Source organism: Urocampus carinirostris, chromosome 9 (genome assembly GCF_059441175.1).
Source record: "Urocampus carinirostris isolate Australia breed hairy pipefish chromosome 9, RoL_Ucar_1.0, whole genome shotgun sequence".
In the NCBI taxonomy this organism is placed as follows: Eukaryota; Metazoa; Chordata; class Actinopteri; order Syngnathiformes; family Syngnathidae; genus Urocampus; species Urocampus carinirostris.
This window is the reverse complement of record NC_142357.1, coordinates 24,026,161-24,085,109: the sequence shown is the minus strand read 5'-3', so window position 1 is coordinate 24,085,109 and position 58,949 is coordinate 24,026,161. Positions and strand designations below refer to the sequence as shown.

The following is a 58,949-nucleotide window of genomic DNA, read 5'->3' as shown; positions in this document are numbered from 1 at the left end:
GAAACAAAAAAGAAAGAATGGAAAACGAAAGAAAGAAATGATAGAAAAAGAAAGAAAAAAAGAAACAAAGAAAGGATAGAAAAAGAAAGAAAGAAAGAAATGGTGGAAAAAGAAAGAAAGAACGAAATGATAGAAAAAGAAAGAAAGAAATGTTAGAAAAAGAAACAAATGAAGAAAGAGAGGATATGAAAAGAAAGGACAGAAAAAGAAAAGAAAGAAAGAAAGGATGGAAAAGGAATAAAGAAAGGATAGAAAAAGAAAGAAGAAATGATAGAAAAAGAAAGAAAGGATAGAAAAAAAACAAAGAAAGAGGATAGAAAAAAACAAAGAAAGGAAGAAAGAGGGGATAGAAAAAGAAACAAAGAGAGAAACAAAGAAAGAATAGAAAAAGAAAGAAAGGATAGAAAAAGAAACAAACAAAGTAAGAAAGTGAGAAACAAAGAAAGAAACAAAGAGAGAAGCAAACAAAAAAGAAAGAAACGAAATAGAGAGAAACAAAGAAAAAGACAGCAGTAGAGAGACGATCTTTGATGTGCATTTCATTTTCACTTCCTCCTCGTTGCAGCCGCTTTGCGACCTTGCACCGATTTCAGTAGCAAATGTTGCAGGAAGCGAAGCTGGCAAGCTCTTTTTTTCTGTTTCACATTGAATTGGCAATTTATTTATCATAAAAACAATGCCGTTTCTTAACTATTTAGCAAATGGTTTGAAGAAAACAATAATTTACTCACAATTGCAATAAAAGTTTGTGCAACAAGCAGATAAAACGTTTCGTTATCTTAAAAAAAGCACCTCACTTTTGAAATTGAGAAACAACTTTGTGTTTGTCCCCCTCTGCAAATGTGAACATTCACATAAACAAAGGGTCCTTTTTGCCACAGCCCCCTTAAGTACATCTAGGTAGCCCGTGGACGCGTTCTGAAAATAATTCACCCGGCGGGCAGTGTCGGGGCGTTACTGAATATCAGTAATTATCCATCCATCCATTATCTGCACCGCTTATCCTCAGCAGGGTCGCGGGGGTGCTGGAGCCCATCCCAGCCATCTTCGGGAAGTGGACAAGGGACACTCTGAACTGGTTGCCAGCCAGTCACAGTGCAATCAGTAATTAATTACAGTTCATTTAAAATGTAACCCAGTTAACCCCAAAAATACTGTTTCCAGAAAGTAGCATATTACTTAGAAAGTAACTATATGGTTACAAACTACCGTATATATAGCCACATAGTAAAATATGTAGAATAAAACGTGTACACCAACCCGTGAAAGCAGTGAACTCTTCATTTTTCTTGGCTTAAGCAAACTTGAGAGCCTGCCAACAAACACTTAGCCGAGACACTCCGTATCCATTTTGTCTCTGGGGTTCAAACCACTAGAAGATCTCCATTTCTGGGTACTATCCAAGACATTTTCTTTTTTACAAATAAAAAGATGAAAGTTACAGCACTCTTTTACCCAAATTCTGTGCTTACGTTTACCCCATTGATTGAGTTGATTTGTTGTTCCTCTATAAGCCCACGCCCCTCCCCGTGCACTGCCTGCTATTCGCTATTGGCAACACACAACCATATTTGCGCATATAGGCTGATCCCTTATTTATAGTTGTAAATTTATTTTGGATGCGAGTATGCACAGTAGGGAAAAAATCTACATAAACAGAAATTCATCATCCTGAAAAGAGTATTCAGTTATACTTTGTAGGTAGATTAAAAACAAGAGAGTGTTGCGTGTTAATCAGTGACAATAAGAGTGGTGCAGAGTTATAGATTAATTAAGGACATCTTCACTCATTGCCTGAAATTAACGAACAGAGTAGTACCCCCTGTAGTAACGACAGCTGAGTTACAAAACTTCATAAATAAAGAGTACTGAAACACATTAACAAAAAAATTGTGTTCCTTTTGTGACACATTAGTTCCAACACTTTTGATAGGCCATTGCGATTTTTTTAAGGAAATTTAAGTTTGAGCTGACACAATGTTTTAGTGGTTGACTAGGCATATTTCAATCCTACTTCCATTACTCACAAACTAGCAATAAGATAAGTTATTTTAATCATGCATATGAAACTGGTAGCCGTCCCTGCTAAAAAAGTAGCTCTCAGTTTCAAAAAGGTTGGTCACACCAGAGTTTAACTATGTCTGACCTCTAGTGGTGATTGGTGATAGTGCAACCTGACCCTAATCAATCTAATTGGCAGAATTTAAGGGCTATTTGTTATTGATATACAGGGTTGGGTAGGGTTAATTCAACTGGATTACTTTCAATTACCGGTACTTTTGGATTACTCCAATACCAAATATGCTAATAAAAGACAAAAGAAACTAAATATAAATAAAATGACTAAATTTTGTGCAGGCTTGGGGAGTAACGGAATACATGGAACGGCAAAAATGATGTTGGCAAGCTGTTTGGATTTATTTTCATTTTGTTTCTGTCGCATTTTATGTTAGTTTTGCCGGAGATCAAAGAGATCAAAGCCAGGAGAGAAAGCTTACCACGTGTTGTGAGTCATCATTTTATTCATATTTTGTCTTTTATTAGCATATTTGGTATTGGAGTAATCCAAAAGTAATTAGAAGTAATCCAGTTAAAGTAACCCTACCCAACCCTGTTGATATAGGGCAGCTGGACGGCGCAGTGGTTAGCGCGTGTGCAGCACAGTTCTTAGGTCATGAGATCGAACCTTCCTGTGTGGAGTTTGCATGTTCTCCCCGTGCTTGTGTGGGTTTCCTCCAGGCACTCCGGTTCCTCCCACATTCCCCAAAACATGCATGTCAGGTTAATTGGCCAAATTGTCCCAAGGTGTGAATGAGTGAGTGAGTTGTCTGTCTTTGTGTGCCCCGTGACTGGCTGGCAACCAGTTCAGGGTGTCCCCTGCCCACTGCCCGAGGATAGCTGGGATGGGCTCCAGCACCCCCGCGACCCTACTGAGCATAAGCAGTGCAGATAATGAATAAATGAATGGTATTAATGTGTTATTTTGCAATTTCCACCTGTTTTACTTAGCTCCACAAGCAAATAACAAAACCAAATAGAGTTGTTAAATCCACTTCATAATGACCACTAAATTCATAGCGTAAGACAAATGGGCGTTGATAGTCTGTATACAGTAGTTCTTTTCCTGCCTTTAGTGAGTCAAGGCATTTTCTGTTCGAACAAATGTGTCCAAATAACTTCAGACAGGAATGGTCTCATTTTACCTGAGTAAAAAAATGATACAGTATTCTCGTGAGTAGTGAAGGCAAAAGGGCATTTTTCATGTCTCGCCGCGTGTTCTTTTCGGGGACCAAGTATTCGGACTTTGAAAAAAATAGAACTGGAGAGAAGCGATGCAGTTGAGGACATTTATTCAAAGTTTCAAAATAAAGATTAAATCAGAGTGCTTTCTGGACCAATCGATGGAGACGCGTCGCCCCCCCCCCAAAAGGCATGCAAGAATGTTTCTCCCCCTTTCTTTTAGGAAAAAGGCGTAATTTAAAAAAAAAAACGGAAAAATGAAACTCTAACAAGTTCTCCTGGGAACTCACACTACAAGATAAAAGAAATAATCTCACTGAACAAGAGACTTTTGTTAAAACTGCAAAGAGCTGGATTTAGAAGGTTGTTTGATAAGATGCATCAGACCTTTGCTGGAAAAATACTGATACGAAAGAATACATTTGTATAAATACAGCAAGTAAATATGTCATTAAAATTAGTGGATATTGTGAAAACATTTGAGTTTGATTATACTTTGAATGTGCCTTTGTATTATTTTATCCTTAAAAGTACCTTAAAGCCACAGATTATATCCAGGTGTTGTTTCTCTTCTGTTACAATTGTATCAGCTTAGGTAGTTCATTTTCCCCTTCAGACACGGAGATGGCGCTTCACGGTCTATAATCAAAAGAAGTCCTACAGAGATGGCGCCTGGCTGTCTCACCTCCCTAAAATATGCCTCTCCTCCCTAGCTAGAGTTCCTTAGAAATACACTGCATCCATGTTTAAGCTTAACGGAAATAATTAGCTCCTCTCTCAACAGGAGGGCTAATATTTATCTTCCAAGGTCAGTTAGGCAGCTGGCCAGATACTTTTACTTTAGTTTCTCGTTTATTATGATAGTGTGACACCTAGCCATTATAGCATGTGATCTTGTTTAACCCAATCAGATGTTTTGTTTTGTTTTACGGATGTGTTTTGAATAAATGGGAGTAGTTATCTTGGAACCAGATCTAAGGAATAGCTCAGGTGGGAGGCACCTCTGATGAAAGGGCTACCCAACTCAATCTCCAACTCGGAGTGTTTCTTTACCTGAAAAAGCTTTTTAATTTTAAATACAATTTCAAGTTTTAACCTTGACAGATAAAATGATGTGCATTTACAACAACTAAATGAATAACGTTATTATCAAAGTAATGGTGTGATAATTAAATAACAAACTTAATATAGCTGGAAGACTCGTGTTATGGTGACAACACTCAGTGACCTATTTTAATCCTCTAACAGTCGCCAGGTTCTATCCTGTCAAGTTGATTAGTAGTTTTACCAATGAAAATCTAGCATTTTTTTACTTTTGTGATCTAACTAAATCACAATAACAAATTAAAAGTTTGATCGCTAGCGGTTTTCATTCCCCATTTCCAGTTTTTTTTATTGGGGAGGGGCGACATGGAGGTTTCCCAAATTGAAATGATGAGATTAATTCAATTTGAAGTTGTTGCTCGCGTGAAAACAATGCACTGTCATTTTAGAAAACAGTTTTAATCATAAATCCATCACCTTAAAAATAAAAAAACGTCCCTCTATTTGTACCATCAAGAAAAGGAATATATTGGATTTTTGTGTTACGAAATGTTCAAACCAAATAATGACAAAACAATAACCAAATAACCATACATTCAAACACCACATTAGTTTCCCTTTAAAGCAGTGGTTAACAACCACTGGGCCACGGACCGGTACCAGGCCAAACAGAAAGAAATAACAGTTGCATTATTTGAGAAAACAAAGGTTGCCTTGTTACATCTGTTGTACCCCAGAAAGAAAAAGTTTGGGTACGAGTTATACACAAAGTTTTACGCTATTATATTACCGTATTTGAGATGATCAATCAGTCGAAAAATATTGCTCACCATATTTGAACAACATTGGGTAGAACGGGGATCAAACCCTGATTGACGCCCTGAGAGAGCCAAATTAAAACCACTGTACGACTAGGGATGTATATGACACAGGAAAAAGTATTATATTTCATCAAATTATTACACTACTTTTATGGTATCACGTCGAATGCGTGGGGCTATGAATAAAATAATTTATTGATAACGTAAACGATAAACACAATGGGTGGATGGAGCCTTCAACCGCTAAGGGATGTAGAGGCACCACTTCCTGTGGTGTGTCTTGGGCAAGTACAGGCTGGTGGCGCCCATCCCACTCCAGGCCAATAAACACAATACCAAAATAACATTTACAATGCATTTATTAATTTCCTTCAAAGTCTGATTCATCGTCAGATGCACCAAAGAGTTGTTTCCCTCACCGTGCTTTTTTGCATTTATTTATATTTTAAAAGACGACTTTAACATTAGTCTCTGGTACGGGGACTAAAAATAGCGTGCCTTTTCTGGTGTCGTCTACATCCCAAGTGGGGTAGTGGATTCAGGCTTATTGATTATTGTTATTATTATTGTTATTATTCTTATTACTAATGTTATTGTTGGGACGGGAGAATGTTGACAGACATTAAACCGGTCCATGGTGCAGAAAATGTTGGTCACCACCAGTGTTCCCTCTAAGCTGCGCGCATGCGCAATAGCGCACTGCTCGCACATTCTCAGCGCTCAAGAAAATCTAGCCAGTGCACAAAAATGGGGGCTCAAAATTACTTATTAAAAAGCGACTTAAGTCAAAGTAACAGTGCATGAAGGTAAAAATACACGGGTGCCCCTGACGTGGTGTCCTAAATGCGGTATTTTGAAGTCGAACGAAGTTGAGTAAAGTTAGTAGAGTATGTCGAGAACCGGCCTCTTCGGCTCGGCTCACTAAAAGGAAACCACTCTTTCGGGTCCTAAACGGCTCTTCAGGTTGTTTTTGCTTCTTTAATCCCAACATGACCAAATATTAAGTAAAATTATGCACGAAATGACTTAAAGGAAGGGGCACTAGAACAAAAAAGAAAAAATACCAAAATGAAAAAGTAGTGAAAATCTGAGAAAAAAAGAAACAAAAGGAAGAGAAAAAAAAGAAGGAAATATTTTGAAAAAAGCGAGAAAAAAAGAATAGAAAGAAATGTAGGAAAAAAAGTAGAAAGAGAACAAAAAGTAACAGCTCGGAAAAAATAAACACAATGAGATTTTTTTAAAGGAATTTTTAAAAAAAAGTAGAAAAAAAACACAGAAAAAAGAATAAAAAGTTTGTGTTGCATTCAAATAATTTCCAATTATATCAAGTGAATCTTGTTGCCAACATTGTACTTCCACTAAAAAATCTGATTAAGTACAGTTCTGTATCTTACAACCGACTAAATAAGCCCCCAAAAATGTTAATATTATGCGACAAAATATATCAGGAAATAAAAAGAAATGGATATCTTGTGAAAGAATTGTAAGAACAAACAATGTTTGTAGGCCGTACAACCTTTGCAATGGTACATGAGTCAATTCATTCAAAAGAGAAAAATAATTTTGCATTGCCGGAAACTCAGCAAAATGTAACTTGATGTCAAGTTTTGGACATGTTTGATAATTAATTATCTTGCCACACTTGGGATTATGGTTGCTCACTGTTGTTTCAAGCTTTGCTCACCGACTTTGTGTGGACGCTCAGACCCGTGGAAAATTAAAGGGAACATTGGTTACCACTGCTTTAAATCACATTTTACACTTTAGGCCATATTACAACTTTATCAATGAAGAGTAAATAATTGAGCTTTTTCTGATTTAAAAAAAAACATGGCACTGTTTAGTAGTATCAGACCCTCAGAACCACCACAATCAATTTATTATGGGAAGTAAACGTCTTTGGTCAACATGGAGACAATGCAGGGTATCTGCTTCTTGCCAGTGAAGCCTGGAAGGTTTGAGCTGGATTCGAAGTGTGTCGCCACCTTATGGTTGACTCGCGTCATGATCTGCATCAGCTCCAACTGACCTTTGAAGCGTTCTAGCATCTCACACAAGGCCTGCATGAACCAAGAACCGTTTTGCGTGTTCCTCCAAGAGTAATAGCCTGTTGGGTGTTTTTCTTCGTTAAGAAACGCTCTTGTTCATCTTCACTTCCACTATTAAACTGATAACACTGGTCAAGAGGACTCACGATGTATTGCAAGAGCTTCATGACGCTTCATCTCATCAGCCTATCAAAAGGTATGCAGTGGTACCTCTTCATACAGTACGGGCACCTCTAAACATGAGAAACTCAATATACGAGTTTTATATAACGGTAAATCCAGATCACGAGCATTTCCAGAGGCTAACAATAGAGACCGCTCGTGAATGCACGCTGCCAACATCCGCTAGTTCCGATCTGCACATGCTAACTGCTGCTGAAAAATGCTGTCAACATTTTTTTGTGTTTAGTTCATTTAAAGTTAAAATAACTTTAATTTCAAGTGTACAGTAAGTGATTGGGTATCATCTAAACTCTCTTGATCTCATAACTGTCAACCTCAACCAAGTTCTCCACATATTTATGGAGTGCAATACCCCTTATTAAACCATTCTAAACCTTTAAACATAACGTGCACCTATTTACTCACAGCAAGACAGACCACCTAGAAAACCAACACAATATTAGCAATCTACGATGTCATTGTCGTCTGCTACTATTGACTGAGAAGATCCGGATTAGAGCCGAGACGGTCTTTGAAAAAAAAATCCTGTATAAAAAATGTCGTATGGGGTACACAATTTTGCAATCTCTGTCACTCCTTCTCGCAAACACCCTCATTGCTCCACACAATGCACTCCTTGTTAGGGCGACTGTCTTCATGGTAGGTGCTGATAATAAACTTGCATTTTATTTATCAAATATAATCTTATTTAACTTATCACTGTATTTTTTAATGTTTAATTACTATTTGAATGTGATTAGGAAGGTGTGTTATATTTCTTTTTAGGGTTTACTTGTAATCTTTTGGGAGTATAGGAACTTATCAATTACTTTTAAAGTATTACATATTGGGAATATCCACTCGTTACAAGAGCAAATCGAGCTACAAGCACGATCCTCGAAGGAATTACTGTAAAATTAAGACTATAAGGCGCATTTGATAATAAACCACACCCAGTAAATTTTCAAAGGAAAAAACATTTTGTACATAGATAAGCCGCACCTGACTATAAGTCGCACGTGCCCAAATTAAAACATGAGATATTTACAAAGAAAGATGGTACACAAAAATAATTTTAATAATATACGGCACCTAACCCTTAAAAAAAACGCCCCCCCCCTACCACCACCCACCAACACCCAGAACACACGATTATGCCGACAGATAAATAGGAATCCCCCTTAAACATTTCTGCTTCGTTGGACGTTGCCTCGTATAATCCGTAAAATGATTCCCAATATGGTAGTTATACCTCCTATTTCGATTGAAACCTTTTCCATGATGAGGGTCTGTTCATGCTAGTTTTACTCATGCACAAAGCGCTAAGTTACACTAAACTCCACACATATATTCCACCTGTCTCACTCTCAACTTTACTGCTCGGGTGCCCCTGGTGGCCGTTAGAAAAAATGCATAATTTAGCTGCATGTTTGAAAGCTTGGGAAAAAAGTGGCGGCTTATAGTCTAAATTTTATGGTAAACTTGTATGAAGAGGTACCACTTTATTTCCATCGTTATATGACTGACCTGGAGCTGTGGAATAGGCATACAAGAAATCTGCTTCTACGGGGATCCTGTCTGTCATTTGATCTTCCACGCTGTCCGTTTGGAGTGTGGTGCCCCCGTCCAGCTCTGAGCCACGGCACGCCTGAATGACAGACATTTACAATTTATAAATGACTTTTTTGGCATCAAATTACACAAGCAAGCAAGTATGATGGTCAGTCTTTGTTATGCTTTATTTATCATTGCGAAATCCTTGTTTATGAATAGTGTTCTTTGCTTGTTTATATTGCGTTTTAACTTTTAGGTCCTCAGAGTATCCCAGTTTTGTTTTTTTATTAATTGGTTCTGGGGATGTTTGCATCTATCGTGGCATTTCGACTTCATTTTAAAAGCGCCAGTAACACTCAAATCAATCGGGGAATTGCATTCTGTTTCCTGGGAATTGAACAATCCCAATGTATTTTTTACAAAAAACTAATAACCCCGGATACAATCCAATGAAATCACCTTTTAAATAAGGTCAAATGTTTAACGTCTATTTTCGTAATGTTGTCACGCATGCTTGCCCTCCTTATTCAGATTCAGATTCAGATTCAGATCTACTTTATTGTCATTCTAGTACACGTGTATACAGAACGAAATGTCGATGCATCTGACCCCCACAGTTTCCTTGAATGTACAGATATAAATAATGTTGTATTGTATTTTGGCTACGTGTAGTATTTTACCATAGTGCCGATAGTGCAAGAAGAGTAGCTAACCAGATGTGCAAAATGGGCAGTCAGGTTAACAAGTCAGGTACACAGTAACATTAACACTGTAACAATAACGCTGTAATTACAATAGTGCAGAGAGCAATGTGCAAGGAGTGGCAAGCTATAAAAAAAACTGCCAGTAGTGCAAAAGTCAGATTAGCAGCCGTTTAGATTTGAGGACGGCAGAGAAAATAATCGGGACTACACTTCCCTCCATTCAGGACATTGGCCAGAAGCACTGCCTATCCCATGCAAAAAACATTACCGGGGACCCCTCTCACCCCCATCATGGACTGTTCACTCTGCTAGCCTCTGGGAAGAGGTACTGCAGTGTGCGGTGCAGGACCACCAGGCTCCGCAATAGTCTAGTCCCCCTGGCCATTAGACTGTTAAATGGTCAATCTAACATATAGTTAACTTAAATCTAAACGGCTGCTAATCTGACTTTTGCACTACTGGCAGTTTTTTTTATAGCTTGCCACTCTTTGCACATTGCTCTCTGCACTATTGTAATTACAGCGTTATTGTTACAATGTTAATGTTACTGTGTACCTGACTTGTTAACCTGACTGCCCATTTTGCACATCTGGTTAGCTACTCTTCTTGCACTATCGGCACTATGGTAAAATACTACACGTAGCCAAAATACAATACAACATTATTTATATCTGTACATTCAAGGAAACTGTGGGGGTCAGATGCATCGACATTTCGTTCTGTATACACGTGTACTAGAATGACAATAAAGTAGATCTGAATCTGAATCTGAATCTGAATCTGAATAAGGAGGGCAAGCATGCGTGACAACATTACGAAAATAGACGTTAAACATTTGACCTTATTTAAAAGGTGATTTCATTCATTCATTCCACTCACCAAAATCAATTAACTACGTTTCTTTAATGCTCTCGCAGCTTCAATGCTGCGTCTCGTCTGTTTACACGGTGTGCTACACGTGGCTTTCCAGAAGCATAGATTAACACGATACATGGATGGATACAACTTTGCCATCGGAGTATAAACAAAAAGGAAATGTTGCAGAAAAAAAAATCAACCAATACACATGCGTCTTTTTTTGCTAGTAGTCGGAAGTTTGCTTCTATCATTCGTCTCTGCACCACAAGTCCCACAGTGCTTTGCGGCACAAAAATAACCCTGAATGAGAGAAATTGCACATGCACAATAATGCGCACAAGTGAACAAATTCCTTGTTTTACACTATAGTACATATAATAATTACGGTTCCTATTTTGTGGATGTAATTAATATGGGAGATTACGTAATAGATTAAATACGAAAAATTGAGGGAATACTATATATGGTTCTAACCCATCAACCTGACAAAGGAGTGTAGAATAACTTCGTATTTCAGATGTCAAAATACAAGTCACCTCAGTAAAGCGTGCACACACATTTTCAATATAATCTAAAGTGCCTCCTCTACTGTAAAAAAAAAAAAACTAACATTTTTCAAGACATTAAAATGACAACTGTTAGTTGGTCCACGTTGGATGGGCTGAAAACAAAAAAAATTCAGACGTCTAATTTTGTACTAAAACATGTTTAAAACAGAACAATCTACATTTAGACCAAAATCCAACATCGAAAAGATGTTGGGTGCTAAACAGGTCTTTTACTCACTCAACTAGAGCACAGTACTAGACAAGGATCCCACCTACTACTTCTACCCATCCCACCCCGCTCTCACACACTGGCCAGCATTCAAAGTTCCCCTTTGTTCCTGTTATAACCTTTGTTTCCACACTCAAATTTTATTGCACCAGGCCCCGCCCGTCTGATCTAAAGTCGCTTATCTGTAGCGTTATCAAGTGTAGCGACTGGCATTTTTGTTTTAAGTCGCTCCCTGACTGACACAAGTCCTCTCCCCACTACTCCGCAACTTTAAATCCCATTGCACAAGTGCGGGGATCTCAAACTCAATTTACGTGGGGGCTGGCAGAGCTCGGGACTCGGTAAAGTTGTGCCACATCCAGTTTTTCGCAAGAAACACACTGATAAAAACACTCCACTGTTTTTAAAGCTCCATTTAAGAAAATAATTTAGAAAAAAGTAAAAAATAAAAAGAGTAATTCGGCAAATAGAGCCTTAACAAACTACATGTGCAAAGAGAACATTGTAATTATATACTGTTAATATATGAGTATTAGCAGTCTTTAATTTGAACATTAAATGGCTTGTTTCAAACTGATTTACCATGACAAAACATTTGATCTGCACCTTAGTGGCTGAAAGTTGCTCCTGTTATGCAAATTAGACTCCTGTGAAGTATGACAATACTACAAAAGCAAATACAGCAAAGTTGTATTTTATAACCGCGGTCAGGCAGATAAAACTTACCAAAAGTTATGCGCAGATTGCATCCGCTGTCCCTTTAAGCTTCAGTTCAACAGTGGTGGCGTTCTCAGACGAAACTTTTGTTTTGCAAGCTATTGTTTTTTTTATTACCCGCATAAAATGTCATTGTGGTCCGATTTACGAGCAAACGGGTCCCAATTTTGAACCCTGTCTGACTAATTAGCACAGAGGTTGTATCCATATCAAAACTCGCCAAAATAAAAATAATCTTTTAAATAATAATAAAGTTGAGTTTAGCTGACTTTTGGAAGATGCGCTTCAAGAGGTTCTCCGTGGTAAAAAGTGGCCGAAAAAAAGCGTTCCAACCATTTTCTCGACCGCATCATGCTTTCATTTCAAAGGAACGGCTCGCCTCTTCTTTACATTTTACAGCAACCATATTGAAAGGATGCATGATACATTAAACAATGTCAAGGTGCGCTGGACATACAGTATAGAATGTCTACACACGAACTAGGAAGAGGAAGCCGGATTTCTTCTTTGGGGTGGATGCTCTCACAGCGCCACACACCGGTAGTGGTGGAAAGAAGCACTACAGTACTGTCCTGTACTCAGAAAAGGTGCTCAATACAAAAATCTTACAGCAAAATTCAAGTATTTTTCAACATCCTGAAAAAAAATGTTCGTATCTAGAATTTTTTGTAACTCAAATGTTCGTTAGTAGGGGAGCGTCTGTAATATACAAATAGCAAAAAAGGTATCCCACAAATTGCACTTGTCCAGCTCTACTAACCTGAATAAAGAAGAGTTTTGGTTTTCCCACCAACGACCTGCATCGATTCCCTTTGAATGGTTTTGTCAGATTTTCCAGCATTTCAAAGCCGTCGGTTCCATAAATCACACCTTCTTCCCCGTGACTTAGCAACACACACACAAATGATGCGTTTTTGCTGTGGTCCATCTGGGAAACTGCAGAACACACAAATGTCAATTGATTCATTTTTTGGGGACATTTTTAAGCAAAGATTTCTGTTTCTGGTTTAGTGATCTCATCGTTATTACGACATTGATAACCGATGAAAATGGAATTACCGCTTGACATGAGATTCTTCATCTGCTGTACATTCTGGTCGGTGGCAACCTTAATGCTGTAACCCAATTCGGAAAAAGTCTTCATGGCGAAAGCAGCATCCACATCTGTACCGTTACGAGTGCTCATGTCTGGGGACATATGCAAGAGTAAATACTCTGTTTAAAAATTAAAGATATTGAAGAGAGAAAAATACGTGACGAGGATTTGTTATACATCATAATGTTTTCATTTTTTTTCTAAGTATAAACATCCATTTGCTTGTCTGTTTGTTCGTGTGTCCGTCCACCCGAGAGAAGCTGGACGGAGTTTAGAGATGACCACAAGTTTTTACAGGCAGTCAGGTAGGTTACTCTAGATGTAAAAATTGCCAAAAAAGCTGATTCATCACTTTTAATTTGCTGACTGATATTTTTTTCCAGAAAGACATTCCACTCTCCCAGGACAGAACTACATTTAATATCAACACCATATTTTACAGGCAGTCAAGTAGGTTATTTAAGATGTGATAAATTTCCCCAAAAAGTTGACTTGGAATTTTTGGTTTTGATGACTCAGCAGCTTTTCTAAAAATACATTCTACTCTGTTAGACCAGAACAAATTTGGCCATGATCATAATGTTTTACAAGTGATGGGGTAGGTCAGGTGAAAGACCCTGCCAAAAAGGGAAATGACACCCAAATGGTTTTGCTCTATTGGCACACAGGTATTCTAGTTTAACATGAATCCCGCATGTGACACCCTTCATTCAGATCATAACAGCAACCTTTCTGGAAAAGCGTGATACTAATCATGAGCCCTATTATATAGGCCAGGTGGATAGGAGAAAGCTAAAAAAATATAAACATATAAATAAACTGGGTAGTCTCCCTTGAGAACAAGACTTGGACACCACTGGTGTAAATTTTAATTATACGAAAGCAGGAATTGTTTCTTTTTACATGAAACAAAACATTTTATACATTGTGAAATACAAACTCAAGGTGCAAAAATCTCATAGTGGTAGCTATAAATATAAGTCATCTGTTATTACTAAGGTGGCATTTAATTCAAAAAGTAAAGCAATATTATATGATCCAAATATGTGCTATTACCGGAGTCCTTTTTGTCAGTAAGGTTTGTTAAACAGTCGTCACGGTATTACACAACATTGGGTAAGCTTTAATCTGCGCTTTTGTTTTTATTAAAGTAGAACGAACGCTAAAACGGTTTTAAACTAAAAATGGGCTATTTTTGAAAACATTACCAGCTTTAAAAACAAATACATTCACTTAACATGTTCAGATTTAAAAAAATAAAATTAAAACTACGCAAAAGGTTGTCTCCAAAATTCAGACTATTATTTTTGTTTGTTCAAGGCAGTTTTCATATAGTTTAGCGCCAATATATATGAATATAATAAATATAAATGGAAGGAGACCAAGAGAAAGGCCGCGATTGACGTGGATGGATGGTGTTATGAGTGCACTGCAGGAAAGAGGTCTAAATATAATGGAAGCTAGAGCTCTTGTTGGTGATAAGAATGAGTGGAGAGGTGTTGTAAATGGATAGTGGGATGTTTAGACGCGTTCTAAAGGATGGGCAGGGCACCCGTATGATGCGGCAGGGGTAAACCAGTGACAGCTGTCCCGCCCTGCTGTTGAACAGAAGAGTGTGTTGTGTAACTCTGACCCGAGTGACATGGCCGCTTTCTTGTGTCCCGTTTCATCTGAAGGGACGTAAGCATGACCAACTTGGGTGCCGAGGTGCTTAACTTTGGGCGGTGTTTGGGCATTTGGGTTGGCCATGTTCAATTTTTGTCGGTCTTTGCTACTTTTTTCTTTTTTTTTCTTTGTTTTTGTATACGTTTTTGTCTTGTTGACGGTCACCCCTCTTGAGGGATATGACCAAGGTAGATAGATAGATAGATTGATATGAATAAATGTGCTTTTTTCATAATCAAGAAATTTGTATTCATTTGGCATAACATGTGGCTCAACTAGAAGGAATTTTCAGGATTGACTGGCATCTTGCTGCAAAGGATACCCTTAAAAATCTTGTAAAAGTGGTTGGGTCACTCTGAGTCTCCATAGTTTGAGTTCTTCCGTTTGCTTTCTAGTACTGTACTTGCGTTTGGTTGCACAACACGAAACAGCAAATATTATACAGTGTGCCATTAAGGAACATATGAAGGGATTTAAAGGTAGCGCTTGAAAACAATCTATTTTTTAATAGGGAACGAATTGTTCCCTATTAAAAAATGTATGTGTTGATTTTATTTGAAATGCTGGTCTACTTTTGATCCCTAGAGAAAAAAAAAAAACCCGCTGGTTCGAGAGCGTTCTCTATTTGGGCCCTGGTGTTGTGGAATGCTCCGCCCCCTGAGATTCGATCTTGAACCTCAGTGGAACTGTTTAAATCTAGGCTTTAAACACACGTCTATTCTATAACATTAGAATAATCTATATTTTACTTTGACAATATCTGTGTATTATTTGTTATTGCAACATCCATTTTGGCCTGGTCATCCTGGAAGGGAGATTACCTCATGTGCGGTCCCTTCTCAAGGTTTCTTTATTTACCTCATAAGTTTTTCCTTGCCCTCATGTAGGTTTTAAATCAGGGGATGGTGTAATAATAGTCTGTGGTTTGCAATAATCTGGTCTGTGCAGACCTTTTAGACTACTTGTGATTAAGGGTGACAGAAGTAAACATACTTAACTTGACTAATTAGTATCGATGACAACTCAAGATTATGGTATAGGTTTGAAAAAATGTGGTATTGAATATCACTATACAATACATTAGTGTGGCTGCCATGCCATCCACTTGATGTGACAACACATTAATTAGGCAGACAAGCCATACACAGAAGCCCATTAAAATATTTTGTAAAAGCGGGTCAACAACTTCCTCTGGGCTTTTTGCTAATTTACACCTGTCACAACAGCAGGCGCCAAGGGAAGTCAAAAATGTTCAACATGATTTAACAAGCGCTCGTGAAAGAGGTGAGCGACAGAATTTGACAGCTGTGCACTCATGAGCCCACCCGACGTTTAGATTTACTTGTTCTTTTTTCGAAGTTCTTATTGTTGATGATGAGGCAGATGCCCATGTTCGGGTAGTCCATCTTGTAGCGATATGGGTTGCCGGCTGACGCTATACCGACGGGTGCCGAATCGGTTTCCTCAGCTTTTGTGTCAGCACCGTTGGATTGATTCTTCCTGAAAAAGTCAGTCATCAACCCATAAAGGCCGTTTTAGAAGTAAATCATACTTACTCTCACATATTACATCATGCTCTCACACTTGGACAACTATACTCTCATACATGATATACATTATATATATATATATATATATATATATATATATATATATATATATATATATATATATATATATATATATATATATATATATACATTATATATATATAAAATGTATATAGATATCCAGCCCTCCATTATCTGCACCGCTTATCCTCTGTCGGGTCGCGGGGGTGCTGGAGCCCATCCCAGCAATCTTCGGGCAGTGGGCAGGGGACATCCTGAACTGGTTGACAGCCAGTTACAGGGTAAATATATATATATATATATATATATACATACATATATACATTATAAATACACACATCTCAAAATATTTTCTCCTCTGATCTATACCATTCACGTAGATGTGGGTCACCCTATTAGACTTCAAAACAGTGAATTTCTCCTACTGTTGAGAGATTTTTATGCCTGTACTATTCTCTCTTACATCTACTACTGTACAGTACTCTATCACACATACTACTATACTGAAACAACTCAATTTTTATGTCAAACTGTACAACACGTACACAGAGATCAATGTGCATTGCGATGATTACCAAAAGTACCGTAATCTAAACAACACTGAGAAGTAAGGTGATCATCACACTAGGTGTGAAAAAACCCTATAGTAACGGAATTTTAATGCTGTGTGACAAAGAATAGTATTGTGTGTGAGAGTATAATAGTGTGAGTATAGTAATTACAGTGTGTGTGTAAGAAGGTAGTTGTATGTGTGTGTGAAAGCAAAGTTATATGTGTTCGAAGGTATAGCAGTATGTGAGAGAGAGTTTAGTAGTGTGTATGAGAGTATACTGGTTTGTGAATGGGTATGATCGTGTCTATATCAGAGATCAGCGTGCAGTGCCTTGATTACCAAAGGTACCTTCAAGTAAAACAACACTGACAGGTAAGGTGATCATTACACAAGGTGCGAAAAAAACCCAAGTAATAGTAACTTTAGTGAAAGAATAGTGTGTGTGAGTATAATAATGTGTATAAGAATCTATAGCAGTGTGTGTGTGGGTGTATAGTACTGTGTGTGAGAGAGTATAACAGCTTGTGTGTCTATAGTCGTATGTGTGTGGGGGAGTATAGTAGTATGTGTTTGAAAGCATAGAAGTGTGTATGAGAGTATCGTAAAATATATGTGAAAGCATAGTAGTCTGTATGAGACTGTAGTAGCATGTGTGAGAGACTAGAGTGTATGAGAGAATATAGTTGTGCTTGTGCATGACCCTGTCTGAATAAAAGTATAGTTGTGCAGTGTGAGAGTATGATGTTAATGCGAAAGCAAATAAGTTTTACTTCTCGAACGGCCCCTCATACTCAACAGCTTTCAATACGGCGGTCGAGAAACCTGCTGAACTGCTTTAAACACAAACCTTCCCTTTACCCCGAGTCGGCAGCTCACGGAGCCGATTTAGTGGGTTTTCTTGAACTGAATTCTACTTTTAGAGACCGAGCAGCAGCGTAGGGACGCAATTTCTTTTTGTCAGTAACAAGTACTGTAACGCATTATTAATCAAGTATTGTATCTCTACTTTCATTACTACTTGGTGCTTTACTACCGCTACTTTATAAATGCAGATCACTAGGTTTAGTGTCGTCTAATTGTTGAGTACTCTTGCTATTTTTACGTTGTCACATGCAGAGAAATCGCCTAGAGGGGGTTTATATTTACAAATAAAATACAACTTACTACAGTAACATTGGCGACGTCCCAAGCACAGAGTGCAAGAACACAGAACTTTTTCTCATTGAGATCTTCTCCCTCCCATGTATACCATAAATCCCGGACTATAAGCCGCTACTTTTTTCACAAACGTTCAACCCTGCGGCTTATTCAGTGATGCGGCCAATTTATGCAATTTTTCTAACGGCCGCCAGCGGCGCTCGAGTACAAAAGGTCAGATTTAGACCGCTGGAATATATGCGCCGAGGAAGACTGCAACTTCTTAGTTTGTGCACAAATTAAATTAGCGTAGAAATATCCTCACCATGCAAATTGCAAAAAGAAAGCCACATGACGCAGCTTTCAAGCTAAAAGTAATCGAGCAATCCGATAAAGAAGGAAACAGAACTATTGCACGTAAACTTTACCTTGCGAGCGTGTTGCTAGCGTTTTTTGGAATAAGGGAGCGTGGGACGACGCCTATATGACAGTTTCTTTCCGATACTGAGGAAGACGACTTTGATGGCGTCAGTTATAAGTAGGAAGATGAGGATGGTTTACTGTGGTTTTTACAAGAACGGTATATTTTTTTAACAGACCCGTTTACTGTTTTGCGAGCGTGTTGCTAGTAGCGCGTTGCTACCTGTCACAGTCACGGTTTGGGATGAAAGTTATATTATTATTATTAAAGCTTTGAAAACTCTCTCGGTGTACCGTCTTTCTTTGTAAATATGTGTAACCATGTATAATATGTATTTGTAACTGTATATTTTTGTAATGTCTTTATTTTAGAGACTTATTCTGATATGTTTTCCACGGGCGAATCAAAAAGAAGGGGCGAAAACAACGGAGGCTGACGGGAAGTGGAGTAAAAGGGAGATGTGTTTTTGGACGCAGCGGACAATAGTGGATATATATTTTCCCCACCCTTACGTTTGGAAATATAGACTTTTTTTCCTTGGATTACTTTCAACGGGACCCGGACTCTGCAGGTCTGCATCAAACCTTAAGTACCAGTATCATTTTCCGTTCATTCTGCCGGCTGTGGTTTTTGGACTGCGGACTTTATATTCAGTTACAATTGCGGGACTTAAAGTCGGGTTTGGGTTACTTTTGTGATTGTGTTACATGTTTTAATGTGGGCGCATGCGGCTTATATACAGAAGGGCTTGTGTAAGTACAGAAGCGGTTATCCTCTTAAAATGTGGTGGGTGCGGCTTATAATCAGGTGCGCTCTATAGTCCGCAATTTACGGTACTCACATCTAAGCCGAAGAATATTTTATAACTATAAAATCAAATGGTTGAATCAAGGGGGTCAGTTTATATGATTAAAATGAGTTGTTTGTCACCAGCAGCAAACGGTAGGCAGCAAAAGGGGGAAGGGGGCGTGGCTTAAACAGAAACAAAGGAATCAATGGGGCAAACGTGAGCACAGGATTTATAGTAAAAGTGTACTGATTTATGTTTTTTTTACTTGTAAAATTATTTTACACCATTGTCTGGATAAAAAAGAAAATATTGTGGACAATACTCAGAAGGAGATCAAGTAGTTTGATGCCCTGAGACAAAATTGATATGGAGTGTCTCGGCTGAGGGTGGATTTGCAAATGCTCAAGATTGCACAGGCAAATAAATATGACTATTTAAAATGTTGGTATTTTAAAGCAGTTTTAGGGGGTCAGCTTCTATGCGAGTATGTACGTTAATTTGTAAAGACTTTCGGAGTAACGTGCTACTTTCAGGTGTCAATAATCTGAGGGGTGATCAAGATTACTTTTTAAATAAAGTAACTAATTACTGTTTTTCAGTAACACTGCTGAGCAGACATACTATTAGGTGGATTTGCACAAAACCAAATATTAATTTGCATTTATCATTGATTGTGTTTACCTTTAACTAACAAGTACATCATATTCATTGTTTCAAGCAGATGAGCAGTTCGAATGAGAAAGGTTTAATTCTCTGTAAAAACTCATGACCAGCAAAAAAAAAAAAAAAGCTGTATGCATAATTTACCTCTTTGAAAACAATTTCAAAGCATCCAAAGTGTCTTCAGGTGCAGTCGTTGATTGGGGTTCTTCGGTTGTAGCCATACTGTATTATCTTATGACTGAAATTGAAACAGAACAGAATCTATTAACTTAATTAGAGGAAAACACAATCATCGAAAATATTTTTTTCAAGTTTTTGACAAAATATTAAAAAATAGATTTGCATGGAATATGACTAACATAGCTACCATGGCTGCTTTTGCTCCAAATAGATTTAAGGGGTATATTTTATATTCGTATTTTAATTATCCATTCGTATTTTTTGCACAGTGTTGCCGCTAATGTCTTTGCATGATTTCTTAATTTACGTACAATTTAAGACAGTCTACAACTACTACATTGTAAATATTACCTATGTATCCTAGCATTATTTTCTTAACCTTATTTTTATCTAAGACTTGATTACATGTTTATTCTTGAATGCCATGTCCAATCTTGTTGTAAACAATGTACATTACATTGTTATCAATGACAATTAAGACACTTGTATTCTATTCTAATTCACGCCAGATTGACTGAATGTATGATAAATAGGGATGGGCACAGACAGAAAGTAGGTGGTATCGGTGTTGTAGAGTTTAGACTTTTAAAGGTATTAATAATGATGGTACGTAATTTATCAACCAGATACATTATAACGAAGGAATGGTAAATTGCAATAAAATAAATGCAATATTTATTGGGAAAATATGTTGTTGTTTTTTTTTTTTTTTTTTAAATATCAGTCATTTTTGCAGATGGAAACAAATTTTATGCCCTTATTGGTATCAGTCTCAGTATTGGTCTGAACTAAAGCGGTATAGGATAACATACAATTACAAAGTTTTGCAAATTGTGACCATACACAAAACTTAAAGGGACTAGTGGTAAAAACTTAATTTGAAAAAAAAGAACAACATTGATTTGATTGAGAAGCAAAAATACAAGAATTACCGTATAAATGTGCGTTTTAAAAAAAAAAACTTCTAGGTGAGAACATTTGTATCTATTTTACATAACCTGAGGCTCACCGAGAAGGAGCTGACATGATTATCCACCATTTTGCTGCTAAGGGTACCGCTATTTTTCTTTTTTAACCCTTTTTTACTCTTTTGTTCCCTTACATTTTTATTTTACTTTTTTCCTTGTGTCATCTTTTTTTATCCTTTTCTCTTTTTCTTTTTTTTCTTTCTCTTTTCATTCTTTCTCTTTTTATTTTCTTTCTCTTTCTTTACTTTATCCCTCTTTTTTTTCTTTTTTCGCAAAAAGCTTGGCAGCAAAATGAAAGGCAATATGGTGCATATTGGTCACTTTGAGTCTCGGTAGTTTGTATTTTTAATTGTGCTTTGAAGCACTTATTCTCGGTTGCACTGCACAGTAAAGTGACATTGAGTGGTCAAATATTACACATTGTCCTTTTCATGTGAGTGCAGCCAATGCAAATTATAGCTTCATTTATTACTGATTGATTGGTTTACTGTCCCTTTAAGGCTTAAATTATCATGCCTGAACTGACTGCATAAAGTTTTTCTAATCATTTGCTTTGTAGCACTTAACATATAGGGGAGATTTTTGGTTCAGAGCTTTGGGGGTGCTAAGCACCTAGAATGTCTGGCTAGTTAAAAAAAAACATATCACTCAAAGTGATTAAGGATCATTCAACACTGTTCAAGAGTGTCCCTTCTCATTTGTGAGCATCACATTACACTTTGTGGTTTAGCAGTAACACTATTACTACGCCATGCCTAGTTTTTATTCATTTATTTCTAATGGAGTACAAACACACAAGAAGAAGCATGGAACACTTTACAATTCCACCCTACACTTTACGAATAAAGTTGTGTTATTGTTGCATTCAATTTAATGCAGCTAAAAGGCGGACTAATATCTGTTTATGATAAGAGTCATTACATTGCGTGGTAAAATAGTTGTTCAACATAACCACTGTATACCATACTCTCACCGTGATACACCAGAGCTTCCACAGACTACGCCGCTATGCCGCAAGTGACACTAGCTCAGCTAAAGAGGAGCGGTGATAGGAATCCAATGGACTGAACCATTTCAAGGCAGTGGAGTGTTTCCCACGCTGCGTTACATACATTTTTATCATGTTTTATTTATTCATTTCATCCAATATTTTTCCTAACCTGACCTTTATTAAGGAAAATAAAGTTTTAAAATGCTCTAGTTTCAGGGGGTGCTTGAACACCCCTGGCTGGATACGCCCAAAGTGACATCTACTGGTCAAATATTACACACTGTCCCTTTAAGCCGAAGGTATCTTGGCCAGCAATTCTGACTCACATTTTACTACTTGACGGGAAAATAAGGCCAGTGCATGAGATAGTGGTTGCTGAGAAGTACGTAAATGACTCACCTCGTGACACATATTGGAACATGTTTAAAATTAAAAGTATAGAACCGGTTAAGCTCGTGTTTTTCCTGGCCTGCTCCTTAGAAGCAGAAGCTGCAAATCCGAAATAGTATATTCTGACTCAGCAAAAATAACTACCATGTCTGGTAAAAGTTGTTAAATTGAGTTTGACTTCCTAGTTAACGTGTAGTGAGCCAAGGTTCACGTTTTACTTTCACTTTTCGCAAAACGTTATATTTAAGGTAATAATTTCTAAATATGAGTGAAATATTCACTGGTATATTATAAAAAATGTATATAAGTACAAAATGAACTATTACTTACGTGACGCGCCCGCGGTTGTTGCTACGTGAACGTCGAGTACAACCTGAATTTTTCAGCCAATTAGACGCCAGTGTCAGGTTAAAACACCTTGTCTGGAGAAGCACCTCATTGGACAGTTCTGACGTAAGAGACTTGCAATTGGACAGCTGAGAACCAATCAAAATGGAGACAGTAAAAACAGAAAATGACAGCTGGATTCCAAAAAGTTTATTATATTTTGTTCATGAAGTTTTGATTTAAAAAATAAAATCAGCAAATTTAATACCAGATTTCTATTTTCAATACAATTTGACATAAAAACTAATGAAATAAGAGATAAAAAACAGCAGTGTTTCTAGTTTGTATCTGAATGGTGACTGAGTTTCTTTAATTTGGGTCTTTTGTAGGAGAGATGGGCAAACTGGATTCATCGTACTGCAAAAAGAACATTTATTGTAACAAATTTGTCACAATATGCTTACATACCTATCAACCCAGCCAATTTTGCCCTTATTAAAGATTGCAATTCCCTGATATAATATTTAACTGAAATTGCTGATCCAAACAACCAATGATGTATAAAGGAAAATCTTAAAAATGATCGGGGGTGCCCAAACTGTCATGTGGAGCAGTACAGGAAGATGGGTTGAACAATGCTTTGGTACAGTCGTAACAGGAAACAACAAAAGCAACATTTTCTGCATCTTTCTTATTTTTTCCCCAAGTTGCAGTAAAGTTCAGTTCAGAATTTCGCAGATTTCATCTGTTTCACCGATGGTTTTACTCGAACAGAAATTGTCACAACTTACAGCAATTTGCCGCAAAGATGTCAGAATATCAGTTACCATCGCCTTCCTATATATATATACTCAGTAGTTTCTTTATCGCTGTTGACATTAGCGTGAAGAAGGAAGAACAGAACCAATTGCGCTTTAAAACTGAAATTTGTGTTTATTAACAATTAGCATTCTACAACGGCGTTATCGCCTGCAACCAGTGATCGAGACGATCCAGATTAGAGCACAAATAGGCGACACCGTATTGGTCTAACAAAAAAACGCGTTTAAAGATATCTATTTTTTGTTTTCTATGTACCAAAAAAATGTTATATGGCGTTCACAATCCAAAATGATTGAAAAAAAAAACAACATAGAAAATGCAGAGAAAACATATAAGTTGACAGGTATGTGCTCATTTTGTCTTCCAAGTGTGCATTTAGTTCATACAGTTTCTTCCTCCTCAGGGTGTGCACTTCGGTAATCCAGATACGCTTTGCTGAATTCTCGAACATCCTTGAGGAAAGCCTGACTCCTTCGCAGATCTTGCAGTCTGAGTTTGAGGTCAGCTTTCTCTTTTAGCAGCACACCTACTTGCCTTTCCACCCTTTTAAATAAAGGATTTCCAAGTAAAAAATGAATGAACAGTGTCAATAAAGCACTCCTATGCATGACATCAGTTTAACGAGTTGGTGGAGTTGGATGCATTGAATTATTGATACTTTTGTAATTGGCTCAAAGAAAAAAACTGTGACCATGCCTTACCTAATGAGTTCCCGCTTGGCTTCCAAAAGTTTCTGTGTCTGTTTATGAATCTTGGAGCACACCTGTCGCACGAATGGTTAAGCATAATATAGAAAACAGTTTCCATTTGCTAAAATACACAAGAATCTAATCTTCTACAAGTCTATCCCAGGACAATGGTTTTGTTAAGTGCATTTGACTCAAATCTGCAGAGAAAGTTGTTTAAAGGTTACCTTGGTATTTTCCCTTTTAAGGACCTTCATTTCTTTCCACGAGGCAATCTATAAGAAAAAATCATCACAAAGTCCACTTCTTTTCTTGTTTAAATTGTGTATAAGAAACCAACTAACACACTTTTTTTCCAAGTCCATACTGGAAGATAGATGACTGACCTTTTCAAGAAGTTGCTCCTTGACATTATTGGCAAAATAATCAATGGACTGCTTCACGGCTTTAGATTCCACTGAATCCCTTGCACAAGAAAAAAAAGGTTTATTTTTCTTCAATATCTATAAAATGCATACAAACTTTCAAGTAGAAAAAAAGGTTATTAAACAAAGACAAATAGCTGCAAATACAGACGCTGCCCTACTTAGGAGCGAAATAGGTTCCGGACGATCGTTGGCAAGTTGAATTTGTTTGCAATTTGCTTCAGTGCTATATTTTGTAAGTTTAAGGTTTGTATAAGTATGTTTAAGGCCTGTAAAAGTAACCTGTATTGTTTTTCACTAAATAATATACATTTCAGAAAATTATATGCTCTATAAAGATAAAGAAAGTTGCTCTGTGGTAAAAAGTGCCCGAAAAAAGCGTTCCGACCATTTTCTCAACCGCATCAATCTTTCTTATTCCACTTTTGTTTCAAAAGAAACAGCTCGCCTCTTCTTTACACTTTACACCAACCATATTGAATGGATGCACGAGATGTTATTAAACAATAAAAATGTGAAAGTTCCTAGCGCGCTGGAGATACAGTATAGAATGTTTACACACGAACTAGGAAGAGGAACTGGATTTTGTTTTTCGGGGTGGATGCTGGGTGAGCTCTCACAGCGCCACATGCCGGTAGCGGCGGGAAGAAGCACTACAGTAATGTCCTGTACTCGGGAAAAGGTGTACACAACGCAACATCTAATGTCCGGATAATTCCCGACATCCCGAAAAAAAACTGTTGCATCTACAATTTTTCGTAAGTCGAATGGTCGTAAGTAGGGGAGCGTCTGTAAAGACATTTCCTAACACAGTATATTGCATTCAGTATGATAAAAAACTATTATTAGCAATTTTATAGTACCGACCGTAAAATGGTCTGCATTTATAAAGCGCTTTTCAAGTCAATAACTTCCCAAAGCGCTTTATACAATGTGCTTTACACTTACCCATTCACACACTCACACAGCAATAGCGTGCAGCCATGCAAGACGCCAACCAACTTATTGGGGGCATTAGGGATTCAGTGTCTTACCTAAGGACACTTCGACATGTAACACGGAAGAGCCGAGATTCGAACTGCGATCTCTTGATCCCAAGACGAGCGCTCTACCTCCTGAGCTAATGCCGCCTCATTAGCTAATGACAACTAGCGCTTCAAATTGGGCTTGTTATCACTTCAATCCTTGCGCATTCCTAAATTTATACATCAACGGGTCAGGTATTAAAGGGGCTGTACGAAATTTGGAGCTTTTGGTACCATCTGTCAATCAATTGTAGCCTGTCAGTTCATTCATGATGCGCTTGCAAGTAAGTGCATTTCTTAGCTGCGCATGAATATTTTCTTCTTCTTCCATCTTTTTGGGGGTTTGGACTATACTTGAAAAAGGCCCTTTCTTACTTTTACCATTTTCATGTTACAGTAACAAAAAATTGCAAAGACAAGCATAAAGTCACACTCTAACTCCCATTGTCCCCATTTCCTCCAACCTAAGGAAGGAAAGGCGGACGCAGGGACATTAAGAGATGGCTGCTATCAGGAAAAAGTTGGTCATAGTTGGGGATGGCGCATGTGGAAAGACCTGTCTGCTCATTGTCTTCAGTAAAGATCAGTTCCCGGAGGTTTACGTGCCCACTGTGTTTGAGAACTATGTGGCTGACATTGAAGTGGATGGCAAGCAGGTCGAACTAGCGCTTTGGGATACAGCAGGTCAAGAAGACTACGACCAACTGAGGCCTCTCTCCTACCCTGACACTGATGTGATTCTCATGTGTTTCTCTGTCGACAGTCCGGACAGTTTAGAAAATATTCCAGAGAAATGGACACCGGAAGTAAAACACTTCTGCCCCAATGTTCCCATCATCCTTGTGGGTAATAAAAAAGACCTGCGCAACGATGAACACACCAGACGAGAGCTTGCAAAAATGAAACAGGAGCCAGTGAGATGTGAAGACGGCAAAGAGATGGCTAACCGCATCTGCGCCAGCGGCTACCAGGAATGCTCAGCCAAAACCAAAGATGGCGTGCGGGAGGTCTTTGAGATGGCAACCAGAGCTGCGCTGCAGGCCAAGAAACGCAAGAAGTCCACCTGCTCTCTTCTACAGGTTGTCACAACGCAACCTTTCCTTTTAAGTGCAGATCAAAGCATTAAGAGATAAGGGCAGGGGGTGGGGTCAAAAAGTGATATGGACTCTCAATTTCTGATCATCCATCCTTCATCGGGCTGATTTGACGTAAAATTCATCCACTTTGAAACTTTGGCCTGTGTGTACATTTAACTTGTATGTAAAAAATACTTTGGAAAGGTTGATGGCAATATTAGGCGGGGAGGGGTTCAAATGTGCCATAATAGGAAAGAGTCGACAGGGCCAAAGATAGAGACATTTGGTTAGTCCGGTATGTAATTTAAGAGAGATTTTGAGCAAAGACAATGTCCTAAGTGTTTTTTAATGATTATGTCACCTACTCATAGTGCCTTGAGAGCAGCAATAGGGCTAAATAAGGGTAAAATTAAACCTTTTTACAACTGTCGTCGTTGGCCTACGTTCCGACCAGGGTGCTATGCAGGGGGAGGCTCAAACCGGATTGAATGAGATTTTAGTCCTCCAACACAATGTATTGTGCGTGTGACCACATGGTGCTTACTTTTCTCTAGTGCCGGTATGTATCCCACGAATGTGTATGTGTGTGTATACTTTAGTCTATTGACTACGTGGTAGTGTATGGCTAGGCCTTCTGGGACATTGACAGAAACGTCTTTATTTCCAATTATTTACTTGTGAAAGCCATATCCTGTGGCTACGGCTGGTAAAGGAAGAGTGATCTTTTAGTATCCTGACTTCATGAAAACCATAAATTGTAGACACCTGGAATATGACGAATCCATTCAGAAGTGGGTTGGTATATTAATTGTCTTATGGCAAAGAAAGAAACATGATAATAAGCTAATGCGTTCCTTACCCCGGATGAGAACAGTAAAAATTAAAAAGTAGTATATATTGGGGGCGGCAGTAGCTCAGGAGGTAGAGCGATCGTTTTAGGATTAAGGGATCCCAGTTCGAATCCCGGCTTGTCCGTGTTACATGTCGAAGTGTCCTTGGGTAAGACATTGAACCCCCAATTACCCCCAATAAGCAGGTTAGCGCCTTACATGGCTGCACAGATCACGGCCGCTATTGGGAAATGTGAAGCACAATGTAAAGCGCTTTGGGAAGTCATTGACTTGAAAAGCGCTATTTAAATGCAGATCATTTCATTTCATTTCATTTCCTAATGAGTTGTGCGGCCCGGACAGCTTTGAACAGCGATGGGGAAAAATAATATATAGCGGCTTTTTGAACCCAGTTGGACATCGTTAACTTTATTGGGAAATTGGGAATTGGGAAAACATTCGACTTTCAACTTTTGGAGGGCACCTCAAACGACGCACCCCACTTTTAAAGTTCCAGAAAGTAATTTGACTACAGATGTCTTACTTAAATGTTATTTGGACCAAAGAACGTTTATTACAAAGACAGGAGCCTCACCTGTACTCATCACAGAAATCTAAGAAGGCCTCCATTACTACTTCCAACTCAGTTTCTCCTTTGGATGCTTCCCTCCTGTTCTTCTCATCTCTTCGTACCTTATCTGATTTGTTAAGGATACCATTTATAACATAGTATTTGAAAAAAAAGTTGAAAACTTGAATTTAAATGAACAAATTTGCAGTAAAATGTAAGAAAAATGTTGAGTCTTTAAATATTTAGCCTTTTACCTGTGGACAACTTTTTGGGGGTTCTCTCCAGACTTTTTATTTTTGCTTTCTTTGCACTTGGGGCCTAGGTCATAACAAAGTAAAAAATTAGAACAAGTTTAGAACGAGTTGATCCCTGCACACACACACGTAAGGAAGAACAACAAAAACCTGTACCTGGCTAGTGCCTTCGTCTGAGACCTCAGCAGAGGACAGGACTTTATTACGTCTCTTTTGGGGGCGAGCAACAGAGTGTGATTCTTCTTCCTGTCAAAACAACATGACATTAGCTCCACAGGAAGTGCTGAAATTCTCAGTGAAATACGTCATCAGTTCCCTCAGGTGTGGTACAGTATGCCCTGGCTTTGTTTGCCGCCACTACATTCCCAATACATTATAAGAAAGTATATAAGTATATAAGTATAAGTATTTGAACAGCCTGCTATTTTGCTATTTCTCCCACTTAGAAATCATGGAGGGGTCTGAAATGTTCATCGTAGGTGCATGTCCACTGTGAGAGAGATAAACTAAAAAGAAAAATCCAGAAATCACAATGCATGAATCTTATATATATATATAAATATATATATGTATATATGTGTGTAAGAGCTGCATGCACATGCTATTTTTTAAGCTTCAAATGGATGGTTTACAACTGAATTGTAAGTCGGCAAAGAAACACTGTAAGTGGGTAGTTGTTTTGAGAACGACATATTTTATTCTTTGTATTAACAGTACAGTAAAGGTTTTTTTTGCAGGGGTTGTGTCCAAAAAAGGTCTTATGATATTCAAAACTAGCAAAGTAGAAACAATTATTTAATTATTGAAGACTATTATACATTGAAACAAAAGAACAAACCAATTTACAGGCTCAAGTGTTTGTTTAACAAACAAAAGTACTGAATTTTCTTTTTTTTTTTTAAACAAATTTTTACAAATACATCCTGTACTGTCAAATTGCAATTTCAATGCTAATCTTCCCGCTTTAATGAACAACTGTGTTCAAGGGACAGTGTGTAATGTTTAGTGCCTCCTATTGGTACAAAAAAAACACTTTCAATAAAAAAAAAAAAAAAACAACAACATTGATTTGAATACTAGGCAAAAGTACATTAACTGTTATACCCAGGTTGGAATCCACACTTAAGTCGCCACCATTGGAAAATGTTAATTACGTGTTCTTCTTGCCCTTTTACAGATACCATATATTTTTCCGTTATCAATTTTTTTTTGAATGACAGGGAGCCACGAGGGAGCACCAAAGACCCGCATGTGGCTCCAGAAATAGTTAAGGGGGTCCAACTTTATTGGCAATAGAAAGTATCTTCCTCTGCCTTTTGGTGCTTTAGTCAGAATAGAGTGTTTTGTTGACATGATGGCTTTTACAAAAACTTCTAATTCCTCAGACATAGTTTCGTTTTGTCAGGCGGTTTTATGTATGTGTACAACTTGGACCGCAACGTCGTTGACACACAAACAGACACAGGTAGAAACGAGGCGGCGTTACGGTTTAGCCAATCAGAATGCAGATGCACTGTAAGAATCCACGAAGTAGCGAGACCGCGATACAGCAAAGGATTACTTTACCTGCAAAGCACGAGACCTTTTACTGGCTGGTGTGCTCTTTTTCGCTCCCTTGAGCCGCTCATTCTCCAAATGCCTTGGGAAAAACAAATTGTGTGTGTTGAAGACAGAACAACTCTGAAATTAAATCGTTTAAATAATTGTGTAATTGTGACCTTAATTTAGTGCATGATTTGACAATATTAAACTTACCTGTTTTTGGCAACACCTTTCACTTTTTTTCCTACTCGACTTTGTGTGGCCTGCGTCTCTACTGGGGGATTTAGATCATCTTCTATGGCAGTACTGTGCAGTGGGTTACCTATGCGATACAAAACATATTAAACCTGACAAAAATGACACACCTGAAGGCTGAAATTTGTTAATAAATCAAATCATCACATCTCACGTTGAGCCACTGTACATAATGAAAGGCCAAAATATAAAAGGATGTCACAACATTTTAACAGACTCACCAGTTTTTTGCTGAAGCCCTTCATTGAATTTGGAAATATCAATGGTAGACAGTTCGGCAGAATCTGGAGAGATTATTTTCTGGAGGCCAAATATAGGATAAAATATAAGAGAACAAATGTGATAAACCATTTATCATAATGTGCCAGATTTCCAATTTCAAGTCACCTTCTTTTTAGCTGGAGCGACAGGTGCTACCTTAACTCCTTTGCCCTTTCTCATACTGCAGAATGAAAGCATTTATTTAATTAGTTATTTCATCATTTGGAGAGTAGGGAGTGAGACAAGTGAGTGGTTCTCTGTGTTGACTGGTGTGAGACAGGGGTGTGTGATGTCACCAGGGCTGTTTAATGTGTACGTGGATGGTGTGGTGAGAGAGGTGAATGCAAGAGTTGAGGTGTAGAGATGATGGACAACAGTGGAACAGTGTGGCAGATAAGTCAGTTGTTGTTTGAAGTTGACACAGCGGTTGTGGCTGACTCTGAGAAAACATTGAGAAGGTTGGTAATTGAGTTTGGAAGAGTGTGTGATAGGCGTAAGTTGTGTGAATGTTGGGAAGAGTAAGGTGATGAAGTGTTCACGTGATGGAGTGGGCATGGCGTTAGAAATAAGGTTGCATGGACAGGTGCTAGAAGAAGTTGAAAGCTTTAGGTACTTGGGTTGTGATGTGGCTGCAGTAGGTGGAATGGAGTGCAAGGTATTGCACAGAGTGAATCAAGGAAGCAAGGTTTTGGGTGCTCTGAGGAGAGTGATGAGAAACAAGAGTATGAGTATGGATGTTAAGAGGGGACTGTATGAGAGTGTGATTGTGCCGACTGTGTTGTATGGTGCAGAGACTTGGAGCCTGAACACAGATTTAAGAAGGAAATTAAATGTTTTTGAGATGAAGTGTTTGAAGAGTATGTTTGAAGTGACAAGATTGGATAGATTAAGAAATGAAATTGTGAGAGACACAACTGAAGTAGTAGTGGAACTGAGCAAGCATGTGGATAAGAGAGTACTCGGACGAGGAGCGAATGTTGATGAGGATCTACAGAGCAAAAGTAAATGGAAGGAGACGAAGAGGAAGGCTGCGATTGACGTGGATGGATGTTGTTATGAGTTTACTGCAGGAAAAAGGTATAAATATAGTGGAAGCTAGAACTCGTGTTGGTGACAGAAAGGAGTGGAGAGGTGTTGTGAGAGGATAGTGTGGATTTTGGACACGTTCTTAAGGATCGGCTGGGCACCCGTATGATGCAGCAGGGGTAAACCAGTGAAAGCTGTCGGGCTCTGCTGTTGAACAGAAGAGTGGGTTGTGTCACCCTGACCCGAGTGACATGGCCGCTTTCTCGTGCCCCGTTTCATCTGGAGGGACGAAAGCATGACTAACTTGGGTGCCGAGGTGCTTAACTTGTTTGGGTGTTTGGGCATTTGTATTGGCCATGGTCCAATCATTTTTGTGTGTGTTTTTTGCTACTTTTTTCCTTTTTTATTTTCTTTGTTTTTGTATGTGTTTGTCTTGCTGTCGGTCACCCCTCTCGAGGGATATGACCAGGGTAGATAGATAGATAGACTAATTCCAAGTCAAATTCCAAGAGTAGCAGTAAGAAGATCACACAATGTTTACAATTGTTTCACAGGGCTGTGATGACCCCTGAAGGTCAAGTCAAGTTCATTTGTAAAGCCCTTAATCACGTGACGTCTCAAACGGCTGCACACACCACAGACTAGTAAGTTCTTGTTGACCCTTTCCTGTACTTAGGTTGAATGTAAGCAGAGCTTCTATGCTTTGAAATGTGTGAACACTAGCCCAAGAAGCTAACTGTCTTCATGTTGATGTACACTGAAAAGGAAATTCTCAAGTCTGTAAACCATAATATTGTCATCAACAAAGTTGCAGAGAGCAGTGCTTTGCTAAGGGGTACTACTTAGCAGATTTTGCAGATCTCTGGTGGGTGTTAAGGTGACATGATTATTGCAAGAGACAAAAGAATGTACTATACTGGAAGATATTGCCCAAAAGGTTTACAGGTGTGTGAACCTATTGTCACACAAACGCCATTGCCTGTCAATGCCGAGGTCCTGCTCATTTCATAATGACGCTATTTGTAAACCAAAAAATAACAGTGACCCGATGCTGAAGGTGCTGTATCTGGGTCAGATCAAGAGGCTTCTCCTGGTACTGATAACCATGGAAACCAGTATAATTTGTTTTATGTGGGGAACCAAACCCTACCTGAAAAAGCAGCTTGGACCGGGATGGGCACCGGCAGGCTGTATTTGCCCAAGACACACCACATGAATGGTGCTCAAACGGTTCTGGTGGCTAAAGCATCCATGAACCGTGAAAGATTACCCAATGAAATGTTTTCCACTAACTGGCAGCATGTACATAAGTAAGCTATTATTTTTAATATGCGCTTGAGTTTGCTAATCAAGAGATGTCAAAACAATGTTTTTTTCTTTCAAAAATCAATTTCAAATAGATCCCTTCAATTATCATCCACCAGTCGTTACCGATAAGGCCCCAGTGTGTAAGATTTGACCACTAGATGGCACTGTTGTCTAACATGAATGAAAACAAGTACCGAGGCTAGCAACAAGACAGCAAACATGGCGGCAATATATGTAGGGATTCCAAACCGTAAAAGAAATACAAAGTTATCAACCTTAGATTTTTCAATAAAAATTAACATTGGTATGGTAGTTCTAGCGTTTTAGCCTAGTATTCAAATTAATGTGGGTTTTTTTTTGCAGAATGAAAGTTTTTTGGTACCACTAGGTATTACACATTGTCCCTTTAAGACCAAAAGAATTTAGATATTAAATAAAATACCCAAATATATTGGCAATTCGGCAGCGTTTACCAAGGTTGGATCAGAGTTTGAAAAGTAATATGCATTTATACTGCAACAGCAAAGATTAGACATGCTACAGTTATCATTATTAATTAAGAGTCAACAACAACAAAGTAAAAAAGAATCACCGTGTTATTTTTAACAATCTAAAATTAAATCTACTAGTCTAACTACACTAGTTAAAAAGCGTAACGTGTTATTGTTTTAAATCATAATTTGATCTCACCTCATCCTGGAGTTTTAACGAAATAACTAATTTTCGATGGAAAACAAAATCGAAATCGGAAACGATTCCCGCAAAATTGTTCAAGTTCCGGGTTGTACCATTTCTGAAATATGTGGGGGGTGTTATGATGTTTAAAAAGTGGGCAAGGGAGGTTAAAACGGTTAAAACACGCGGATGTGTTAAATGTGTTAAATGATCACACAAGAAATATTTTAGGTGTTAAATAGTTTTGCTAAAAATCTTAAACTTTTAGCAGATCGATGTGATACTCGGAAATAACCTTATTTTAAACCTCCAAAATAAAACAACTTTCAAGCAACATTTTGAATGTTATGTACGTGCAACATACTTTGATTTTAACTCCTAGGGGGATTATTTTTCTTGCATTTTAAGAGTTGTTTTCGTTTATTTCAGTTATTGTTTTTTTGTTGATGTTGACTGTGTTTTATCTATTTGTTCCCATGCAACATTGATTGCAGGGGATTACTTCATAGGCCTGCTCAAGATGTCTCACTTTTCTCTAATCTGTAGTTTTTCCCTCAAGTGCGTTTTAAAATACCACAATCTTGGTCTTGAGACCGTGATTAAGGGCTGTACAAAAATGTGACCTGACTTTGAAATCTGGAAACGACAGTCACTCAAAAGGGACCAACAAACAACTTTAGCGAAATAGTAATGGGACTTCAAGCTCTATTTAATGGAACAGTCTCTTTCAGCACAGCTTACTATAAAGAGCCGACTCTTCCGGCTCCCAAACGGTTCTTTATATTTTTGTGTTTTTAAAGATATACTGTATTAGAAATAATGATGAAACCAAATCAACCAATTTAAATCTTTATTTCGATATAAAATGAAATGTTATCAATTTAAACTCTTATGTTGATTAATAATAATAATAATAATTTCCTTGTATTGTCATTCTGTGTAACAATGTACACAGAACGAAATGTCGATTGCACTTGACCCGTTGTAGCGAACCGATGCAGCCGCAGCCAACAGAGGGCGCCGCCGACCACTTTAACTAAGCAAACAAGGGATGACGCCATTCATGTTGAAGAGTCATCGCCTTCAAGTAAGAGAAAAAGACGACAGATAATAGAAAGACAGAAAAAGGCAGAGAAATATAAAACGACGGAGTGAGGAACTGAGCAAGAGTGAAAGAAAAAAGAAAGAGCGAGAAAAAATATTGAGAGAAAAAAGAGCAAAAAAAGAAAGCGAGAGAGACGAGAAAAAGACAGGGAGAAAAAGAGCGTCTTGAGGGGGGCCAGCTCCTGATTGAGTGTGCCGGCTCGCAGAGCCATCTTCCGTGAACGACACATCACTATAACTAAAAACTTGCGCACAAATGCAAAATATTTTATTATTCCTGAATTCAAAACTTGTATTCCCAACACATACATACACAGACATTGAAATAATTATATCAGAAGGACAACTCATTCCCGTTAACATACATTTCAATAATTACATAAAAAAGACAATCACATTCATGTCACATTAGTGTCGTTAAAACAAGAATCACATATGTATTTAATCAGAAAGATTTCCGTGTTGTCCAGTAATTATTTCATTCCTGAGGTTCATCGAGCTGGTAATTATCCATGGCTTATTCGGTTAGTAGTCACCTTAATCAGGCTTAGTCATAATGTTCATTAAAAACAATTTACGAGAAACGGAATGTGCTTGTTCATTAAATGTTTACTAGTGCAAGAAAAAATGTTTTATGTAAATTGCAACTGTGTATAAAGGTTATATGCATTCATTCTTTTCCAGCCCATATCCAAAATACAGTACTATAAAAAAGGGGTTTCATGTATATACCTTATTATCCAGATGTAGGGTGCACCTAACAACCCCAAATTGGCCAAAAATTTGAAACTGCGCCTTATAACCTGGAGCACCCTATATACCAGAAAATACAGTAGGTAGATACATGTGAAAATGCAGGTTTTACGGTATAACATATTTTTTGCAACATATGATCAATTGGGAAAACCTTGCTGAACATAATCACAAAACATTGATTGATATGGGAATTGAACCCAAGCCGCGGCAGAGAGAGTGCTGAAACTTAACCACCAGACCATGATTGGTACAGATGACTTACAAAAGGCATTCGATTTTAACTCATTCACACTCCTTTTACTCAAGGTGCCACAAACCAATTATAGAGAATGGAGAAAACAAAGTCGTTCGAAAAATTCAACTTAAAGCAAATTATCATCAGATAATCAAAGAGTTGTTTACCTCAACGTTATCGTCTTTGATTTTTTTCTTTTCAGGACGACGTTCCGTTTTCTCCATTCTCTAACATTTGTCTTTGACACACTAGGTAAATATCGTGTGATAATGAGATGAAATCAAACGCCTTATGGGTGTCATCTGTTCAACAGAGTGGTCCCATTTTGGCTCTTTCACCGCCGCAACCTGGATTTAATTCCCATTGCATACAATGTATTGCGATTTTAGGTCAGTGCCATTTTTCGACTGATAGATCATTGCACTGATAAAAATGTGCACACAAATAAATATGGAAGCTCAAACTGAAATTTGATTCCATGCGCCTTATAGTCCAGTGCGGCTTATAAATGAAAAATATATGAGAAAATATTTTTTGGGGGTGTGCCTTATAATCCGGCGCACTTGATAGTGCGGAAAACACGGTATAACTTGGTCGCCAGAGTGCTTGCTGCTCCGTTAAGTGTAAAACCGAACAATGTACAATGTACATAACCCGTTGAAACTTCCTCAAGCCTTATCTTTCAAGCAACTGGACAACACTAAGCAAAACACTGTGTATGTGAAACGAGAAATAAACAATAGCACTGACTTTTGTAGGCAATTACTTCTGATAAAAGGCACTTAGAGGTACTCAAATGCCTGACTAAAATTAAGGGATATATTGGCCATGTCATCACTTTAAGTTCCGCATTTTTTAACTACACATACTGGCACATGTAAATTGTTCTCCAGTAGCTTTCTAGTAGTTAACACTCACTTTTGTGTTGAATACTTTGAGCCAAAATGTGAAGTGGATATTGTAGTGTATTATAGATTATAATTCTCAAGAATATTAGAAGAGAAGGATCTCACAGACACACATTTAAGACAACTGGAAAATAGTAAATATATAAGGACGTAAAATGCATTAAAAGCTACATTAATGTATGAGGTCTGGAGTAAAAAAAATTGGAGTGAAGAAGCATATTCCAACATTTGGCATGCACATTCCCTTTTTTGTTCATCTTTTGGCCGTCTTTCCGTTCATGTTTCTTCTTGCTCTCCTACATCTTCTCTGCATATAGCTTGTCGATCTTTGATCTGAAATACTGTCTCAATTCATTCCTCTTGGCTTTCAGCGTTGGCGTGAGCAGACCATTGTTGACCGAGAACATTTCAGTGTGGAGACTTACGGCTTTCACCTGAAAATGAGATATTGGTTACCGAACACGATGATGTAGAGAAGAAAATAGCAAAGCGTGAAATCGAATATGGAGTCTGTTAAGACCTGCTCAAACGACTTGAGGCCTGCTTCCTTGCCGAGTCGCACCATGTCCTCCAAAATGGCTGTCTTGACGTCCTGTGAAGAAGGAAAATAGTAACAGGAAGAAAAAAAAATTCCCCATCTACAATCGTTACTACAGAAGTGTTTTATTACCTCTCTACAGCAAAGTGCATCGTAGCTGCCGTCCACTCCTATGATTCTCTTAATCCAAGAACACAGAAAGTCCGGGTCCGGAACTACCACTGCTACCAGGAAAGCCTCAAAAGAAGAACAATAACACACATTTTCAAGGAAAATCTCTGGAACTGTGTTATCATATATCATAAATTCCCGACTACAAGCTGCTACTTTTTTTTTTTTTAACATCTTAATAAACACTACGGCTTAAAATGCAAAGTGGTTATCCTTTCTTCATTTTTTTAATCAACTAGCGCAGCAATTTTAACTAAATAAGCATGACATATACGCAGGAGTGCAACAAAAACATTTTAAATAAAACACTCAACGTATTGTACTGACTAAAATTCAGAAGCCCGTACAATCGCAACAGCCTGTACACATGCAGAGCCATGCGACCGATCTTAAGCTCTCCCATCCCTTCCGCACATGACAAATTGATAGAGAGGAAACAAAGTATCGTTTGCTACTACTATACAAAAAGAAATCATCATACGTGCTAATACTAGTTACAAACTAAGGAGGTGTACACAATAATTATCGGGCTGACCGTTATCAGACTGATAGCAGGATAATAGGACGTCAGTTTTGGCCCTATTGGAAAAAATACACCTGATAATTATTCACCTGCTTTCACACTAAACTATTCAATCAGCCGACACTATTTGTTAACAATATTCCAAGCATTTATTTTTTTATGTAGTAGTAGCAATACTTCTCTTCTCTCTTTGTCATGTGAGCCAGGGATGGGAGAGCTTAAGATCAATCTCATGGGTGAGCATCTGTACAGGCTGTTGTGATTGTACAGGTTTCTGAATTTTAGTCAGTTTTATTTTGAGAATTTTATGTCGCACCCTTGCGTATACTGTAGTTTCATGCCCATAAGGTGCATCGTATTAAAAGGCGCACTCTCCATAGCTGGTTCTATTTTCTTATTTTTCGACTCATACACCGCGCGACCTCCTTAGAACCACACTGCCAAGCACACAAGTGTGCGTGTAATGTAAAAAAAAGCAGGAACAGCAAAACTAAGTTTGGTTGTTGTTTATTAAAGTATTGTAAAACACCTGGATAAAAATTGTCAGAGTTCATTTTTTAGCTCACTCCATCTTGCGAACTTTTGATTCATTAATCTTCAATTCCCCCGCGGCTGCTCAATTTCCATGTTCTTCCACGTAGCGTAAAAATCATTACACAACAGCGGACAAAAACACTGAAAGCATTCAATGCAAGGAAATGGGTTTTGGATTTAGTTCATATTCGAGGGGACAATTTTATTCAGCCTTTGGCAGCACAATAACCTTTAAATTGCCAGATACGCTATGGCGTAAGCATCCATGAGCACTTCCGCGAACAATGTATCGAGTGTGATGTCACGCGTCCTCCTTCGCGCAAGCTAGATATAATGGCAATTAGACAAGAGACGACTAAGTCACAGGAGACGAATAGAAGTCGTATGTAATTGGAAAAGTGAACGATCTGACAAAAACATGAGAAATCTTAACTCGGCCAAAGCTCGAACCTGTGACCTCCCATTGTGAGGAGCAAGCACCCAAGCCTATAGCCACCAAGCTGGTCTTTGTGCGCCGCTCTGCATGACAGACATGGTGCACTGCCTGATAGGACACGCCCTACATTTCAAATCTGAGACTTTTATATGGGCTTTATGGGCGTGAAAATACAGGATTTCAATGCCATTTCATTAATATGGAATGCTGTACTAGATAGTTAGGAACAACTGCTGAGGACACGATCCGCAAACAAGTGTCATAATCACGGCACAATGCGTTATTTTTTTTTATAATACATAGGAATTGGACGCAAATAGATTCCTTTTTTATGGCTGTTCAAGCCTCCAGCTTAAAATCCAGTGTGGTTTGTACAAAAACAAAGTTGAGTTTCAAATGCGGCTTTTAATTAGGTGTGCTTTGTAGTCCGGAATTTATGGTACTACTAACTTATACCTGCAGACTGTCCCCATGCACAAAAACCTGTGCCACTGCGTCACTCCTCACATAAACATTCTCGATCTTCTCAGGAGCTATGTACTCCCCTTGAGCCAGTTTAAAGATGTGCTTCTTCCTATCCACTATCTTCAGTGTGCCGTTCTGTAAACACATACGAATATTTCCATGATCTGTCCAGACTTTCAGAAGTACTGCACAGGGAGTAAATTCCAATCCCTACTGGGAGCCATTTCCCGACGTCACCGGTGTGAAGCCATCCATCCGCATCGATGGCCTCTGTGGTCCTCTCCGCATCGTTAAGGTAACCGAGGAAAACGTTGGGACCTCTCACGCACACCTAAAACACAAAGTTACAAATTTAGTAGTACGTTTTGTACGTTTTTTCCTTTTTTTTTTACTCGCCTCTCCTTCGCCGTTTACAGCCAGGTAGTTCATTTCTGCCACATCTACCAGCTTGATCTTGTTACAAGGCAGAGGAGCGCCAACATGACCTGGAATGAGGCAAAATTTAACTGGGTCAACATCCACGAACGCAAAACTAATTTTTATTGTAAACTCATAACCTGCAGTCCAGTCGCCAGGCATAGTCATGGTGCAGCCAGCGGTACATTCGGTCTGCCCGTAGCCTTCGTAGAACTGAAAATGAACAATACTGGTACGACAGCTAAAATTTTGTTTGTTACTTACCACTGACGTGTGGTCAGGGGAAGCATATCAAATTTAAAAAATAAAACACCAATCCTTCGTTTATCATGGGGATAACGTTCCAAAAATAACTTGTGCCAGGCTAAATCTGTAAAGTAATAACCTCTATTCTTTGACAATTATTATACACTTAAATACTCTATTATACACTGAAACCCTTTTTGCTGGCCTAAATATTTGTTTCACAAACAAAAGTTTTTTTGTTGTTTTTTTTTTTTAACAAATAACGACTATGATTCAAAAAATAATTATAAGCGGGGAGACTGTTTAGCCAATCAGAATGCAGAACCCGATGCAAATCTGTGAAGTAGCCAAACTGAAAGGTTAACCGCCTTATAGCAAATGGTTATTTCTTTTAAAGTTCATTCTCATTTAACTTTGCAATTTGGGGATCATCTTTTTCAAAAATCTATACATTTTCATATTATGTATATTATCAATCCAATTATTATGTATTATATTACTGAGCATCTGCGAGCAAATCCCTTGCCTCAATGCAGAGGGCGATAGTGAGAACAAGGATTCTGATTTGGTGCACAACTAAGCCCCCCCCCCCTAAAAAAATAGAATTAGTTATAGTATTATCAAGCTAAGAACCATTCAGGCAATCCAGTAATTTTTAACTTGTTGCATGCACTTTGTTCAGAACCAGGGATTAAAATAATAAAACGTTTTTCTATGCTAAGGTTTATATATTGCTTCATTTATTAGTAAATCTGACTGCGCCTCACCAGACACTCACCTCAGAGCACGACACACTAATAGCTGAAGATCATGACTAAAATCACAATGTAGTTTGTTAACTTGTGTAAGATGCAGTTCTCACCTGACATCCCAAAGCAGCTCGAAGGAAAGTGAGGACGGAGGGCGAAATAGGGGCCGCTCCGGTTATCATTAGCCGTACGTGACCTCCAAGGCTAGCCTGAAAGAGATAAAAAAGGAGATACATTTTATCTAATCCCATTACAGTAATCTCTTGCCTTATCGCATATTACGTGGTTTTCATTGTGCATTTGTTCTGCAGCAAAAGCCCTCACGGGCCAGAGGGCGGTGTGTGTGTATATGTGTATCGGGCGAAAGTGTATGCTGTCAGTCAAAAAGCCAGGGTGGGCGGGCGCGCCAGTCGATCTGTCAACTTACCCAAAACAAACTGCAGGGCTACAGCTAGTAATTTAGGTAGGCCTGGGCGATATGACAAAAATTGTTATCACGATAAAACATTATCGGTTGATATAGATAATTATCACGCATTTTTGTCCTTTCACATTTTAAGACAACTTTTTGCCCATGAGTTAAAGTTGACAAAATATGTTGCTGCTTAACAAGTCTTTAATGTCAGAACAAAGAAGAATGGTGGCAAACTATTAGCATTTCACAAATATGAGAACAATAAACAAGCAAATGTCTTCTTAGACAGAGAGCTGGTTGCAGGAATACACAGATAGCGCCATGGTAGCTGGCTTACTCGAGGAAAGTTTTTTTCATGAAATGCTGATCACCAATGGGTGCTCCTTGGATTGTTATTGGCTCCGGGAAGAGACTGAGGCAGTGCGGCGCCGCAGGTACAGCCGACTGCGACTATGCAACGCAACATCACTCGCAAGTAACCCCACCCAAGCCTGTATTGGACCAGTGCCAGATCCATTACCCACGAAACAGATGGCCTGGAACTTGTGGGAAACCGCTACATTTTTGACATTTGTATTTTGACAGTGACGCAGACATGGGTCGATTGAGGAATCCCCAAGACTATCGTGCAGCTAGCCGGCCGCTCTCTACTTCGCTTTCTTACACCGAGATGTATAATGGCAATAAAGACCATTTTTTCATCAGCAATTCCGTGTTTTTATTCTTAGATATGTCGTTGTGATGTTGTCACAGTCTTTTGTAGTATATGATAGTGATATCTAATAAATAAACAAATTAATAAATATTTTTACTATGTGGGTTTTGACTATCGTGGGACTTTTTGGGAATGCAACCCTCTCAAAAAAACGGACATTACTGCAGTCCAATTACAACACTATAAATATTATTAGTAGTGGTAATAGTAGTAGTTGAATAATCTCGCACAGGAGTCTCAAACCTTTTAAGCCGAGAGCTACTTTTTTTATCATTATTTAGCGCAACGGGCACCATGTTGGTTATGCATTTTGAAAATACAACGTTTGGAAGGGTTCTTAAAATTTCTTGAAAATGCTTACATTTTAATGTTGTGTTTTCAAGGTTTGAGGAGAACTTGAATTTTGGGTGAAACGCTCGTAAGTGCCTGAAATTGTGGCTTTCTTTCTCCCCGTTCTGACTCGATAGACCACGGATTAAATGAAGAAAATTAAAGCAAATCTTCTTAAAAAAGCCGCCGTCACAGCTCTCATTGCAATGTACACAGAGAAGTCCGGCATGGATCACTCCATAGCTCTACGCTTTGATGTTGTAAAATGTTTTTTTTCTGTTATTGCACTGGAGACGGTAGGAAATTGGCTTTGAAAGTCATTTAAAAGTGCTTGAATTGAAAAAAATGAAGTTTGAAAAAGGTATACGAACCCTGAAAATCACAACTTATGTTATTACTTTGTTGTTACTATGGTGCATTTTGACATACCGCCCCCTGCTGGTGTCTGCACACAATGTCAACTGCATTGGAAACATTAAAACCAACCTGAACCTTCCTGAAGATCAATTTATCCCATATGCTGTCTCTCCTCACGATGCCTTTTGTCATTTCAGCTTCCTTCCGACCATACGCAAAGTCCAGCAGCCAACGCTTTATAACCGTGTTGGCCTGGCCAAATATCTGAAATTGTATGTTTTCACGGTATTTGAGGTTTTGTGACATAAACATAAGACATTGTAACCATTATAAAAACTCGCCCACCTTATCGTACATTCTGTTGAGGAGTCGAGGTACCACAGGAAACACAGTAGGTTTTAGTGTGCACAGATCATCCATCAAAAGTCGAATATCGCCCTGGAAATAGCCAATCTTGGCTCCCTGAACCATCATCACTCCCTGTATATCGAATTATAGCGTGCAGAAATACAAGCAAAACAATGAAAAATAAATGTATTACAGCTAATATTAAAGCAGATAATGTTTTGAGGCAGACTTTTGCTTCGTTTCTGTGACAATGCTACTGGATATTCTGTAATTCTTATATGGACGCTGCCCTACTCACGAACAAGATTCCGTACGATCGTTTGTAAGTTGAATTTTTTCGTAAGTTGCTTCAGTGCTATATTTTGTACGTTTTAGGTTTATACAAGTATGTTCAAGGCTTGTATAAGTAACCTGTATTGTTTTGTACTAAAAAGTAAACATTTTATACAATAATATGCTCTATAAAGATAAATACAAATGAGTTTAACTTACTTTTGGAAGATGCAATTCAACGAGTTCTCATCCGTGGTAAAAAGTGGCCCAAAAAAATGTTCCGACCATTTTCTAAACCGCATCAAGCTTTCTTATTCCACTTTAATTTCAAAGGACATGGCTCGCCTCTTCTTTACACTTTACACCAACCATAATGAATGAATGCACGAGATATTAAACAAAAATAAATGTCAAAGTTCTTAGAGCGCTGGAGATAAAGTATAGAATGTTTACACACGAACTATAAAGAGGAAGCCAGATTTCTTTTCGGGATGGATGCTGGGTGACCTCTCACAGCGCCACACGCTGGTAGCGGTGGAAAAAAGAACTACATTTATGTCCTGCACTTGGAAAAAGGTGCACACAATCCAAAATCTAACTTACAGCAATGTCTGGATATTTTTCGACATTCCGAAAAAAATGTTCGTATCTACCATTTTACGCAAGTCGAATGGTTGCAAGTAGGGAAGCGTCTGTATTCAATAATGTATTTTATTGAGAGTAATAAAATGCGTATTCCAAAAATAAGATGTCACCTCATTATAACTATTACAAAAACATAATCATTATAATCTGGGATTGAAATATGCTTGTTGTGTTTATTTTTTTGCCGTGTATAAAAAGACATAAGTATTTAAAGGCAAAATTTAAGTCTGAGCCACAAAAAAAATCAATTAATTCATACACACACAATAATAATTGACAATATAATGGCAAGGTAACTCAGCTGTGGCCTCGGTGATCTCTCAAATTGCATCCAATTAAGACAAGTCAACCATAACTTATCACAATCTACAATCGTCTTTTATATTGAAATTGTCATGGGGAAAAAAACAAAATTACCTGTACAACTCTCTCGAACATGTGAGCCAAGGGCAAAAAAGAAATATGAATATCCTTGGGACCCAATGGGCACGAAGCCTGACACACAAGAGGAAGTATAAAAAACATTTATCATTTCCAACAAACAGCAAGTGTAATAAAAAAAAAGTTGAACATTATTTACCCACAAATTTGGGGACCCGAAAAAAAAACATTTCATGCACCTCACCTGTGTTATTTGAATAAAAGCTGAACAGTTGGCTACAATATTCCGATGTAACAACATGGCTCCTTTTGGGTTTCCTGAAAGCAAACATTAATTTATTAGCACATTCTATGATTGTGTGTACAGTGCTAAAATTACCTGTTGTTCCACTCGTAAAGCAGATAACAGCCATATCTTCAGGTTTGGGAGGCTGCAAACATAGAGGTATTTTAGATTTTTTTCCTTCCAAAAATCCTCAAATTCAAACAGTTTTGATAAATGGTAACAAAAAACAAATACCTACCACAGGTTGGTGATAGTTAGCCTTTCCAATGGCCTGTCCAATGACAATAAAAACCAAAAAGGAAATTGGTGAAAGAAATTAGGTGAGGAAAAACATAATCAAAAGCCAATGTGTTGTTCACGAGAAAAATGTTACAAAACACAAGAATGTTTCTAAAAAATAAGTACAGTGGCCCTCATACATACGAGCTACTCAAGTTAAGAGAAATTCAAGCTACACAATGTCTTTCGAGCAAAAACCTTGCCTGACATACAAGAAAATCTAAGTTCTGAGCATTTACAAACACTACCACTGGAGGGCCGAGTGCTCAACAAGGACTTGCACGCACTCTGTGGTACGGCATGGGGAAGCAGCGAGTACGGATACCAAAACCACGGAAGAGTTTACGCAGCGCTTGGCTTTACTAATTTCTGAAGATGGTTATATCCTGCAGCAAGTGTAACTGCAACGATCCGCACCTTTTTGAGAAAAAAAGCCATGCAGGACATTTATCAATGCTGAAGAGAAAACGGTTCCAAAAGCCCATAAAGCTCGTCTAACCGTAGCATTGTGTGCTAATGCCAGTGGTGACTTAAGGTAAAACATCTGCTGAATCATCATGCAAATAACACACGTGCACTCGATAAGTTAGCAACTGCCGGTTTCCACCATGGTAAATGCTCATAACAATCTCGCATTTTGTTTCCTAAATAATACTTCATTTATCTGATTAATGTATTTCTTTATGTACAATTACTATTTGAGTGTGTTTTTTAAGATCAGAAAGATTTGTTTCATAGCTCTTTAGGGTTAACTAGCATGATTTTGGGAGGCTGGGAACAGAATTATTGATTTTCACTTATGTTTTATGGAGAAACTTTGTTTAAGAAACGGGAAATTCCAAATACAAGCTCCAACCGGGAATGAATATTTCTCGTATGTAGAGGACACTGTACTAAAAAGTCACAATGTGAGCAGGGTGAGAATTGTTTCTGACCTCCATTTTGTGCAGGCTCAAAATGTCAATCCCTGCTTGCTTGCCTTTTTCCACCAGCTCGTTGCTGGGAGTTTCGATTACCACAACGGTTCTCAAAGTGTGTGTTCTGTCCTTTACACATTCAAGTACCAGGCTGACTTTTTCTGCCACGTCGCATACGATGGTAGAGATGGAGGCTGCAAGAAAAAACCACAATGGCAAACAATAAAAACATTTAAAAGCATGATATATAAAAACAAATATAATATATTTTCCCTGTGATTAATGCCAATTACCTTTGTCTATTATATAGTTGATAGCTTCTGTACCTAGTGTGTCATATAGCGGGACAGACACCAGGGAATAAGTGTAGCATGCCAGTTCGGTGACAGTCCACTAAAAACAAAGTGGTGAAAACAAACGGCAATGAAAAGTTGTCCTCAAGTGCGACTGTTTTTACCTCAGGTCTGTTCTGAGAAAAAATGCCAATGTTTGGGTCGGTGGTCTTGGAGTGTCCTTTATGAAGGAAAGCAGACCCGAGATTCTCCGCACGCTCCATGACCTGAATTACACATGCACAAAAGCGTCTTGAAGTTCCTTTCCACTCATGGCCTTTCCAAAGAGTATTTGATTCCAGTATCCTCTATTTCTGCAGAACAACTGTCACGTTTCATCTCTCTATTGTGACTGTGTCTTACCTCTTGGTAAGACAACCATTCATAGGGAGCTTTGGGTTTTCTGGAGCCCAAGAAAGGACCATTGTCTTAAAGGAAAAACAATGCAAAAAAAGAGGAGTTATTTAAAAGTTTAGCTTTCCATTGTGTTTTTGTATCCTAATGCTTTCTATAGCCTGTTTCACAGATATCCCTAAAACGTAATTCTGACTTCATCAGGGCATAAAAAAAGGAATATGGTTGTGTGTAATTAAGATCCCATTATGAAAGGAATTTGTCAGAAAGCAATGTAAAAGAAAATACGTTAATAACAACAAAGTGTAGTGGCAAAGAAAGCAAAAAAATGAAGTTTTTTTTTCATTGTGCTTCAAAAGATCTTTATCTTAATGCTGCACATAAAGTGCTTGGTTTAAAACACCGTACATTGGGTGAAAAATGATAGATGCACTCCTTGGGTCAATTTGATACAACCATATGGCTTTCAACGTGCCAGTGAATGAACGTATCAAATGACATTTCTGAGTAGTATAAAGAAATGATGAGAATATGGTGCTAGGTGGTTTAATAAAAATTAGGACTTTATTTTTTGTAAACATAACTGATCTGTCATTTTAAATTGGTTTGTATAATACTGCCTTCTTATATTATATATACCACAGCCATATCCCCCTAGTGGGAGGTGGCTAGAGTCATTTCTGACTTTTTTTTTGTCACCTAATGACTCCCAACACCTCAGTTGGGTTGAGCGAGGGGGCTGGGAATTTCCTCCTCTGAATCAATCTACCCCCCCCCCCCCCCCCCCCCAAAAAAAAGACTGCCTTTTTAGTTATTATAAATAAAATTGAAACAATTCTTTATGTTTTAAAAATCAAATGATCTAAATTTCAGGAGATTGTGAGAAAACAACCGGGTGGTTTTTTTTTGGTCATAGATAACACGACCCAGGTTTTGATATTGTTTTCTAAAGTATGACCGGATTTAGAAACAAAAGAGCCGATTAAGGAACATTGCTCCTTCTGTTATCAGTTTTAAGTCATTTATTTGGGGATGGTTTTTTTTTGTAAATAAAACTTCAGTGTTTATTTTATACAGTCTTGTTTACAAGCTGACTTTTTTTCTACGAAAAGACTCAATTTTGAGGAGTGTTTGTGTAAAACAAACCAAACAAAAAGCTGGGTCAAATTACCCCAGCAGTGGATCAGATTGCCCTTTAGCCAAATTGTATTTGTTTTGACCCAACTCTTTTTAGAATGTTCAACACAGATAAAGGTTAGTGTAGAAAATATACAATTAGTGTTGGTGTTAGTTACATTTGTGTGACATACCACACCAGACAAGAGTAAAAATGTGACAATATTTTTTTCAACATCTTTCAAAAATCTTAAAACTATATATTAATTTAAAGAATTATGTGGTTGTCATTGAAACACTTACTGGACAATTGAGCACCCCTCAGGAAAAATTCATACATCGTTTTTGCATCATCGTAGTAATGTGTCAAAAGATCGCCACCGTTTAGTAGGGTGGATTGATGTACAAACTCTCCACCCTGTAAATAGAAAAGCCTCATCATGCACTCATTCCAAAATCAGATGTAGTTAACACTTATTCCAAACAATAAGGCATAAAACCATAAAAAACACCATAAAACCGTCAAATTGGACAGAAATTTGTAAGTGCGCCAGAATGCGGTGGATACGGTTGGAAATGCATTCAGTATTTATATGTGTGCTTCACTACATGAGGTTTTACTGTACACTTCAGAGCAAATAATAATCAATCAAAAATCATCGCTGGCCCAAATCGCAATAGGTTGCATGCAACTGGTTTTGAACACACGTCGTTGTGGTGAAGTCGCCTTCACTTTACCACTAAACCTCCAGTGCAAGATGACATGCGTAAAGTTAAAAAACGAATCTCATCGTCACACTATTTTTACTCATGGTGCGAGAAACACAGATTGGCATAGTGAAATGAAAGATTAAACTGTTTCTCCACATGCATCAATAAAGTTGCGTAAGACAGAAACAGATAAATTATTTCAACAAACTAGTATACAAGCTCTTTTAAAGACGTATACATATTAAATCGAGAGGTTATTGACGTACAAGTCAGGAAGTGGAGAGACTGTTTAACTATCAGAGGGCACCTTGTAAATCCGCGTTTCTGGCACAGCGAGTTGAAATGGTTTGATGGTTTAATGAGATATGCTTGAATGTCTTTTCCAATGTCATCCGTACCACTGGTGGTCTAGTAGTAAAGTGCCGCCGCCATCTCCACCACATTGCAAGCAAAGTTTTGTGATTTTAATAATTGACACTTATTGACTGATAAATCGTTGCACTATTAAATGCCGTAAGTGTATAAAGATCCCGATGGTTTTACAAGAATAAACATGGTAGCTCTTACTGTAGTCTCAATTTTATGCCTTTTTAGTCAGACCTGCATTATGTATGAAAAACAAATGACTAAACACTATTTTTTTAGGTGCACCTTATAGTGCAGAATATCTGGACCAAATATTAAAAAAAAAAAAAAACAATAATATCAAACTCACGGGTATTTCGACTGACTGCATTTTGAGGTCACAAATAGGTGGCAGGGCTTTTGGTCGAGTTGCCATGTAAAGGGTAGTTGCAGCCGTGATGGCCCCCATGCTGATTAAAGTGGACGTGGACAGACCCCGGAAGAACCGACTGACAGAGTCCAGATCTGGCATTTTCAGCTTCTGCAAAAACTCCTGGCTCAGCATAATTCCGATGATGAGCTATCGGATATTAACTTTGAAAGCGTTGCAGTTGATGGAATAGTTCACCAGTCAAGAATTTTGAAGATCACGAGTCTTTTTTCCAAGACACTCTTAAGTTGGAGGAGTGTACAGAGCACTATAGGCCAGGAGTGTACCTGTAATTAAGAAAGGAGTCAATATTATTTAACAATGAAAATTATTTGGTACGTCTTCTGATTTCATTTTAGATCCTAGAGAATGTAAAAAAGGATATTTTGTTGATTAAGAACCCCGTTTAATCAATGAACAACCTACTATATATACCAATTGTATTACAGTAACCCCTCGTTTATCGTTCCAAAAATAACACATAATGACAAAAACCGTAAAGCAGAAACCTTTTCTTAATACAATTGCTGTATTTTCTGGACTACAGGGCGCATCTTAAAAGCCAAAATGGGCAGAAATTTTAAAATGTGCCTTATGATCCAGGAAATACCAAAAAACATTGAAAATTGAAGATGCATAATTACCGTTAAAAGATACTGAATACATGAACTGTTCTGCCTTTAAGGAAAATATAGAGTGGTCTTGGAGTCCCTTCCAGTAGTTAAGTGTTCCTAAATTTTTTTTTCCTAAAAAGGAAACAAACGAAAAGCGCAAACCTTCGACGGCAGATGAGACACCAACATTCGAATGCTCGTTGCAAATCCTTTTTGTTGTTGGGTTGAACAATAATTGTCTTAAGTATGAAACATATTGTGATTACTTGAATATATATTCTATTTATGCTGACCTTTTTTTTCAAAATTTACATACTCTTGTTTGAATCGCTGTTAAATGATACTGCAAACGGTAACCGTTCCGGCTTTTGAGAAGCATAAGAGTGGTCTTCGGGTGCCCTCTTGTAGTTAAAATGATAAGTGTTTGTGGCTAAAATTAATTTTTAATTAATTGATTAATTTTCATGTTAATTTATGTTCAATAAAATACTTTCATTGTAATGTTTTTATTTGTTTATTATGCAACCCTAGCTCTTACTGTAGTTTTAATTACATGTGCCTTACAGCCCAGTGCCCCTTATATGTGTGTGTATATATATGTATATTTATATCACAAAAGACCAACTTGGAGAGTTTGCCTTTTAATCTCTTGCGCCTTATAGTTCTGAAAATACAGTTATTATACAAGTAAATAACGTATTAACACTGAAACCTAAGAACAGACCTGCTATACAGGCTCAAGCATTTTCTAACAATTTCAATTACTGTAAAAACTAGTTTTATTCATTTTTTTAAAGAAATAAATTATGTGCAGCAGAACACAATGCATGATGCAAATCCGTGTAGTAGTGAAAACTTGAAAAGGAAACCGCGTTATAGCAAGGGATTACTAGATATCTTTCACACTTATTCCCAAATACCCTTTAGAGCAGGAATTACCAACATGGTGCACATGGGCATCAGGTAGCCCCTAAGAACACATGAGTAGCACTTATACCGGTTCTCAAAATATTATTTCACCAGAGATGGGTCGATGTGATTTTCTAGAAAAAGTATTTCTAACGGCAAGAGAAATCATTGTGAGTGTCTTTAAATTTTTTCTATAATTTACATATGTAAAAGAAAAATCATCCAGTGCCCTTATACACGGCAGATGTTTTTAGGGGTTCACTGGGGCTACCTCTGCCCTAATGGTAAAACAACATTTTTTATTTTATAACTGCATATCAAACTGGTAGCCCTTCGCGCTAATCCGTAAACAAGAAAGCGGCTCTCTGTGTCAAAAAGGTGTGTGACCCCTGCCTTACAGGTTTTTGCAAAGATTTTTTCCCCAGAAACCTCTGCAAAAAAATACACATGCACGCACTTTCATATGAGGTCACACTCGAAGACTAGTGGTGACGTTTGTTTAGCAATAAACAGATTAGTGGCAGCTTTGCCAACCCCCGACGATGAAAACATTGACCTTAAACCTAGATTCCATTGTAACTGAGCAACCACTGACACAGAGAGGTTGAAATAGTGTCGAAATGATGTAGAAATAATGTTGAAATCAACGAGACAGCGTCAACTGGGACATGCTCATGATTAGAACAAACTTAGTTGATAAATAATGCCCCCAAAAAGATGTTTTTGTTATAGTTACTATCTCGTATCAGGGCAAAATGATTGTTTATCGTCTGTAGTTTGCAATAATCTGTAGTATGAGCAGCCGTTTGAGACTCTTTGTGCTTAAGGGCTATGCAAATAAACATGACTTGACTGCACATTAAGAAATCAGACGTATAAAAATTCTATATTGTTTTCATAAATGTCGTTAAGCAAATAAATTTTTACATAGATAAGTCATGAAGAATGCTTACACAATGTTTTTATCACACCATGTATTGGCTTGGATGGGACAAGTCATGATAATTAATAAATCCCACCACGTTCAAAACTGAGATAAGCTGAAAAATAAAAAGTAAAGAATAAGGGCGGGATTGTTTAAAGAGGAGCCCAAGAGCAATTTGAATGGGTTGCAATTAACCTGGAACTCTTCGACAAACTTTTACAAAGAAAAAGACTAGATAAAATGGGCCTTGAATTTCACATTCAACCATAGCAAATCCAGTTTTTAGGACTGAAAAGGTACATTTATTTTATATTTTTGGGGGTATTTGCACTCCAATTCAATTCCGAGAGCGATAAGAAATAACCCCCGAAACATTTTTAATCCAAGCTCATGAATAGACAGTTGTGAAAGGGTCATTTTTTTAAATCTTTCAAAGAATTCATTTGATCTTTCGAAGAAAATATTGTTAGGCTGTAGTCTAATATCTTTGGATGGTCATAAACACCAATTATATTATACCTAAGGCTTTATATTTTGTACCCCACTCACCTGTATCTGACAGGCAAGAAGTCAGTTATCTCTCTTAATCTGTTGTGTCTACTGCTACAGCAACCGACCCTCAAAAAACGAGATTGAATGACTTGCTATTTGGGCAACAACACTCGAAGTTTATTTTTATCTTTTGATGGATTAGCCATTTGAATTAGTGAGGGGCGTTTGTATTGGTTCTGTTTGTCGCCCTGCAGAAAATTCATATAATCCTGTTTCAAACAGAGATTTTTTTTTTAATCTAATCATTTAAATCTTCGCAAATGCATTTCGGGAGATAAAAAATGCAGAACTTTCTTGGATGAGTATGTTGCACAATCCAAAAGGAGTTGCTTTGACCACTCACCTCTAGCCCAGTGGCCTCTGACCTTTGTCGTCAGCTGACGTGATTATAACGAATGAGGGAAGCAATACAATGGGACGTAAAGTTAAATTCTTTATTTGTTTGACTTTATCCATTTTATACATTTTATATTGCTTAACTGCCAGCTAGATAATACCTACATACCTACTGACTATGAATAAACAAATTCTAAACAAGATCAGTATCCCGAAGAAACACGTTAATTGATGACTTAGGCAAATTCATTGCTCACATGAGGACTTAAGTATCCCTAATCAAAGTCCAACTATTTCACAATCACAGCATAATGATTTACGGACTTCTTGGTTTTCTCTTTCCCTCATTGGATTTAGTGATTTATTTTAACTCACGTGTGCAATATTGTGCTTTGATGATTAATCAAAGAATATTGTTTGAAAAGACTACTGTACTGGATTAGCAAATTAGATAATTCAGCATACATTTGGCATGGTAAAGCAAGAAAACTTGTTAAATCCACAAATGCACGATTTTTTTCAATAAATGAATGATGCTCAAATAGATAGCTCTTATTTTTCAGGCCAGTACTAATATTAAAAAGTATTAACACCAATAGTAATTGACATGACAGAGTAACAACTAATTGATTAAATGCCAACTGATCCATTTATCAAATGGACCAACAACTATTCTTTATAATCGATTAGTCTTTGGGGTACCTTTTGAATGAGAATTTGGAATCTCATATTATTACAGTATATGAAGTTTTGCGTATTTTTGAAAAAGTTAAGGAATAATAAAGAAATCATTACCAAAGAACACTGGAATAAAATCAACAGACCACTTTTTCTGTATTTTAGAGCTTACCACCACCCCTCGGTGTAAACCCAAAATGTGTCCAAAATACTGATTTGATGCATGATTTTGAAACAAAAAATTGGCCTTCAATGATGACCACACACAGAGTGCCAGTGTAGTATTCATTCATGTTCAGTTCATTTAAGGGTCACAAAAGGGGGTGGAGAGAATGTGAGAAATATTGGCCCTTATAAAAAACATTCAGCATTAGACAAATACGTCATATTATAAAGTCACACCAGCACAGATAAATATTACTATTGATGCAAAACTATTTAGTGATCATTTTGACGACAATTGTGGAATTCAGAAAAGGAACTGTTGCATGAAACATGACTAGATGCCCTAGTAGGTCTTACAACATCTGCAAACTACAGTAGAAGCTCGAAATACAGTGTCCCTACCGTACATTGTTTTCACTTTACGATGTGGAATAAGATTCTATCCACCGCTCGTTATGGCATTTTTCCCCACTATACGACATCAACCAAAACAATATCTTGTGTGGCAAAAATTTGACAAAATTCAAACTTTGTGCGTACGATAGTTCGAGTCACACGTCTGATATAACATATAAGATGTTTTCTATTGGTGTTTGTCAAGGCTTCATGACGATACTTCCACAAAGCCTTTTTCTCTCTTCATTAAGGTCATAATTTTGTATGCCTTGTCAAGTCTTTGCGAGTCAGTGATACAATACAATAAAGTGTCTTTTTTTGTACTGCATTAGTTCGCTATAGGTCTTAAGGACTGCTGTGATGCTAAATTCAGAAGCAAAAGCTTGATAACCATAGAAACGAAGTTTGCGATTTTGAAAAAAAAGCACAAAAATCCACATCAGGCATTACCCTCGCTGAAGTCTATGGCTGTAACCAATCGACGATAAGGACAATTATTAGAAATGAGGACGCCATCGAAGCAAAAAGCCTTCTTAGGGCATGACAAGCCTTGAAATAGAATCATTTTTAATTTTGATCTGTGCACCCACCCTTAATTCAATTGTACCAGCTTGGGTCACATTACACCAAAATACAGAACGCTCACCTGCTCATTCACACCTAAGAACAATTTGGAACCAAGGAACCAATTAACCTAACACGCTTGCTTTTAGAATGTGGGAGGACACCGGAGTACCCGGAGGAAACCCACGCAAGCACGGGGAGAACATGCAAACTCAGCAAAAAAGGCTGGCAGCTGGATTTGAACCCATGACCTTAGAAATGTGCCGCGGACGCGCTAACTACTCATGTATCGTGCATTCCATTTACATGTATATTTAATTATAATGTGAATTATACTTCAAATTACATAGTAAATACTGTGTATGTTTAATATGTACCACATTTATCTGCCTATAAAGCACATTTTTCTGCCTATAAAGCACATTTTTCTTCATTAACAAAAACATCAGTATCAATGTTACTGGTTGTCACTGGTTGATCAGTCATAAAATATTAAAAATTATAAAATATCGCAGACCATAATCTTTAAGCATTGGATGTAACAGAAATTGAACCAGTGTCGCACAAGTGATATAATTGATTTATAACCACTAGACTACCAGATTTTATTTCATTATCACACTTTTTTAGTCGTGGTACCAGAGATGAGTCTTATAAAAGTGGTCCTGAAAGATTTAAATAAATGCAAAAAGCACAATGAGGGAAACAACGCTTTGGTGTATCTGATAATTATCCAGACTTTGAAGGACCTTAAATAAACACACTGTAGATCTTATCTCGGTACCTGGTGGAAACATGTGTTGGCCTGTAGAGAGATGGGCGCCAACAGGCTGTACTTGCCCAGGAAATGATGCCCCTACGATCATACGATCAACCAACAAAGAATATAACTGGTGTAATAATGAGGTAGGAATCTAATTCCTTTTCACATGTCATAGAGTTTTAGGAAAAGTTAATTGTCATTGTCATTGTCAAAGAACAACGAAGCTTCATTTGGAGCATCCAATCATCCATTTACAGTAAAAAGAAAATACAAAGAGCCATAAATATTCTGCATAAATATAGATAAAAACTCAATACCCATAAATAAGAATTCGGCCCTCTCATTGCAGCAACCCGGTATTGATTCCCGTTGCATCCATGTTTGAGCAGAGAAAGAGTGAAAGGAGTGTTTACACTATTTTTTATTTTTTTAAAAAATAGGGGTGAACATTATTCACGAGTGCGCATTAAACACGAACAAATATATATGATTTTTATGTCTTGACCTGGGGGAGTTTGGAATGAATGACTTAATTATCATCAAGTTTCTACCCCTCGCCATACGGCAATTTCATCTTGCAATTCCTCACACCTCAGAATGGATAAATGTCATATCCCTGGGGCTCATTGTACAATAACAGTAACGCATACAGAAAGTCCAAAAGTAGCACGAATTGTGTAAAAAAAAAGAAAGTTACTACCTACTAAAGGTCCTGGTAACAACGGTAAGACAGAAATGACAAAATATATCCGCTAAATGTTCTTAAATTTGGTTTCATTTTACAATTGTGTTTCACATGTTGCAATACTTTTAAAACACACTCTATACAAATGGACCTACGTTGCAAAAATGTACTTAATCCGGGTGGTAATGAAACTGATTAACTGTGAAAAGCTTGGGAATACTGTATCTTTAAAAAGACTAGTAATTCACCAATATGAAAATTGTTGTTCCGAAATCATAAAGCTTTCGGCAGAAGAAAAAAAATAAACATATTGATTTTGTACTGAGTTGTTAAATATACACAATATAAAACAATGAGCAACTCACTGTTATATTTCTAGAAGCTAGTTTTGAGTCTTTCACTTATTTAATTCTCATAAAATAACAAAAAGTAGCATTTAAGTGCTTAAAAATCCTGTAGTACTTGCCCGTTTCTTTTTTGTTTGTTTTTGTTTTATTTTATTAATCCTCCAGAAAGAACCAACTTTTCTCTCTTTGACAAAGAAACAGATGACCGATAACTGCACCTACAGGACTGTCTCAGAAAATTAGAATATTGTGATAAAGTTCTTTATTTTCTGTAATGCAATTAAAAAAACAAAAATGTCATACATTCTGGATTCATTACACATCAACTGAACTATTCCAAGCCTTTTATTATTTGAATATTGCTGAATTTGGCTTACAGCTTAAGAAAACTCAAAAATCCTATCTCAAAATATTAGAATATCATGAAAAAGTATACAAGTAGGCTATTCAACTAATCACCTGAATCATCTAATTAACTCGAAACACCTTGCGAGGGTTTCCTGAGCCTTAAAAACACTCAGCTTGGTTCAGTAAACTAAATCACAAGTATGGGGAAGACTGCTGATCTGACTGCTGTCCAGAGGACCATCATTGATACCCTCCTGATGGAGGGTAAGACACAAAAAGAAATTTCTCAAAGAGCAGGCTGTTCACAGAGTGCAGTTTCAAAGCATATCCACAAAAAGTCTGTTGGAAGGGAAAAATGTGGCCGGAAACGCTGCACAACCAAGAGAGATGACCGCAGCCTTAACAAAATTGTGAAGAAGAGCCGCTTCCAGAATTTGGGGGAGCTTCAAAGACAGTGGGCTGAAGCTGGAGTCCAGGTATCAAAAGCCACAGTTCACAGACGTGTCCGGGAAATGGGCTACAACAGCCGTATTCCCATGGTCAAGCCACTTCTGAACTCATGACAACGGAAGAAGCGTCTGACTTGGGCTATGGAGAAGAAGCACTGGACAGTTGCAGAGTGGTCCAAGGTCCTCTTTTCAGACGAAAGCAAGTTTTGCATTTCATTTGGAAGTCAAGGCGCCAGAGTCTGGAGAAAGGCTGGAGAGGAGCAAAATCCAAGTTGTTTGAAATCCAGTGTGAAGTTCCCACAGTCAGCAATGGTTTGGGGAGCCATGTCAGCTGCTGGTGTTGGTCCACTGTGTTTCATCAAGTCCAGAGTAAATGCAACTGTGTACCAAGAGATTTTAGAGCACTACATGCTTCCATCTGCTGAAAAGCTCTATGGAGATGAGGATTTCATTTTCAAGCATGATCTGGCACCTGCCCACAGTGCCAAAACCACCAGTAACTGGTGCACTGACCATGGCATCACTGTCCTTGATTGGCCTGCTAATTCCCCTGACCTGAACCCCATCGAGAATTTGTTGGGTATAGTTACGAAAAAGATGAAAGACACCAGACCTACAAATGCAAATGAGCTGAAGGCCGCTATCGAAGCATCCTGGGCATCAATAACACATTAGCAATGCCACAGGCTGATTGCCTCCATGCCACGCCGGATTGATGCAGTAATCCGTGCAAAAGGATTCCCAACCAAGTACTGAGTGCATCAATGGACATTTTCAAATGTTTGATTTAGTTTTGCTGTTATAAAATTATTTTTTACTTGGTCTGAGGAAGTATTCTAATATTTTGAGATAGGATTTTTGAGTTTTTTTCAGCTGTAAGCCAAATTCAGCAATATTAAAATAATAAAAGGCTTGAAATTGTTCAGTTGATGTGTAATGAATCCAGAATGTATGACATTTTTGTTGTTTTAATTGCATTACAGAAAATAAAGAACTTTATCACAATATTCTAATTTTCTGAGACAGTCCTGTATACATTCTATATTACACTTGCCTCATGTGAGGTCCCTTCTCAAAGTTCCTTCATTTTCCTCATACTGAGGTTTTTGAGTTTTTCCTTGCACTCGTGAAGATTTTAGATCAGGTGATGGTGTAATAACAGTGTAGTTTGCAATAGTCTGTGCAGCCCTTTGAGACTCCTTGTGATAAAGGGCTATACAAATAAAAATGACTTTTTCATGCATGTCGGCCAATAACAGAAAGGTCACCTTTGGCCACAGGCAATGAGTTACTTCAGTGAAGTTATTTTCCCCACGTGCAGTGACGTCACCTCGTCTGGCAGTGGTAACTACGTGTATCCTTGTAACATGCAGCATCCCTGACCAACTACAGTTTACCAAATTAGAAAAACTCCAACATTGGTGTAGTTCAGCCGACTGAGTAGAATAGTATCGCCAAGATTTAATTACACATGCAATTACACAGCACGCCCTTGAAAGTCATCGACTTTGATTTGAGGAGCAAATAATCGACGACTGTGTTTCTTAGATTGAAGCGATGCTCTACAACGAAAGTACAAGAGAAATAAAATTGGAAATGTGTGTCCAGGACGTATATTAAACAAGTTAAAATTGTTGGGGATGATAAAGAAAATCAATGAAACGACACAAAACAAGAAAAGTAAGAAATTCCTTAAAAGGATTTTTTTAATGACAGCGCGCGAGCAGTACAACAATGCGTCGCCTTTACTACACGTGTGTTACAATTCGGCGTTTATTTTCTACCCAAACGTTGTTTCTAATGACAATATTCCGTCACCAGTGAAATATTTTACGTTATACAATCACGGAAAACTCATAGTAAATTTGTTTAATGTGAGTGGTATCGAAAAAGAGACAAGTTTGAAAGACTTCCCACCTGTTTGCAGTCCACCGCCCGGCTTCTTCCTCTTGCTGACCACGCTAACAGTGTGTAGGCGTGTCATTGAGTGCTATGCTTCCGGTCAAAGCTTTCAAAGTAAAGTGCCTGTTTCCGGTTAAAAGCCAAAAACATGAGCTTGGTATGAATGAAGACAGTTTTAATTGTAATATAAAACCCAGGTGGGCAGCACGGCGGCGCAGTGGTTAGCGCGTGTGCGGCACAGTTCTAAGGTCTTGGGAACCTCCTCTGTGGGTTCAAATCCAGCTACCAGACTTCCTGTGTGGAGTTTGTATGTTCTCCCCGTGCTTGCGTGGGTTTCCTCCGGGCACTCCGGTTTCCTCCCACATTCCAAAGACATGCATTTCAGGTGGATTGGCCGGTCCAAATCTAGGTGTGAATGAGCGAGCGAGTTGTCTGTCCCTGTGTGCCCTGCGATTGGCTGGCAACCAGTTCAGGGTGTGCTCTGCCCACTGCCCGATGATTGCTGGGATGGGCTCCAGCACCCCCGCGACCCTACTGAGGATAAGCGGTGCAGCTAATGAAATGAGA

At 37.9% G+C, this 58,949-nt stretch overlaps 3 protein-coding genes and 1 pseudogene across 3 annotated transcripts; 1 reads left to right on the top strand and 3 right to left on the bottom strand.

The window, feature by feature from the left end:
- Positions 1-4,724: 4,724 nt before the first annotated feature.
- On the bottom strand, positions 4,725-22,785 carry LOC148359659 (caspase-3-like). Its single transcript, XM_088343327.1, has 7 exons — positions 22,681-22,785; positions 19,966-20,059; positions 16,029-16,186; positions 12,985-13,113; positions 12,686-12,861; positions 8,843-8,963; positions 4,725-7,212 (listed from the first exon to the last, which is right to left on the bottom strand). Exons 2-7 carry the CDS (start codon positions 20,040-20,042, stop codon positions 6,986-6,988), a joined length of 888 nt encoding a protein of 295 aa, XP_088199453.1. The 5' UTR covers positions 20,043-20,059; positions 22,681-22,785; the 3' UTR covers positions 4,725-6,985.
- Positions 22,786-23,584: 799 nt separating this feature from the next.
- cenpu (centromere protein U) lies at positions 23,585-33,547 on the bottom strand. Its single transcript, XM_088343326.1, has 12 exons — positions 33,449-33,547; positions 30,551-30,605; positions 30,385-30,463; positions 30,122-30,230; positions 29,933-30,005; positions 28,523-28,612; positions 28,367-28,430; positions 28,137-28,239; positions 24,572-24,650; positions 24,413-24,460; positions 24,201-24,262; positions 23,585-24,042 (listed from the first exon to the last, which is right to left on the bottom strand). The coding sequence occupies exons 1-12, from the start codon at positions 33,451-33,453 to the stop codon at positions 23,880-23,882; spliced, it is 930 nt and encodes a 309-aa protein (XP_088199452.1). The 5' UTR covers positions 33,454-33,547; the 3' UTR covers positions 23,585-23,879.
- On the top strand, positions 26,111-27,141 carry LOC148359658 (rho-related GTP-binding protein RhoA-C pseudogene; annotated as a pseudogene).
- A 1,236-nt stretch (positions 33,548-34,783) lies between the features above and the next one.
- LOC148359656 (long-chain-fatty-acid--CoA ligase 1-like) lies at positions 34,784-58,505 on the bottom strand. The gene is made up of 21 exons (XM_088343325.1): positions 58,398-58,505; positions 48,690-49,036; positions 47,567-47,681; positions 46,157-46,221; positions 45,919-46,020; positions 45,755-45,854; positions 45,480-45,655; positions 44,504-44,536; positions 44,359-44,410; positions 44,224-44,297; positions 44,016-44,093; positions 42,678-42,812; positions 42,462-42,596; positions 40,629-40,724; positions 39,661-39,733; positions 39,500-39,588; positions 39,318-39,434; positions 39,095-39,238; positions 37,107-37,211; positions 36,957-37,028; positions 34,784-36,870 (listed from the first exon to the last, which is right to left on the bottom strand). The coding sequence occupies exons 2-21, from the start codon at positions 48,882-48,884 to the stop codon at positions 36,733-36,735; spliced, it is 2,094 nt and encodes a 697-aa protein (XP_088199451.1). The 5' UTR covers positions 48,885-49,036; positions 58,398-58,505; the 3' UTR covers positions 34,784-36,732.
- Between the last annotated feature and the right edge of the window lie 444 nt (positions 58,506-58,949).

Bases quoted from the DNA above. Each gene is read 5' to 3' on its own strand.
- LOC148359659 (XM_088343327.1), bottom strand. From the start codon at position 20,042: ATGGCTACAACCGAAGAACCCCAATCAACGACTGCACCTGAAGACACT. The intron at 8,964-12,685 runs GTTAGTAGAGCT...TCTGTCATTCAG, and splicing joins CAAAACTCTTCTTTATTCAG to GCGTGCCGTGGCTCAGAGCT. The intron at 7,213-8,842 runs GTCAGTCATATA...AACACCCAACAG, and splicing joins TGCCTATTCCACAGCTCCAG to GCTATTACTCTTGGAGGAAC.
- cenpu (XM_088343326.1), bottom strand. The intron at 30,464-30,550 runs GTGACTTGAAAT...TTTGGCCTCCAG, and splicing joins TCGCTCCAGCTAAAAAGAAG to AAAATAATCTCTCCAGATTC. The intron at 28,240-28,366 runs GTAAAAGGCTAA...TTAACAAATCAG, and splicing joins CCCCAAAAAGTTGTCCACAG to ATAAGGTACGAAGAGATGAG.
- LOC148359656 (XM_088343325.1), bottom strand. From the start codon at position 48,884: ATGCTGAGCCAGGAGTTTTTGCAGAAGCTGAAAATGCCAGATCTGGAC. The intron at 44,537-45,479 runs GTCAGAAACAAT...GTCATTGGACAG, and splicing joins TGAGCCTGCACAAAATGGAG to GCCATTGGAAAGGCTAACTA. The intron at 42,597-42,677 runs GTGGGCGAGTTT...ATACAATTTCAG, and splicing joins TCAACAGAATGTACGATAAG to ATATTTGGCCAGGCCAACAC.